Genomic DNA, 72,089 nt, shown 5'->3' with positions numbered 1-72,089 from the left:
ATTAAGTTATATATTGTATAGTAATAAGTGTTGCTTGTTCCATATTCAATGTTAAAGCAAATCTTGTTTGGGTCCATATTAAAAGGTTCATTTGTTCAATGGTGGCCCGCGACTTTGTTCAAGTTTTACATTTTGGCCCACTGTGTATTTGAGTTTGACACCCCTGGTCTAGGGTAAGTGCCACAGCAGGTCCAGGAACCCGTAGTATTAGTCCATGGGCCAGACCAAATATCGGTACCGAAAAGGTGGCAAAGGCTATCGTTGATTTTTAAGTAGGTCCATGTCTGAGGTTTATATTTTTGTATGATAGCCTTTTCAGAGTTACAGCTTTATCATAGTTTTCAGCTGTTGAAGTGAACCACCCCCATGTCAAAAAAGTCGCTTTTGACACTGGTCCATATTTTGGTTTAGGCCATTTCCAGCCCATTAGATACTGATTTACACCATTGTATTTGGTATCATTGTAAAGAAGACATTTTCATGTTTCATTTGAGGCCAAATGTACTATGCTGTGACTATTACCGTGGTAACCAAAGCTCCTAAAACACAAACCTGAGGACGTTATTTCACCATTTTCATAAAAACAGTTTTACTATGTTTAACGCTGTTTCCTCAAAGAGCATCACAGAGACAAATGTTTGATATTGGGCAACTCTCTAGACTCTGAGGATTCAGGAAATGTAAAACATGTCTGTACTTTTTCAAGTTAAGGCCTCACAGTGAGCCACGAAGTAAAAGAATGTCCACCTCACAGGAGCCTCTCCCATTGAAATAAGCCTATATCTGCCATTCTAAGGTTGGAACAGCTGGTGAGACTTTCTGTCCAGGACAGGCCAATGCAACTTGAAAATACATTTGTGGAGAAGAACAGTTCTGTATTTTCAGCAAAAAGTTGTTTATCTATTTTATATATTGTAGATATTTATCATATCATATGCTATATACACACAATGCCATTCTGTTTCTTTCACTACTATATGTAGTCCTGTACATTTGTCTAAAATGTCTCAATAATCCAAGATAATTCCAAAAGTTTGTCTTTGTAGACACCACATGGTTGTGCCAAAAAATAACATATTTTACACTAGATACTAACTTAGTTGTTATTGTATTTGCTGTAGAAAGTTTGTTCTGAAGTTGAATTTGCCATAAACCACACGTTTGAACAACATCCTTTTTTACTGATTAGTAAATTAATAAAGTAAAACATTTTGTAAGGTCATTTCAGTAAAGTTGTTTTATTTCATTACAAATAAATAAAATATAGTAGTATGGAGATGGTGAGGTGTGAGGTGTTATAGATTATAACCAGGACATGAAGAGTCAACTCAAAACTAAAGCTTAGCCTCATCCAGAACTAAATCACAGAGGAATTTCTCCAGCTTTTCTGTTTTTTTGTGTATGTGCTGTATTAATGTATTTGAGGTTTTTTTTATGTTGTGTAATTTATTTATTTTCTTCCCAGGCATATTGAGTCTGTGCACATGAAATTTGCTGTATAAATGAATAAACAAAAGTTTACTTATTAGTTTTATGGACAGAACTTAAAGACACAGCCAGGAACCGGAGGGTGTCCGGTTTGGGAACCCCAGGATCTCAGGTGTTGTTCTGTTGGTTTCATCAAATCAGGACCTTCAGCTGCCCTGGGGCGGTTTGCAGCCGAGTGTGAAGCGGGATGAGTATCAGCACCTCCAAATCCGAGGCCATGGGTGGCTTTCCCTCTACAGGTCCGTGGAGAGGCCTTGCCTCAAGTGGAGGAGTTCAAGTATCTCAGAGTCGTGTTCACGAGTGAGGGACGGATGGAGCGTGAGATCGATAGACAGATCAGTGCGACATCGGTAGTGATCGTTGTATCGGACTGTTGTGGTGAAGAGGGAGCTGATTTACTGATCGATCTATGTTCTGCCCTCACCTATCGTGATAAGATCTGGGTAATGACCGAAAGTACAAGGTCGCAGATGCAGGTGGCCGAAAGGAGTTTCCTCAGTCACCTAAGAGGAGCTTGGAATAGAGCCGATGCTTCTTCCCATCGGGGAGAGCCATCTCAGGTGGCTCGGGGACACACTGTCTCTATGTGGCCTGGGAAGCTTCGGGATCCCTTCAAAAAAGCTGGAGGAAGTGGAGAGGGATGTCTGGAAATCTCTGCTTTGCTGCTGCCTCCATGACCTGACCATGGGTTAATTATCTTACCACCATGTGTGGACTGAATGAATTTGTTTAGGCGACTTGTCTCATGTGAAGAGTATTCCTTATACTCATACTCTATCCTTTCTTCCCTAGTTATGAACTATATCTCAAGATATTTTAACTTGACCACTCAAAGCATGCCTCCTCTAAAACCCCAGACCTCAGACTTGCCGATGCCAATCCTTGGTTCCGTGTACAAAGTTCAAGGGCCAGATCTTGTGACTGGCACAGTCCGTGCGCAACTCTAAACGCAACGTGGTGCATGTGCGATCTTGCATGTGGCGCAGGTTTTGCGCTAAAGGCTGTGCTGCTAGGGAGAGGGCGTTATTTAAGAAAAAGAGACCGACTGAGGCGTGGTTCATTATAAGCAGCACTCGTGCTGCTCTTCTATGGCACATTATGTTCCATCCATCCATCCATCCATCCATCCATTTTCTTCCGCTTTATCCGGGGCCGGGTCGCGGGGGCAGCAGTCTCAGCAGAGATGCCCAAACTTCCCGATCCACACACACCTCCTCCAGCTGTTCTGGGGGGACCCCGAGGCGACACCAGGCCAGCTCGGAGACATAGTCCCACCACCGTGTCCTGGGTCTTCCACGAGGCCTTGTCCCACTAGGACATGCCTGGAACACCTCCCGCGGGAGGCGACCAGGAGGCATCCGGAACAGATGCCCGAGCCACCTCAGCTGCTCCTTTCGACGTGGAGGAGCAGCGACTCTACTCCGAGCTCCTCCCGGGTAACTGAGCTCCTCACCCGATCTCGGAGGGTGCGCCCAGCCACCCTGCGAAGGAAACTCATTTCGGCCGCTTGTATTCGCGATCTTGTCCTTTCGGTCATTACCCAAATCTCATGACCATAGGTGAGGGTGGGAACGTAGATCGATCGGTAAATCGAGAGCTTTGCCCCGACTCAGCTCCCTCTTCACCACGACAGACCGATACAGCGACCGCATCACTGCTGACGCCGCACCGATCCGTCTATCGATCTCACGCTCCATCCGTCCCTCACTCGTGAACAAGACCCCGAGATACTTGAACTCCTCCACTTGAGGTAAGGACTCCCCACCGACCCGAAGAGGGGAAACCACCTTTTTCCGGTGGAGAACCATGGTCTCGGATTTGGAGGTGCTGATCCTCATCCCGGCCGCTACACACTCGGCTGCAAACCGCCCCAGTGCGTGCTGGAGGTCCTGGTTTGTTGAAGCCAACAGAACAACATCATCTGCAAACAGCAGAGATGAGACTCTGAGGCTCCCAAACCGGACACCCTCCGGCCCCTGGCTGCGCCGAGAAATTCTGTCCATAAAAGTAATGAACAGAACCGGTGACAAAGGGCAGCCCTGAGGAGACCAACACGCACCGGGAACAGGTCTGACTTACTGCCGGCAATGCGAACCAAGCTCCTGCTGCTCATACAGGGAACGGACAGCCCTTAGCAGAGGGCCCCGGACCCCATACTCCCGGAGCACCCCCCACAGGGCACCACGAGGGCCCCGGACCCCATACTCCCGGAGCACCCCCCACAGGGCACCACGAGGGCCCCGGACCCCATACTCCCGGAGCACCCCCCACAGGGCACCACGAGGGACGCGGTCGAACGCTTTCTCCAAGTCCACAAAACACATGTGGACTGGTTGGGCGAACTCCCACGAACCCTCGAGCACCCGACGGAGGGTATAGAGCTGGTCCAGTGTGCCACGACCAGGACGAAAACCGCATTGTTCCTCCTGGATCCAAGGTTCAACTATCGGCCGGATCCTCCTCTCCAGCACCCTGGAGTAGACCTTACCGGGGAGGCTAAGGAGGGTGATTCCTCTGTAATTGGAACACACCCTCCGATCCCCCTTCTTAAAGAGAGGGACCACCACCCTGGTCTGCCAATCCAGGGGCACTGTCCCCGACCGCCACGCGATGTTGCAGAGACGTGTCAGCCAAGACAGTCCTACAACATCCAGAGACTTAAGGTACCCAGGGCGAATCTCATCCACCCCCGGAGCCACCGAGGAGCTTTCTCACCACCTCGGTGACTTCAGCCCCGGTGATGGGCGAGCCCACCTCCGAGCCCCCAGCCTCTGCTTCCTCATCGGAAGACGCGACGACGGGACCAAGGAGGTCCTCGAAGTACTCCTTCCACCGCCCGACGACATCCCCAGTCGAGGTCAGCAGCCCCCCACCCGCACTGTAAACAGTGTTGGTGAAGCACTGCTTCCCCCTCCTGAGGCGCCGGATGGTTTGCCAGAATTTCTTCGAGGCCGACCGATAGTCTTCCTCCATGGCCTCCCCGAACTCCTCCCAGACAGAGGAAGAGGAAGACATTATGTTCCTCTTCACATTATGTTCCTCTTTACATCGCACTGCCTTGTCTTCTTCTACGTCAAATTGAAAACAAAAGCGAAATTGCCTTGAAAAGTCTGTTTGAGCGTAGGTTACGCACAGCCTACTTTGATACAGTAGATCAACACACACACCCCTAACACCAAACACACCCCTACCACCAAAACAACAACAGTTTTCCACAAATAAACCACTCATGCCTCAAGTGCCACAACACCAGGTCTGATCTGAGTTTTAAGGAGACATTTCCATCGTGTGTCAGTCTTTACCTCCTGGTGATGCTCCTTGTGTAGCCACAGCTCAGTCCAAAAGAAAGAAGCGCATTTTACAGGGAGCAGAGCAACGTTTGTTTTTTTCCAATTCAGCCGCCCCAAGAATCCTGCAGCTGTAGCTCAAATGTTCCAATACGTTACAGTTTTCTTGCAACTTCTGCATAACTCTGACCCCTCTGCAGCCGATATGACAGTTTCTGATCAATTAAATCCTGTACATTTCGTAACTTTGCGCATTCGAACAGTGTCCAACGTGAGGCTGCTCCTCTCTGTCCCGCCAGCTCATCTTGGATCTGCAGCAGCGGAGGGACAGTTTTATTTCTTTCATCTTTATTAAACATTGCGCGCTGCATCATGCATGTTACGCGTTTACAAGAGAACCCTCCCCTCGCTGCGCCACCTCTGCAGGGCTCAGCATCACCTCAGGCTGACAATAGTTATATCGAGCTCAGTCAAATGCAACTAGAAAACTGTCTCTTGGGAGCTCAGCAGGCACCACCTCTGAAAGCTCTTGTTGCCTCTTGTGGACATTTTATCTCAATACCAGCATCTTTTATGTTAATGGAAGAAACCAAAGCATCCAAAGAAAATCTGTCCACACAGACAGAGGATGTAAACTCCACACAAAAACACCTACATTGAGCTTCATACTGAGAGGCAAGAGAAGAGGCAAGAGAGCCCCTTCACGGTCGCGGAGTCTGGTTGGAAGAAAACATAACATTGCCAATGGCCACAGGTCGCCATTGTCAACTGTTGCAGGAAAAGCTTGGTTCTTGCACAACCAACTGTCTAACCAACTACAGTTTGTGTCTCTGGGAGACAGCTCTCCCAGATCTCCCTCAGCTGCAGGAGTTATGCAGGACACAGAACTGTGGCTGTGTTTAAGCTGTAGCTAAACTTACAATTTCCACAACTTCTTGGACATAAAGAGGTATTCCCTTCACCCTTTTCTATCAGCATAATGGTTTTTGTACAAGGGGATTCAAGAGTGACTGAATGTCTAGCTGTCACCTCACAGCAAGACGTTCCTGGGTTGGATATCCCAAGCCATGGGGACCTTTCTGCATAGGGTTTGTGTGTTCTTTTTGTTTCATGTCCCCTTAGTCAATTTTCTGTAGAATCCAGTTCTAGTATGGTAGAACACATTGGTACTTCTAACCTAGCTTTTGGCTCAAAATCTAGCAATAGTTAACCCCCTTTTGTCTTTGTCCCGAGGGCTATTCGACTGCACAACTCTCTGGAAGCAAAAGACAATGGTGTCTGCAATGTTATATCGCTAGAAACTTTATTTATTTGCCAATTACCAATGTAAAATGATGTGGTTTCATTAGTGAATGAGTGAAAGTGATTGAGTGAGTGCATAAACAGTGTATAGGCTACATAATATGATTTTTTTTTTTTTTTTTTACAATTTATTATACAGGTTGTATAATACAGAATAACTGTAATTTTTTATAAATGTAGTTGCCCAAGTTGCATGGGCCTGTCCTGGACAGAAAGTCTCACCAGCTGTTCCAACCTTAGAATGGCAGATATAGGCTTATTTCAATGGTAGAGGCTCAAGTGAGGTGGACATTCTTTTACTTCGTGGCTCACTGTGAGACCTTAAGCTGAAAAAGTACTGACATGTTATACATTTCCTGAATCCTCAGAGTCTAGAGAGTTGCCCAATATCAAACATTTGTCTCTGTGATGTTCTTTGAGGAAACAGCGTTAAACATAGTAAAACTGTTTTTATGAAAATGGTGAAATAACGTCCTCAGTTTTGTGTTTTAGGAGCTTTGGTTACCACGGTAATAGTCACAGCGTAGTACATTTGGCCTCAAATGAAACATGAAAATGTCTTCTTTACAATGATACCAAATACAATGGTGTAAATCAGTATCTAATGGGCTGGAAATGGCCTAAACCAAAATATGGACCAGTGTCAAAAGCGACTTTTTTGACATGGGGGTGGTTCACTTCAACAGCTGAAAACTATGATAAAGCTGTAACTCTGAAAAGGCTATCATACAAAAATATAAACCTCAGACATGGACCTACTTAAAAATCAACGATAGCCTTTGCCACCTTTTCGGTACCGATTTGCCAGATTTTGGGGTTTGGCCCATGGACTATATGGCACGTATAGCAGGTCTCAGTATCTTGAGTTGGCCAGGTGGAGCAGCCTTGTGGGGAGGTGGCGCAGGGTGTTGAGATGTAGGCGGTGCAGGCCGGATCGAGGCAAGTTTGCCAGGTGGAGCAGGACTGAGTGGTGCAGGAAGGGACGTTGGTACAGAAGACTGAATGGAGTGGGGACTGCAAGTTATTGTTGCGGATAAAGGGGAGGAGGGGTCAGCCAGTACAGAGGAAGCCAGTTGTTTTAGTTTGGCCGGAATCCTCTCCTCGGGCTCTAAATATAAGGCTAGATGGTCTAAATTGACCACCTTGTCAGGATGGTGATCCTTGGTGATAGTGGCAAATTTGTCCTTTATTGTAAGGATTGTGTAGGGTCCAAGACCATCAGAACCCAGCTGCCTTCCTGTGCTCTCCCCTTACGTTCTTTAACATTACTTGTTGGCCAATTTTAAATGTTGCCTCTTGCCCCTGGGCCAGATTTCGCTTCTGGACCTTCATTTGTGCGGCCGTGACATTGTTGAGGACCGTTTGATACGTCTCCTACACTTTTTTCAGGCCCTCACAAAGGTAATATTGACATATGAGGCTTGTAATGCTCTCCTCAGTGATCTGGTGAAGAGAAAACATATTGTTAATCATAGATAAATATTGCATGTAAATTAGAAATTGCAATTTACACTTTAAAATTTCCTGCATTTATTTCATTCACACAGACTGTGTTTGAGTGGATGGAATCTTTGTGCAAGGGATATGGATTAGAGTTCTTTGATTGGACGGTCTGACCGCAGAATTTTAGAATTCCACATCACTACAAGTTTGGAAGGCATGTTATTGGGCTCCTGGCATGCTCTGATACTTTGAATGGATGAGGCGCTACTTGGTGTGACTGCTATGTTTTGCAGGACATAATGTTTGTAGGACCAAAACGTACCTTTCTCCCCGCCGTTAGTGAGCATATGTCTGAATGTTAGATTTCCCTACAAAAGGGCCTAATCAGTGACCCAGGTGCTGCTGGTTTAGATGCAAACTGTTTCTAATCATGTCAAGTGGACCCATGTTGTGCATTGTGGAACATTCTTTTATGCAATAAAAGAATTGGTCATAGACAATAATTATAAAGCACAATATTGGAATGGTATTGTGGAGACACACATTGGGAACAACTTTAAAAACCTAGCATCCAGGAGGTGACCAGCACAGGGCCGTTTCACCTCTACATTAGTGAGAAATATCCTCAGTTAACCCAACAACTCTGGAATGGACCCTCGGCTGTATTGGGCAGTGTGACATGGGGTACTAACGTTTGATGCCACAGTGGATGAAGAGCGTGGACACTATTGTGGAACATCCCAGCTGCCAGATATCATCCATTGATGATAGCCCTAATGCAGCAAAGCACCCCCACACCATGATGCTCCCTGCACCATACTTCACGGTGGGTGTTAGGGACCGAGGGTCATACAAAAGGACACGGAGCCACGTCCAAAGGTTTGGCTTTTTATTTTGCCATAAAATGTCAAAAATCAACAATTTGGGCTCATAAAAGAGGTAAAAGCAATGTAATGGAGCTGAACGTAACTCTCAACCAAACACAAAACAACAGACCTAACAAATGAAACACACCTGGGGACATTTAAGCTGGGCGATCAGACCAGCTGAAACAAAAAAGGGGGTGACAGGACAAAACGGGGACACCAAAACAACATGCAACTTAACTCAATACAAAATTACAATTCGAATATTACAAATCAAATAATTAACTGTACTCAAATTGGTAAAAAATAATGACTAATCAAACAACACCAAAACAATCCCAGCCCAAGCTTCCCCCAACTCTGCCGGCCATGGTGAGGGTGGAGCCTGGTAGGTAATGAGTTCACAGAATATTTTGCATCCAAGAGCTCTTTCACAAACTTGAAATGTGCTGAAATGTTTTTATTAAGACAGTAATGGCTTCCTCCGTGACGTTCTTCCATGAACCCCATTCTTGTTCAGTGTTTTACGTATTATAGACGACGTGTCAACAGAGACATTGGCCTGTGCCAGTGTTTTCTGTAAGTCTTTAGCTGACACTCTAGGGTTCTTTTTTACCTCATAGAGTAATCACACTGTGCTCTTGAAGTCATCTTTACAACACGGCCACTAGTGATGCACGGGTCGACCCAACACTTTTATCCTTATATTATTGGCTTACAACATACAGTGCATTCTTATCCAGAAATGCCACACAAAGTCGTCTGTGTTTTGTTCGAATGTTTAGTTTTATGGGGTAAACGTATCATTAGGATGTTTTATTTAGATGTCACCTGGCTTATCGCTTCTGTAGGCTATGACCTGACCACTAAAAATGTGGCACAATGGCCCAAGCACATATACGACACACACACGTGATGAAAACAATGCATTAAGGGGAGACACTGCAGCCAAAACTAAATTTTTTCAGTTTTCAGGTTTTGGGCCAAATTGGTCTCTGAACATATAAGCTTTCACCCGGAAACAGAAAATATGCCTAATCTTCACAATAACATGTTTAAATATTGCGCTGATTCAATGTTCCCCCATAGACTTATATGGGCGAACACAATTTCAAGGGCCTTTTTCTGAAAACACATTTTTCTGTCATTGTGGCGACACTATGTCCACGTCAGTCGGACCTAAAGACTTCAAATTTTCCAGCCTTGGACTGAACAATATTTGGAAGATTTTTTCAGAGGGATTTTTTATTATTTAATCCCTAAGCCCCATTTATTGAGTTTTGAATGTCAAAAAATAAGGCGAAAATTTAATTTTTAAAAAATTTTCCACTAAAAAACAGCTTATTTTAAAACTAAACAAGAAATCCTAAATCCCCTCTGAAAAAGTCTTGGCAACTCATTTATCAATAAAACGAAACCATAAATTTCAGATTTCGTCGCCGAAAAGATGGGAAATTTGGGGTGAGGCATGGTGCACATCAGACGAGGCTTCTCAAGAGACCATTCTTAACTAGTGTGTGTTTTAAAGTGCCCAGAGCAGTTTTAAGCCACACCTCAGTGATAGGACTTCAGGTTGGCTCACACACCTGACTCTAAATGTCTGCATAAACTTATGTAATTAGCTCTTGGAGCATCCTTAGCTAGGAGGTGTACTCACTTATTCCTCACTGTCCTGTGAATCTTGGACCAAAATGCATCTTTCTATTTAAGCTTTAGATATAAAATTCAAAATTTTAGCCATATAGAGTGATCTGGCTTCATTACATAAAGTGAAATATGCTCATAGCAGACGTTTATAAGCAATCTTATCAGTTTGAAAATCAATTGAATGAATGGATTATGTATCAATAACATGGCTGAATCCTGGAACACTGTGAATGCTGTTGTAATGACACTTTGCCACTAGATGTCACTGTGGAGTGATTGTTTTGAACTGTGATTCGAGGCTCTGGGACAGTTACCTCAACTGCTTTTATTTTAAAACCTGTTAGGCAGCATCACATGTCACCCACACATGACAAGGATAGATAATTGTAGGTTCAGATAAACCCACAAGTCTGTACACGTAAACATGCCTCATTCATGAGCATCTTACAGCCAATAAAAAGTGTGTGTTTACTCTAGTGAATGAAATAAAGATCAGACCACATTTAATGACCAATTTCTGCAGAAGTATGAGAAATTCCAAAGGGTTCACATACATTTTCCTGTGCTGTCCCCGTGTTTCCCCTGTTTGAGAAGATGGTAGTAAAGGAAACTAAATTCGAGAACTTTATGAACGAGCCAGCACGACATGACTGGATTATTAAAGGGAAAGGAAACGAAAGGGCCGTCAGTGCGAGGACGTCTGCGCCGCATGTCGAGACCGACCGGTGTCTGAGTTTATCTTACTGGCAGATCAACTTACTGACAGCGAGCATGACAGCCAGCTGTGTCTCCTCTACACCTGATTGTCAAATGCAATCCCTGACAGCTGCGCAGGAGGTCGGCGTGACTTATCAGTAGGCTATGTGTCCTCAAAGAGCATCGCTGCTGCACTAATGTGGAGCTTTTGAGGACAGCACATCAGCGCATATGCCCAAACCTGTCTCACTTGTTCTTGTTCACTCATATGAAATGTTTATGCAATGTCTGATGTCAATCTGTCAATAAACTTATCATCCTCCCTGTACTTCAATTTGCCTCTTTGGGGTTGGCGAGATAATGTCATGTCAATCTAGTAATATTTTGAATCCATTTATGAAGCGTCTCTGATGGAAAAGTGCATTTTTTAATGGGCAAATAAAATGGTCGCTCAAAGCTCTTTACAGCAAGGAACCATTTGCTCTCTCATACACCAGCCCGAAGACATAAACGTGTGCACCTAGAATTCGAACTTCCGACTCTCCAATTCCAAGACCACCCACCTAACTTTCTACGCCACCGTCACCTCTGTGTTCACCAGAGACCGTTATGTCAGTGGTCGTACTTCTGGAGTTTAATGACAGTGCTCATTTCAAACACGGCTACATCGTATCTTTTGGATCAGAGGTAGTCGACCCATTTTGATGGTAATAATCAAAGTCTGTAAAACCAATGACCTTTATATTTAGCCAGGACAGTCCCACTGAGATTAAGAATGTCTTCAGATACGGAGAACATGTAAACTCCACAAATAAAACGGTAGCTGGGATTGGAATTGAACCCAGAGCTTCTAGCTGTGAGGCATGAGCTCGAGCCGCTGCGCCACCATATGTACCCATTACATACACTTTTCCATCAGAGACGCATTATAAATGGATTCAAAATATTACTAGATTGACTTGACATTATCTCGCCAACCCCAAAGAGGCAAATTGAAGTACAGGGAGGATGATAAGTTTATTGACAGATCGATCATCGGACAATACATAAACATTTCATATGAGTGAACAAGAACAAGTGAGACGGGTTTGATAGATCAACTTGTGGAATGTTCCATTGGGCATATGCGCTGGTGTGCTGTCCTCAAAAGCTCCACATTAGCGCAGCAGCGATGCTCTTGAGGACACATAGCCTACTGATAAAAAAAAAAAAACACCGGCGCAGACGTCCTCGCACTGACGGCCCTTTCGTTTCCTTTCCCTTTAATAATCCAGTCATGTCGCGCTGGCTCCTTCATAAAGTTCTCGAATTTAGTTTCCTTTACTCCCGCGTCTCACAGAGATGGGCTGTACCATCTTCTCAAACGGGGGAAACACGGGGACAGCACAGCCGCCCTTCTGGGATCAGGAGCGTCAGCGCCGCCGCGGCTCAGAGGCAGAGGAGGAATGAAGCGCGATTTGAAGTTGCTGAGCATTAAAACTGTATTTTCAGCACATGTTGGCTTAGTAGTGCAAACATCTAAGAACAATAAAAGAAACAATACTTAATATTGGGTAGGAAAAAAAACTGGTCTGGAGAAGGGCACTTAAAGGGCACAGGGCAAAGGGGCAGGTGCTTGAGCACCACCTGGGCTCTACCTGTGCACGTCCCTGCTCTTTTGGCCGGAACACAATAGGCAGAACAACAGGGCCGTTTCTCAATTTGTGTACTTCTTGTGCGGACTTGTCTGCTTGTGGACTCATAAAACGTCATCACGCACCAGTGTCCCTGTGTAACCCTATGGTGGTAGTTCTGCTAGGTAGGCTAAGAACCTATGGTAGGAGTTATCAAAATGAAGATTCAATGAGGAGGTTGGTTTTGTACCCAGTCAATCAATATGCCCATTGGCATCAAGATGGATGCCAGAAAACAGAAGAACGTGTTTATTGTGCGCTGCCACTTAGTGGCGAACTAGAAATTGGACTTTACTCTAGTTTTAAATATTTGTATTAAAGTTGATTTCAGGACTTTATTGGGGCAAAATTGACAGGGTTACACCTGGATGAGAACTTGCTCCACCCGTTTTACAGCATGCATCAGAGAAGACGTGTGTGTACTGCACCAGCTATATTTCCCAGTGTAATGGCTGGAGGGTCAGAATATTTACTAATTTGACCCACAAAGTTATGCCCGAACACCACGCCACCCTGTAACAAAGTGGTGCCAGGGACACTTATACACCCATGGCTCGTGCAGATAAGTGACTGAGTGGACCAGTCGACCAAAAGGCTTAGTGGGAGACGGAAAGTCTCCTCTGGAATCATGTTTTACAACGTTTCTTTTAGAATCACCCCAGTCCACCAGGGGGTGGTACTACAGTAGTGTCAGCGCCCCACCAGGTGGTACTACAGTAGCGTCAGCGCCCCACCAGGTGGTACTACAGTAATGTCAGCTCCCCACCAGGTGGTACTACAGTAATGTCAGCTCCCCACCAGGTGGTACTACAGTAGCGTCAGCTCCCCACCAGGTGGTACTACAGTAATGTCAGCTCCCCACCAGGTGGTACTACAGTAGCGTCAGCTCCCCACCAGGTGGTACTACAGTAATGTCAGCTCCCCACCAGGTGGTACTACAGTAGTGTCAGCGCCCCACCAGGTGGTACTACAGTAGCGTCAGCGCCCCACCAGGTGGTACTACAGTAGTGTCAGCTCCCCACCAAGTGGTACTACAGTAATGTCAGCTCCCCACCAGGTGGTACTACAGTCGTGTCAGCTCCCCACCAGGTGGTACTACAGTAATGTCAGCTCCCCACCAGGTGGTACTACAGTAGTGTCAGCTCCCCACCAGGTGGTACTACAGTAATGTCAGCTCCCCACCAAGTGGTACTACAGTAATGTCAGCTCCCCACCAGGTGGTACTACAGTAGCGTCAGCTCCCCACCAGGTGGTACTACAGTAATGTCAGCTCCCCACCAGGTGGTACTACAGTAATGTCAGCTCCCCACCAGGTGGTACTACAGTAGCGTCAGCTCCCCACCAGGTGGTACTACAGTAATGTCAGCTCCCCACCAGGTGGTACTACAGTAATGTCAGCTCCCCACCAGGTGGTACTACAGTAATGTCAGCTCCCCACCAGGTGGTACTTCAGTAATGTCAGCGCCCCACCAGGTGGTACTACAGTAGTGTCAGCTCCCCACCAGGTGGTACTACAGTGATGTCAGCTCCCCACCAGGTGGTACTACAGTAATGTCAGCTCCCCACCAGGTGGTACTACAGTAATGTCAGCGCCCCACCAGGTGGTACTACAGTAATGTCAGCTCCCCACCAGGTGGTACTACAGTAATGTCAGCGCCCCACCAGGTGGTACTACAGTAATGTCAGCTCCCCACCAGGTGGTACTACAGTAATGTCAGCTCCCCACCAGGTGGTACTACAGTAATGTCAGCTCCCCACCAGGTGGTACTACAGTAATGTCAGCTCCCCACCAGGTGGTACTACAGTAATGTCAGCTCCCCACCAGGTGGTACTACAGTAATGTCAGCTCCCCACCAGGTGGTACTACAGTAATGTCAGCTCTCCACCATAAGGACCAAAGTCGTGTGTTGTCGGGCAGGTTCTGTCGTAGCCCCGCCCCCTGTCCATCACTGAAAAGTTACCTGTGCAGGTAACTCGTCCTGTCTGCACTGCTTCTGCCGAGGAGAGAGAGATCATTTCATTCATAGGTTTCAGACGTAAGTAGCTAAATGTTAGTGTTTGTTTTCTGGGAAATCGCTGTCAGTTATTAACCAAAACCTTTATGTTTTTACAGAATGTTAGCGAATTATGAATTAGAATTACTTGAAATTCTCTGACATTTTTAAATTATTATTTGGTTTGTCTCGTTTTGGTCATATTCTATACAGAATACTTTTCTGTATTTTTTCCCCCTAATATATATATACTTTTTTATACGTTTGGATATACTACTTTTCTTTAATGTCCCTTCCTCTCTGGGGTGTTTATCTTACATTATTGTGTTATATGTCTGTGAAACCCCCAGCGACAGTGTGGACATGTCCTTCACGCCGGAGACCATGTGCCTGCACAGATTGGCTCGGATGCCCTACCTGGCCCTGCCCACAGCACCACGCTGCCAGGTCACCTACATCTGGATCAACTCCTGTGGGAAGTTTCCCAAAGGCAAGACCCGCACTCTGGACTCCGAGCCCCAGAGCGTCGCAGGCAAGACCAGCCCCTACACACAGCCACAGGGTCACAGGTTCCATTCCAGGGGCTCCACCCGAGCGACCTGTTTCTGTAAAAGCTGATATTGACGAGAAAATCTAGATGACAATTCAGCATTAATTCAGTCATGATTGTGTTGTTTCCTTGGTGTTCAGTCTCTGGTATTTACCGAACGCCAAGTTTCATGAACTTTCAGTCACATTATGTGCTGAGCATAAAGTTACGGCCACGACACAGTCAAGACAAAAGTGTTCATGGTTTGCCTGTTTTTGATAATGCACCACACAACACATTTGTTTTTGCCAGGTCTTTTTTTTCAAATATTGTTTTTTGGCGCTTTTTCATCGCTTTTATCATACTCTTTTGTCACTTTTTTGACTCTTTTGTGTCATGTTTTTTCCCTTTTTTGTTACCTCTTTGTCATTGCTTTCCTGTTGTGCTTTTCGTCACTTTTTGGTCACCTTTTATTTCACTCTTTTTTCACGTTTTTGTCACTCTTTTGTCACATTCTTGTTGCTTTTTCGTCCTCGTTTTCGTCACTTCTATGCTTTTTTTAAACTTTCAGATTTGGGTAAAGCCAAACTGGAGAAAATGTGCTTGGTTCAGGTGGGGGTTAAGAGGTTAACTAAACCTGATTCTAATTCCACATATCTTCTTTTGCAAGGCAGCTGCCATGTGTATGAAATGTGCGGCATAAACAAACATGCCTTGCCTTGCCTTGCTTCTGCAGAGCACTCACACAGACAGAGGGGGGTTATGCCCAAATTGAGAGAGAATTTCTAGCTATGGTCATCAGTACACATGTGGTCACAAAGTTACTGTCAAGTCTGACCATGAGCCGTTAGACACCATAGTTAGGAAACCTCTTCTGAGTGCACTCAAGAGACTGCAAAGAATGATGTTACGCATTCAGAACTACGACCTGACTGTAGTGTATGTTCAGGCAAAGACATGTTACTGGCAGACACCTTAAGCGGGGCATAAAAATCAATCAATCAATTTGAAATGACATTCCTATTTGCATTTAATGTTTGCAAATGTGGGAAAAGGAAACTTTTGAAAAGAGAAGAGATGTACAGTAACAATATGTTATTGTAATGCTTGTTAAGGTTAGGCGGCGAACAGGGCAACTCTAAGCAGTAAACCAGAGAGTAAGGAGCCGGTCAATGCACTGAAAATGCTTCCACTATTTCCGGCTGATGTACAAAAAACAGTGCTGAGGCATAGATATATATAAAGGCTAGATGTTTCATATGCGGCCAATGGAGGGCGACGTCCGAACACGGCGGCCATCTTTCCACAGGGAGCTCGCTCATTGTGTTTTATGGTGCATGTACTTTTCAATTACCATAACTTGCTCAATTTTCTACCGATTTTCAAATGGTTTGGTTTGTTATAAACGTCAGGCATGTAAGTATGACATACAAATGAATAAAAAAAGAAAATCTTTATTTCAACATGTTCCAGAATTCAGAATTTCAGATATAACTTTTGTAAGAAACCAAACTGTTTGTAAATCCGTGATTTCAGCGAGATATGAGGATTTGTGTTCGTGCTGATCACTCACTTACTTGAGCTCGCCAGAAAGCTCCCCTATATATCTATCTATAGTTAAGTTAAGTTATACGTATTATATATGTAGAGAAATTAGTTCTCTGCATTTGACCCATCCTCAGTGTCGCATGGGGCGACCTGTAGGAGCAGTGAGCTGCCAGCATTGGCCGGTGCTCGGGGACCCATCTCCATGATGTGGAGCCAGGCTGGTGGTCAGAAACACCTGGCTGGAGGATTCACCTATTGCACATGTTTTTACAACCTACCGCTAACCTACGCAGACACGGGGAGAACATGCAAACTCCACACAGAAAGGCCCCGTCCAGGTGGGGAATCCAACCCGGGACCTTCGAGCTGTGAGGCACGAGCGCTAACCACTGCGCCACCGCGTCTACATATATGGGCTGACGGAGCATGAGGAAGAATATTTGTGGCAGTGCTTCCTCATTAGCACACCCCTCCCCCACCTGCAAAATCATCAGAAGAAGCCTTTTATTATGCAGCACTAATCACTGTTAAGACAAAATACAATGAATATTAATGCTATAGTGCAAGTTGGCACAATGAACGATGCTATAACTAAGCAAAAAATAATGACTGGCGCTTTGCAAGTAACAAATTCAAACCCATTTTGTTGTGGTGTTAGCATTAGTTATTGTTTTTAGCGTATTTAAATAAATTTCACCTGAAGCTGTAAAATAACCTGATAGGTTGGAATTGTTGGTATTGGTATTCCTGTGATGGCAGACTGAGTTCATGATGGAAGTTAATGGGGCATAAAATGAATAAGAGAAGCAGTGTTTGATCCTAACGTTTGCGGACAGTTAGCAAGTCGGCTAGTCTGGGAAACTTTTCAGAGTCCGTTAGCATTAGCATTAGCCTGCTCAAGGTATTTATCCGTTATCATTATTATTATTATTATGATCCTGAACTGGTTCTCCTCTATCTCCCTGTTTGTTTCAGACGTCCCGCGATATTACGCCACCCTCTGGATCGACGATGCCGTAGCCGAGATCACGCTGGTCCCGGTCCGAATGTTCCGGGACCCGTTCACTCGGGACCCCAATAAACTGGTGATGTGCGACGCCCTGGACCTGGAGGGGAACCCGGCACGTGAGTCTCCCCAGGCCGCACCAGATATCACACAAAAGATCGTATCGCAACGTGAGGTCGTGCAATATCCGTTTAAGTCTTCATTCAGGGCCGGACAGGCTTAAAAAAAAAAAAGTCTACATTAGCACAGTCACAAAAGTCAGTCACAAAAAAACAGGACAAAAAACGGCATGTTGTTTCTGCTGAATTCAAGCGAACGCCTCATTGCATTCACCATTTTAACCCTCAGACTTGGTCTCTACTTTTAACAGCTATAAAATCACTATACTTTCATATGTGACATACAATCGTGAAGTGAATTTTTTTGTAATTAGATATCTGAAAAATGTGATATGCATAAGTACTGGCCCCCCCTTGACTAAATAGAGTCTACCTGTGTGTAATCTACTATCAGTTCAAATACAGCTGCTCTGTGATGGTCTCAGAGGTCTGTTAAGAGACTATTGTGGAGCAGAAGCATCATGAAGTCCAAGAACACACCAGACAGGTCCAGGATCAAGTTACTGACAAGTATAAAGCTGGGTTAGGTTATACATTTAATTTCACTTCACGATTGTATGTCACTTAGTGTGTCTCTTTCACATAAAATTTCAATTAAATATATTTATGTTTGTGGTCCATAGTATGGCAAAATGTCGAAGTAAGTGAAACTTGGAAAATTAGTTCAAAAGTTCACTTACCGTAAATGCTCTAATACAGGCCGGGGCCTTTATTTACTCAAGGGCATCTAGGACCAGGCCTTTATTGGAACCAGGCCACAATTAGAGACAGGCCTTTATTTCTATTTGAGCAAAACGACCAGGAAAACGAAGAAAAACAAGATTTGTGTCCATTTGCACCTAAAATATTAGGTTCATTTATTAATTAACATTTCAAACCCTCTCCCAGCGGCTGGAACATTGACGCCTTTTATTTTGTCGGGACAACAGGAAGTGTTTCGTTGCTGTTAGCGGAGCTTTGACATCAATGTCACTGCAGGTTTCTGTTTCGTTTTTACCGCGGACCGGATTATTTGTTATTATCTTGTGTAAAAGGCGAGTTTAGACGGAGCGTTTGTGTTTGTGATCGATCATGAGACTGACCCGAGAGAAGACGAGACGCTCGCGCTGATCGAGGAGTTATTTTGAGACGTGGGACTGACCTGCACACGGAGCAGCTGGACGTGCTTTGAAGACGCGATGGAGACTTTATTAAAACCCTGGAGGGTCACACAACATTTGTTGTTTGCCCTGTTTCCAAATATAGTCACTGGAGGTTTGAAAAGTGGCTAAATCTGTGTCAAAGTTACGCTCGGATCAGCTCCTCCACAGCGTCCCCCCTCGGCCCGGGTTCCCGTTTGTTTACTTCCTGCACGTGAGTTTCATTTACACCAGTATGAGACAAATTTCTAACATGGGGAATATTTCTACCGCTATAGTTTCTAATAAAAGCCCCGGCCTGTTTTAGAGACCGGCTTTAATTTGCCTCCACCAGCCGCGAACCCGGCCTCTGTTAGAGACCCGGCCTCTAATGGAATACAGGCCAGTACTAGAGAATTTACGGTATTTCTGTAATTGAACTTCAAATGTGAAACAAATATATGATCGACTCATGACATGCAAAATAACATATGTCAAGCCTTTGTTATCATTTTGATCATTATGGCTTACAGTCCATTTTTTAAATATTCTAAGTTTTAATTTGGGGTTTTTACAAACTGACAAAGGCTACATATGTCACTTTGCATGTACTGAGTGTATCATATATTAGTTTGACAGTTTAAGTTTATCAAAGGAAACTGGAGCCGTCAAATCCACTGTTCGAACCACTTCAGTTAAACGGACGTGATGTCGAGCAAGTGACTCATTCAAATATCTAGGAACAATTTTGGACAATTCTTTCACATTTACCGAACATGTTGACTGTGTTTACAAGAAAGCTCAGCAAAGGCTTTTCCTGCTGCGTCAGCTGAGAGGGTTTGAAGTCAGTGACCACATCTTAACAAGGGTTTATCAGTGTTTACTTGAGAGCGTACTGATAATTAACATAGCAGGAAAACAGGAAAATACTAAAGAGAACATTTTTCCAATAAATGAATAATAATAATGAGCTGTGATTTGGTCAAAGCCCCAACTTCACTGTAGCCTAATCAATAACAACGGTTTACACTTGTATTGCATTTTATAAGCCTGTGTCACAAGTTCCTCAAAGTACTACATAGTCATTGCACATTGACTCCACACTCAGTCATTGTAAGCTGTTATTGAAGCCACAGCCTCCCTGGGGCAGACTGTCAGTGCCCTCTGCTGGACAGGTATGGAACTCTTTCTTTGTTTTAAAATGTAACACTCTCTAGTGGCTGGAATGAGCATTCTGCTTATTCTTTAAAAATTCATAACTGCACAGGAATGGGCTAGAGACTTACTTTTTTTTCCATTAGCCTGCTCAGTGTATTTGATCTATAGCTGTTAGCATTGTGATTATGATTCTGAATGATCCAGATGTTTTCAACTGTCCACATTTAGATTTCTGTCAAAGACATCCTTAATCCTTGATGAATGCCTGGTTTGAGGAGTAATAGAACCTGGAGATGCACATTTTGTGTGTGTGCAGAGTTTCACCGGAGGTCGGAGTGCGCGAAGGCCATGGAGGCGGTGAAGGACCAAAAGCCGTGGTTCGGGTTCGAGCAGGAGTTTACGCTGATGGCTCTGGACAGACGGCCGTTCGGATGGAGGGATGACCCCTACCCCACGAGCGGTACGGACTGAGCATCCGAGAGCAGTGTCACAATGACCTCCAGCTTTTAAGGCGGAGAAAACATTTGTGTTAGTTTAGAGATTAAGTGTCTAATTTTCTCCTTGACATCTTAGTTTGAATTTCAATCTCTCCCTTTACGATGTTTATGACGTTTCAACTTTGGATTTGGTCTGAAATCACTCCGACATGGCCCGGCTCCACCATGTTTCCCACGCTTATTCATTCACAAACACTGACACATTTGGTATTCACATGACAAGGGCCATGGGTACCGTTATGTGGTACCTACTTGGCACCCTATGATATAGTGGCCATGATAGTTAGCATTGAGGCTCCTTTACCTGACTCCTTCCGAACTGACAGACCAATTCGGAAGCTTCTGATCATGGCAGACGCTGACTCACATCCAGTTTGGCGTCAGACCTCTTACCAATTTACTTGTTTTGGCTCCAGCTTTTCTCCTTAAACAATGTTCGTGTCCGCGGGCTGAAAACGTGTCACATTTGTTATGTCACTCGCCGAGACACAAAAATGAATGTATTATTTTTATTATTGAAAAGACACATCAGGATTTATTTACCAATGTTCCACTTTGTCTTATCAATTGAATTGTTGTTCATCTTGATTTACAATTGTGGTTTCATTCTTTTCCAAATATGCAATATCACCGTCACTCGCAGTAACATTAAAAGTGAAAAGAGGTACTTCTGTGGGGATATAAACTGTCGGTAAGTGCGTATTGGCAGAAGATAATAGAAGATGAATTTATGTCAGTACATGTTTCAGTTGCTGTGTGTATTTTTCACATGTTTATTGTGATAATACCATTCCAGTGTGCCACAACTTTGAAACAAATACACTGAAGAATAATAAACCATCATTATGCTATTATGTACTATGTATTATGTACACTGTAATGTAATGTAAAAAATAAATAAGTATGATTCTTTGTGCTACTTTTATTACATCCCTTCCCTTATTGTTACAGTTGGGACGGGGGAAGTGGGGCTGGACAAAGTCTGGGGCAGAGACGTGAGCCTCAGCCACTACCAGGCCTGTCTCTACGCAGGCGTCAATATCGGCGGAATCATCAACGAGAGCAGCCCCGCCCAGGTAAGACCCCACCTACTCAGGTGAGACCACACCCACTCAGGTGAGACCACACCCACTCAGGCAGGAATTAGATATTGAATAATCCCTCCAAACCTTTTTTTGTAATTTAACATTCAAAAAGATATTAAAAGGACGAAAGAAATGAAACAGCAGGGGTCCTCAAACTACGGCCCGCGAGCTGGTTAAACCCGGCCCCTAACTTGTAGAGCAAGTAGTAAAAAAAAAAGTAAGTCTCTAGCCCAGGGGTGTCAAACATACGGCCCGCGGCCCGGATCAGGCATGATTTAATCCGGCCACTGCCCTGTAGAGCATAAATTCTAGAGTATCTAGTAAGTCTCTAGCCCATTCCTGTGCGAAGTTATGATTTTTAAAGGATCTATATGATGCTATTTTAGCCATTCCAAAGTTAAGTTAAAGTTTTGTGACCAAAACAGTGAAGATGGCGGCCGCGACACAACGATCTTTCACCAAAGAAAAAAAGAGTGGAAAAAGAGTGGTGCGCACTGAATGGGTGCTGCTGCCGGATGCTCTCTCATCGAATGCAATTTCTCCATCTGTGAGATCAATAATGTATCATCTTATCTTATCTTAAGTATAAGCATGTGTATGATATATTGTACCTCTACCACTATGGAGCACTCATTTTTGTGATAAATATAAGTGTTTTCTGGAGGTATTTTTCAAACCCGGAAGACACAACGCTTCGATTCAGTTAACTCCGCCCCCTCTCTCCGCACATACTTTACCGTAATATAAATAAACAACAATAAGTGAAGTTGCTTCACGATGCAGTTATACGGAGTTGACATCAGCAACACAGCTTCATAAATGGCTAACACACAAGCTAACACGCGCTTGGATTGACTCACCACTCTGGTCCATCGCTGTTTGCATTATGGGACTTGCTGGATGGTATTGTGTCTCTGGGCTCTTTAAATCAAGCAGCATGCAGGTATTTGAAGGTGCTGGTGCCTCTGGAGTCTCCCGAACATCAAGGTTTAGGACCCTCCAGAGGCTGCAGTTGTGCATAAACCGTCTATCCAGGCCTCCCCTAAACGGTTAATTGAATGTTCATGAACAGAAACGGCTGCAGTGGCTCAGAAATACATGAAGACTCATTTTCAAACAGTCTTGTTCACTGATGAGGCCGTGTAACCCTGGATGGTCAAATCAATGGAGTAGTGGATAGTTGGTGAATGGCCACAAGGTGTGAAAATGACCTTTGAAAAATATGTAGAGTTTCGGACTCACCACTGTCTTCTATGCTACAAAAAGAAGAGCCGTGCTTTCCCGAACAAGATCATCGTCATCATGACAAAGACCATGTCCTGCTGTAAAGAAAACCTCTGCATCACTGGCTGCTATGGGCATAAAAGGAGAGAAACTCATGATGTGGACCCCCTCCTCCCCTGACCTTAACCCTATTGAGAACCTTTGGAGCCTCAACAACAAAACAAAAACTTCTATGAGGGTGGGAGGCAGTTTTCATCCAAACAGCAGCTCTGGGAGGCTATTCTGACATCCTGCAAAGAAATCCAAGCAGAAACTCTCCTAAAACTCACAAGACACAAGGGCTCCTTTGGTAAAATATAACTTGACCTGTTAATATTTTTTTGATTGAAATAGCTTTTGATTTCAGTAAATATGACCTCCTAATGCTACAAATTCAACAAATGACCATTTTCAGTTAATTACAAGGTTTTTACTATATTTATTTTTGAAAAAAATACTGTTATCACTGGGAGATTTTTTCAACCACATTTAATTAATCTACCAGTTAAAGACTTGGAAATTATGCCAACAACAAACACGCTCAACCGCCCAAAGCCATAACCTTTGTGAGGGAAGGGGAAACGGCTCGGAAGTCCAGCACAACAGCCAAAAATCTACCTTCTTCCCTGCAACGCGCCTGCGACTGGGAGCTGAGGGTGGATTTGAAGAGGAAGCTCGTCTTTCCACAGGACGTGGCAGTGACCTCACTTCGACCAGACATAGTCTTGCTGTCCAGAAGCACAAAAACCATCATAGTGGCGGAAGAGAGACTGGACGTGTCTCACCAATTGAAGTGAGCCAAGTACCAAGACCTGATCGACGAAGCTGTCCTGAAAGGATGGCATGCAACAGTTTTTCCCATCGAAGTCGGCTGCCGTGGGTTTCCCGCAAGATCAGTGCGGTTCTTCCTCCAGAGGATGGGGCTGGAGCCCAAACAGCTGAAGAAAGCAACCAGGGAGATAGCCGCAGCAGCCGAGTCCAGCTCAAGATGGATATGGCTAAAGAGAGCTCACAGCTGGAACCCTTCCGCAGGTGAAGCCTAGTCAGTCTTCGCTGCCCCACTCAGACGAGGTGTACAGGTTAAGGGGCGAAACACCTGTGAACCTGAGATGCCTGCTGACGATGCGGAAGGGTTCCAAAAATGTGGCTGCTTCAAGGATACCATCTTAAAGTGTTGATCTGCAACCATTTTCAGAGTAGTTCCCGCAGTTGTAGCTCGTGGCAAAGCATCTTTGATGTTTACTTCACCTTGCTGACTCTCATTTGAGTTGACAATTTAGAAAATCTTGGAAAATTTGGAACGCAGTGTACTTTGGTCACATTACGCAATGATGTTTTATTTGAAAATAAAAATAATACCTGTGGTATTTCAAAGTAAAACAAAGTGTGAAGACTTGATTTCTATTTTTCCAAACCACTACAGCTAAACAAATCTGTGCCTGGAGTCAAGTGTTGACTCTGCAGGCGAGTCATCTCTACTTCACAGTGAGGCCTGTGCATTTTGGTCTGGGTCATACAATTCTATGTTAGAGCCAACCCGGTCTGGCCCCCATCACAGTCAGGAACCATAATGTGGCCCCCAGAGAAAGAAGTTTGAGGACCCCTGGAAACAGGAAAAAGAAAAGAAAAGCAGCACCAAACAGTATCCCAGACCCAGTCAAGTTTTACAATGCAGATATTTACAGACAAGACATATACTTAAAGGTTAAATCAAAGAAAATGGCTCAAACAATTGTAATTAAAAAAAAAAAAGCAAAACACACACAAAAATTAAAATTTTTTTTAAACAAAATCTAATAAAAATGACACTACCACCAATACCTTCACATCTGCTAATAATATAACACACACCAATAATGATAATTTCAGCAATAGATGAATGCAATGGATCCAATGGCTGCGGGCTGCTCTGCTTTTTGACAATGAAACTAGGGGCGGCCATTGCTGTAGAACCTCCATATGGCCGCTAGTCTCCCATCTGGGGCCAGGACTCCCCTGAAAAAGAGATTATTAATCTCAGTCGGACTATCCTGGTTAAATAAAGGTCAATAAAAATAAAATAAATTGGAAAGCATTGGACTTTAGACACGTTAAAAACAACTTTAAAGCCTGGTCCCAATTTTTGGGAACTATCTGGAGCTCGATATTCCTCCTGTATTAACACTGGGTTAGTTACAATTTAAGAAATTTTTTCATACGAAATTTCTTTGAAATCTCGTACTAATGAGGGTGGGACTGTTAGCATTGGAGCAGCGCGAGCTACACGTCACACAAGGGCTGAGTCTACAGTGAAGATCCCGCCCTTATGCCCTTTTTAGGAACATGCTTCGTCAGAGCTGGGGAGGGGGAGTCTGTAAACCTGCCATGATGTCCCCCTCGAACGTGGTCATTGTGGTAAATGGGGAGGAGTGAGGAGGAGACGTCCATTATATATACAGTCTATGATTGGATCCCATGTCTCAAGATCATCTGATTCAGATTAGTGCTGTCCAAAATATTGCCTATTAATGCCTTAACGCAAATACATTTTAGCGGCGGGAAATTTGTTATCATGCGAGTAATTTGTTTCAATTTGACGATGCACAATCTGCCTGTCACTCAAACGGGAAGCGTGTCACGTGACCATGAGTTTACGGGAGAAATGGCACTTGTTGGTTTGTCTTTCTTCTGCAACACTGATGAACCTTTGAAATCGCTCATGGACGAGGAGGAGACACTTTCACCACATCATGGACAACAAAGTCTTCTTGCTGCTGCATTATTTTCTTCACTTGAGCCTGTCACGTACAGTTTGTGCTGGAGATCTGCTACTGTTGTTGTTTCATATTTGGAGCCAAAGAGTTCAATTCTTTTCTCTAAAGTCGAGATAACAAAACATGCTAATGATACATTTACCCCATTAACCTGAATATTCGACAAAACATCGCCTACTTGGAGTGGCATTTATGGATATGAATGAACTTTATGCTGTAAGACAACAATGTAAAGAAATAAGTGCTCTTTCTAACCTGAACGCCTGCGGACTTTGGCAGCTGGCGTCTCCCACAAAGGAAATGCCCATATTTGGTTTACAGCGTTGTCTGAGGGGATTCAGAGTTACACATGGACAAAATCTCAAAACTTCACAAATAAACATTGTAAAGGCAGAGTTTGGTCAGTTTTTCTTTTACACAGATCTCTTAAATAACAGCACAGAACAGATATTTTCTCCTGTGTGCAGTGGGAGTTCCAGATCGGGCCGTGTGAAGGCGTAGAGCTGGGGGACCACACCTGGACGGCGCGCTACATCCTCTTCAGAGTCTGCGAGGACTTTGGAGTCACACCCTCGTTCCACCCCAAACTCTTCGATCACCCACTGTGGTCATCAGGAGGTCACATGAACTTCAGCACAGAGGCCATGAGGAGCCCGGGCGGCCTCACGTGAGTGTCTTTAGGGATGAGCAGGCTACTACACTACACAAAAAGAGCAAAATCTAGCCAAATGATTATTAAGTCCTCACACCATTAGTGTAACACCAGTGACCGTAACACCAATGACAATTTTCTACAAAAGCCTAATTTTACAAAATGGTGTCTATGCTATATTAAAGCTAAAACGATGTAGCTTAACATTAGCATCCTTAGCATATTTCGATGAATATGATGAAAAATCATAAACTAAACAAAATTTCCTACAAAACAATGTGATGCCAATGACGCACAAAAATGACCCACAGTAAAATCTGACACTCTAATGATGATTTTTTCACTTTTAGAATTCAAAAAGACACTCATCAATAAGTTGTGCTGAAAGACTCCTCAAAGTACTTGACCTTTGACCCTGGTAGCACTTTATTACATACTTTTATACTTTCACAATAATGGTATGTGTTGAAAATAACACCAATGACACAAAATCAAGGGACAGACATTCTTAATACAATATTTATATATTTTAAAATATATATATTTTTTTCAATCAGCATATTTTATAAGGCCAGCATTCATACAAACTTTTTGTGGTTTTATTTATTTTTTATCTTAAATGAAATTGCTTTTATGCTCCATTGAAGCATTAACCCAAGGGCGAGGGACATGGTGTTTTAAGCAACTAACTGAAATTTAAAGTTAAATAACTAAATGAAGGATCAGAGCTGTAGACCGGAAACATAATCATCTTATGAAGAAATGTTCAATTATATAGATTATGCAACGATATGTGGAGGTTCTATTAAATGTTGTTATTTTATGAGCTATACACATCTGGGGACATGATTTGGCCGATAATTTGATAATGGCCCAAATTTACAAAAATAAATATTCAGAGAGTAGGACATATAATAAACAATGGAAATTGTCTGGAACTGGCTTGATGAAAAATGTCTCTTTTGAAAGCATTTATTAAATAAAACGAAATGAAAACAACCCTGTACTGAACATGATGTTTTTCCCGCAGACACATCCACGCAGCGATCGAGCGTCTGGCCCAGCGCCACATGGAGCACATGGCGCTGTACGGCGACGAGCACAACGAGCAGCGTCTGAACGGCGGAGTAATTAGCTCCGCCTTTGACACGTTCTCCTGGGGCACGGCGTCGCGCAGCTGCAGCGTGCGCGTCCCGGGGCACGTGCACAGTGCGGGGTGGGGCTACCTGGAGGACCGCCGCCCCTCCTCTGACTGCGACCCCTACCTGGTCTGCCAGGCCCTGGTGGAGAGCTGCCTGCTGCCCCCTGGTGGCTACAAGGGGGAGGAGCAGAGCTGCGGTGGCAAAGAGGAAAACGGCTTCACTGAGAACTGCCAAACTCCGGCCGCAGGAAGAAACCTGGAATAAAAAATAAACCTTATTAGCAACAAAAAACAACAACATTTGTGTCGGAGTAATACTTTGATAGCATGATATTTATTTATTTATTGGTTTATTTGGTAGAATACTATCACTATACCTTAAATGTGGACAGCCAGCGTAATTTTCAAGTCTTTACTGTTGAATGAACCCCCCAGTGTGATTGAAACCCCCCAGTGATTACAGTATTTTATTCAAAAATAAATAAATAATAAAACAGCTTAAAATCTACTGTTCCAGATGATTATGCAACTCATCGTTTCAATACATTTTAAAGGTTGTAATTAACTGAAAGTGGTCATTTTTGAATTTGTAGTATTAGGAGGTCATTTACTGAAATCAAAAGCATCTTCAAGTCAAGTTAACCTAGGACCCTTATTTGATAGCAGTTTTTGGACAGTTTCTGCTTGGATTTCTTTGCAGGATGTTAGAATAGCCTCCCAGAGCTGCTGTTTGGATGAAAACTGCCTCCCACCCTCATAGATGTTTTGCTTGTTGACGCTTCAAAGGTTCTCTATAGGGTTGAGGTCAGGGGAGGAGGGGGTCCACAGGGGGGTCCATTCCTTTTATGCCCATAGTAGCCAGAGGTATTCTTTACAGTATGACATGGTGCATTGTCATGCATGAAGATGATCTTAAGGGAAAGCACGGCTCTTCTTTATGTAGCATAGAAGACAGTGGTCTGTCCTAAAGGGGCCGACCAGCTCTCTACCCATGATTCTGGCCCAAAACATGACTCCGCCCCCTCCTTACTGACGTCACAGCCTTGTTGGGACATGGTGGTCAGTGACCAACCATCCACTACTCCATCCATCTGACCATCCAGGGCTACATGGCCTCATCAGTGAACAAGACTGTTTGAAAATGAGTCCTCATGTATTTCTGAGCCACTGCAGCCGTTTCTGTTCATGAGCTTCAATGAACAGTTTAGGGGAGGCCGGATAGAAGGTTTATGCACAACTGCAGCCTCTGTAGGGTCCGACACCTTGATGTTCGGGAGACTCCAGAGGCACCAGCAGCTTCAAATACCTGTCTGCTGCTTTGTAGCAGCTGTTCTCTTAATCTGATGTGTTTGTCTGGCAGAAACCGTCCTCATTGTGCCTTTATCTGCACAAACCTGTGTGTGCTCGGAATCAGTCACAAATCTCTTAACAGTGCGATGCTTAACAGGCTTCATCTTTAGTGATTTATTGAGGGTTCACGCTATTCATCAGCAGAGAGATCCTTTTTCTTTCCTATATTGCTTAAAATGGTGGTCCGCTTAAAAATGTGGAATCTCCCTTTTCAGTAGTGTTTTCCTTAAAGGAATAGGCCACCGTTTTTACATACTGAGATATGTTCTTACCTTAGCTTTGACGAGTTCTTTAGGACCTGTCTGGTCTTCCCCCGTGCCTTCAGTCACGTAAACACAGCGCAGACGGCGTTAGCATTTAGCCTCTCCCTCTCTCCACTATAGCTCCAAAACTGGTCAAGATAGAAGCTAACAAGCTCTTCCACGTTTTCCCTATTTAAATATGGTTACGTGAAGTGTTACTACAAAGTATAATTACACAAAATTAAACAATGTGGATTTTTTAAGCGGATAAAAGGGGGAACTATATTGTAAGGCGTAATAATACCAGGAGTAGTTCGAAATCCGCGCAGTAATCTTCACTTTACTGCGCGGATGCCAAATTACTCCTATTCCTTTAAGAGGTTGAACATGAAACATATGAGTTTACTCTTCCATTCCCCCGGAGGGCGCTACATCCTGCAGCGCTTCTTCTTCTACGCTCCTCCCCCTGTTGTCATTCCGCTGTTAGCTAGCACCTGGTGAGCGCCGACAGTTTCATGTGCTCCTAAAGCTAACCACATTTGGCTGATTCCTGTGGAGTTTTCCGGCTCCTTTACTGCCGGTGCTCGCCCCGCTCCTCTACACGTCCATGCCCGGGTGTAAGTAGCACCCCCACGGGACAGGAGGACCTCAGGAGGAGAAGGAGGAGGACGGTATCCCCGCACGGTCAGTCATGCTCCCTCAGGCAGGCAAAGAGTTCCTGGTGAGGATCCGATTCTTCTGGAGGCCGCTGTTCCAGGGCCGGTACCTGCTGCTGACCAACACCGTGAGCAGCGGGGGGATGCTCGGCCTGGGGGACATCCTGCAGCAGGCCTGGGAGAAGCACAAGGACCCCAGCTGGAAGAGGGACTGGACCAGGACGGGTGAGTGAGAGAAAGTCACTGAATGTCATGATTAATAGCGTTCAGACTGGCTTTAACCGCTTAACCAACCGCATTTTCTCCAGTTCAGCTTTACCCAAATCCTGTAGGCCAGTGTAACGCCTCATTTGAAAGACCTACAAAACTAAATAGATTTTTTTCCTCACATCAGATTTTTTTTCATCACTTTTTGTTGGGCAGTCGACTCATTTCGTCAAATTTTTGTGACTTTTTTGACACTTTTTCGTCAAATTATTTGCATTTTTTTGTCAAATTCTTATCACTTTTTAGTCATTTTTTTGTAAATTGTTGTAATTTTTTGTAAATTTTTTGTCACTTTTTCGTCAAATTATTCACATTTTTTTGTCAATTTTTGTCATTTTTTTAAATCGAATTATTCAAATTTTTTTTGTCAAATTCGTATCCCTTTTTAGTCCTTTTTTCCCCCGCAATTTTTTGTCAAATTTTTCTCACTTTTTTGTCAATTTTTTGTCAATTTTTGTCATTTTTTGTAGATTTTTTGTCACTTTTTCGTCAAATTTTTCTCACTTTTTTTCACTTTTTGTCAATTTTTTCTCAATTTATCGTCAAATTTTTCTCACTTTTTTGTCAAATTTATGTCCATTTTTGTCATTTTTTGTACATTTTTTGTCACTTTTTCGTCACTTTTTCGTCAATGTTTTCCCACTTTTTTGTCAATTTTTCGTCAATTTTTTCTCAATTTATCGTCAAATTTATCTCACTTTTTTGTCAATTTTTTGTCACTTTTTCGTCAATGTTTTCTCACTTTTTTCATATTTTCATCCTTGTTTTCGTCTCAGTTTTGTTGCTATTTTCACACCTTTTTTCCAGAAGCTTTTGGACTGGGGTAAAGCTGGAGAAAATGTGCTCGGTTCAGGTGGGAGTTAAGGGGTTAATATTGCCTGCAGTTCACAAACTATCCACTAGGGGATGCTGCAGCGCCCTCAGCACCCTGGGTTCCCACGGCCTTGGATTTCACGTTTGTTTTTGCATTTTTCTTCCTCATATCCGTCTCTATTTTTTGGCACCAGTTTTCAATACCAGTTTCATTTTGATACAATTTATTTTTGTTTTTTCTTCCAGGCCGTATGGTCGTGGTCGGCTGCTCGCTGGGCCCGGTCCTCCATTACTGGTACTCCTGGCTGGACAGAATCTACGTGGGGCGGGCGCTGCAGACTGTGGGCAAAAAGGTCCTGATTGACCAGCTGGTGGCCTCGCCGACCATGGGGATGTGGTACTTCGTAGGTGAGAGTTCTGTTTAGTGTCTGAAGGGGCAAAGTGACTGCTAGGGCTGTGGTTCTGACCTTTGGACTCCTGATGGCGCCTAAGAATGCTTTCCACAAAATCTTAATCGGGTCTAGACTTGAAGTAGATTGGGAGGTTAGAATAGGGGATGAAAAAGCTCTAAAAAGAGGCTAAACCATCACTGAAATAAGAAGGGCAAAAGCATACACGATATCTATGTCTATAACCGCCGTCACCAGAGACCGTTTATCATATCAAACATTCATCTCAACTCCACTGACTGAAATCAAGATGTCTACGTTCAAAAATAACTCCCCTCAATCTCAGTCTGGGAGATTTAGCCAAAAGAAATCACAATATTTAATTTTTTTCAGTGTGGACAATAGCGATTTTAATCAATTTGATTGGAATTGACCTAAAAGAGTCTGCCGATCTTTCATATGTAAGAAGGTGCTCAGAGATCAGCCCATTAAATAGTTATTTCTGTTTAAAATGTGCCTTGTCTGCTCTCAAAAGTAAAACGTCATCATAAGCCATGGAGTGTTTTACTTATGTCGTTGTCATGCCTCGAGCCGTCTCCATGGAGATTCTCAAACAAAGAGAAAAGGGGCAGAGTTCAGCGTGTCTCTGCTCAGTGTGAGAGGAGAAGTTCAGACCGGGGGAAACCAAACTGTTTCAACAGAGGAAAACATTGCACTCCTAAAACACTGCTTTGTAAAGCAGCAGAGATGGTCAGAAAGTGGCTGGATTCTCCTCTGGTGTCATTTCCAAACACAGTCGCTTCAGAGCGGTGGAAAACACTGTTAGATCGGCTGCAGGCGTGTGAAGGGACATGTGGAGTGAGGGACACCATTTTACGAGTTTGCAATTTTCTACATGGTCTGTTTTCAAAAGCATGAATTAATTAAATTCATTAGATTTCTCGCCCAGCCCTACCTCATGCAGATGAGCAAAGCTGAGACTTAAAGAAAACTAAAAACTTAGTTGTGATAAAGTTATAAAGTGGAGAGTCACTGACGGCACTTAAAACCAGCAAAGCCTGTCCTGGAGAACATTTGTGGACATTAGCTTCAGCTGCTGAGCTACAGGTCGGACAAACCTCTCCAAGAAAGCGCCCTGAACCTCGCTCCAAACATCGAGCCTCGGATGTGCCGGTCAGAGCTGAGCTGTGACTGTAGTTTGTCCTCAGAGGGAACGTGAGCCACACATGTGTTTACTGTAGAAGGCTAATGTCTGGGGCAGTTTAAACACGGACCGAGGCTGAGGCTCTGTCGATCTGACAAACTGAAAAATTCAGTTTTTATCTTTGATGTGTTTATTTAGTCTTCAGAGTGGAAGCAGATCTTTGGTAAATTCTGCTGGGGAATTGGGAAGGATAACTGCACAACTGTTGCCAGTTTTTTATTATTTGCTCACCACACTGACGTTTTGGAGAGCAAAATATAAAAAGCTGGTGAGCAATTACAGTTGTGCGGATCCTTCCTAATTTCTCCATATACTTGCTCTTTGATCCAGCGCACTGGCTTAGAATGTGTGGATGTGCGTGTCTTTACCTACTGTGGGAACCAGATGTGTATACACATTTTTATAAAAAGACACATTTTAAAAATGACTTCGTCATCTGGGCTTTACCAGATGACGATTATAATTGACCTAAAAAAGTCAAAGTTAATTCTGGCTTCATGTCAGACAGTGAGAAATAAGTGCAAATGTGTCTTTTTTTTTTAGTGTATGTGAACATCTGGTTCCCACTGTTCATACATGTTATAGTTCAGAATGATTGCACTTAGGCGGCCTTAACTACACGTAACGTCATGAAGCACATGTATGAAAGACAGAGACATTAGGATTGTAGCAGAACACATGAAACGTGAATGTTTCTTTTTTCCAATACAAAACGATGTGATCTTGACCAATAAAGGGTTAAAAGTCTCTGCAGGAGTTAATTTCTGTGACTGTTGCTAAACTGTTGCTAAACTGTCTGATTTTGTGAATCATTTACCCAAAAGTTGTGGTGAAACGTAATTGTTCATCCATAAACACACTTTCTACAGTATGTATGTTATATTATGCAAGTCCGAAGACGTAGGGGCGCTGGCAGCCATTATCAGCTCGAGCATGTCCTGGTGAAGTAACAGTGACAGTAGCAGATCAGGTGAGACGGCGGTATCCGAGCTGAGCGGGTGCAAAGGTCGTGTGTGATAACAGAACGGTTCACGGTGAGACTCTGGTTCATGGCGCTCTGTGCTGCAGGTATGGGGCTGGCAGAGGGACGCACGCTCTCCGACGGATGGAACGAGTTCAGAGACAAGTTCTGGGAGTTCTACAAGGTGAGAGGTGCAAACAGAAACATTCTGCACGTGTGGACACTGGAGATGGTCTTAACTCAGTGAATAAAGCATTTGGTTTAGAACATTTCAGCATTTTTAAAGTACTCAAAGGCACTATACCTCATTTTATATCTAGAAATAGAATGAAATGAGTTTCGGCCCTCAGGACTTTAGCAGTGTGTAGTGTTAGTGGGAAAAACAATTATTAAACCTTTGTATAATTGTTATGATTTTGCAGGATATTTTATTTTTCCAGCATGTTTGTTAAAGTGACTGGAAAGTAAAAAGTAAAAATTGTAGGTACTTTTGTAAATTTTATGATGAATACTTACATTTTAGAGCCTGTATCTGTACTTTCTACTCCACTACATTTTTAGATTTGGTTAAAAGTATTTTATTTTCCAAGTGACCTCTCTACGATGAACTGGTTTAGTCCCAGTTTAGACTTGGTTTAGTCCATTAGACCTCGTTTAGATCTGGTTAAGACCTGGTTTAGTTCCTGTTTTTGACCTTGGTTTAGTACCACTGCTCTGCAAGTTGTGAGATGTGCTAGGGCTGTGCAATTAATCGAAATTCGATTACGATTTCGATTACAACAGTAAACGATTACAAAATTAGCATAATTGCAAAAAATCGATTATAATTATTTTTTTCAATTTTTCTCATTTTTTTTCTTCAATTTTTATTTTTCAAATTTTTTTGAAACATTTTTTTTCCTAATTTTGGGATTTTTGTCACTTTTTTGATGGATTTTTGTAATTTTTTTAATGGATTTTTGTCACTATTTTGATGGATTTTTCTCTTTTTTTTTGCTGAATTTTTGTCTTTTTTTGCTGAATTTTTGTCTTTTTTTTAATGGATTTTTGTCTTTTTTGCTGAATTTTTGTCTTTTTCTGCTGGATTTTTGTAATTTTTTTAATGGATTTTTGTCATTATTTTGCTGGATTTTTGTCTTTTTTTTTTAATGGATTTTTGTCATTATGTTGCTGGATTTTTGTCACTTTTTTGCTGGATTTTTGTCTTTTTTTGCTGAATTTTTGTATTTTTTTAATGGATTTTTGTCACTATTTTTGCTGGATTTTTGTCTTTTTTTTAATGGATTTTTGTCATTGTTTTGCTGGATTTTTGTCACTTTTTTGCTGGATTTTTGTCTTTTTTTGCTGGATTTTTGTCTTTTTTTTAATGAATTTTTGCCACTTTTTGCTGAATTTTGGTCACTTTTTTGATGGATTTTTTTAAAGGCAACAAATAATCGTTTGAATAATCGTGATTTCAATTATGACAAAAATAATCGTGATTATTATTTTTTCAATAATCGAGCAGCCCTAAGATGTGCCAATAAACTATTCTCTTATGAATTTGTAAAGTTAGGAATGAGTTTGGACAAGCACTAACATTTGAATGTGTTGGCTTCCTTTTTCAGTGACTGGAATAATAAATAAAAACAAAACAGTAATCACAATGACCATGTGTATTGTATGGGCCTCTCAGTATTGTCGTCTCAGCACTACTCACTTCTGTCTTCTGTGTTTCCAGGCTGACTGGTGTGTGTGGCCCGCTGCGCAGATGGTGAACTTCTACTTCCTGTCTCCGAAGTTCCGGGTGGTGTACATCAACACGGTGACGCTGGGCTGGGACACCTACCTGTCCTATCTCAAACACAGGGTAAACGTTGGCTCTTTGTCCCGGGGTTTCAGTGGTTTTCACTGCACTCTCGCCTTTTACTGTAATTGATTAATTTTATGTTGATGTTTTTATTGATTCTATTTGTTTTCAACTGTGAAGCACTTTGAATTGCCTTGTGTATGAATTGTGCTCTACAAATAAACTTGCCTTGCCTTGCCTTGCCTTCACACAGAGCCAGATCCGCTGTAAGGATTGGTCTTCCGGCATCAAAAAATATAAAAGGCTTACAGGTCAAATTAGCGTTTTACAAAATGGGCCTCTCCCCCTTTTCAAATAAGGAAGTTCTCTCGCCCCACCCAGTTCTGTAGAGCCTCAGGGGCAGAGCAAAGAGAAGCACTTTAATTAATAAGCTTAATTTCCGGACTTAAGGCGAGACACTGCAGGTGAATAAGGGGAAAAAAATAAATGTAGAGATGTCAATTTGAAGCTTTTGCTGAACATCACAGATATAAATAAGAGAAAAAAATGTATTGCATTTTTTCTGTCATTTTATGTTTTCACATAAAAATAAGGCATTTTGAGCATTAAAATGGCCCAAATTGCTCCCGCTCTGTAACGGGGCTTTGGGTGCAAAACAAATACATTTCATTCTCTCACTTCTTAAATATTATGAAGGGACAAAGCGAAGCGGTTTTGAACACCAGGAAACTCCCGAGGCCGTGAGCGCAGACATCCTGAGGAGGGCGGGCCTAAACATGGCCACACCCCCAAGAGGAGGCAACGCTTTAGATCCTCTGAATACATGTGGATTTAAAATATACCGTAAATGCTCTAATACTGGCCTGTATTCCATTAGAGGCCGGGTCTCTAACAGAGGCCGGGTTCACGGCTGGCGGAGGCAAATTAAAGCCGGTCTCTAAAACAGGCCGGGGCTTTTATTAGAAACTATAGCAGTAGAAATATTCCCCATGTTAGGAATTTGTCTCATACTCGTGTAAATGAAAACTCACGTGCAGGAAGTAAACAAACGGGAACCCGGGCCGATGGGGGGACGCTGCGGAGGAGCTGATCCGAGCGTAACTTTGACACAGATTTAGCCACTTTTCAAACCTCCTGTGATTATATTTGGAAACAGGGGGAGAGTTGTGTGACCCTCCAGGGTTTTAATAAAGTCACCATTGCGTCTTCAAAGCACGTCCAGCTGCTCCGTGTGCAGGTCAGTCCCACGCCTCAAAATAACTCCTCGATCAGCGCGAGCGTCTCGTCTTCTCGCGGGTCAGTCTCATGATCGATCACAAACACAAACGCTCCGTCTAAACGCGCCTTTTACACAAGATAAAAACAAATAATCCGGTCTGTGGTAAAAACGAAACAGAAACCTGCAGTGACACTGATGTCAAAACTCCGCTAACAGCAACGAAACACTTCCTGTTGTCCCGACAAAATAAAAGGCGTCAATGTTCCAGCTGCTGGGAGAGGGTTTGAAATGTTAATTAATAAATAAACCTAATATTTTAGCTGCAAATGGACACAAATCTCGTTTTTCTTCATTTTCCTGGTCGTCCGTTTTGCTCAAATAGAAATAAAGGCCTGTCTCTAATTGTGGCCTGGTTCCAATAAAGGCCTGGTCCTAGATGCCCTTGAGTAAATAAAGGCCCCGGCCTATATTAGAGCATTTACGGTAACCACCATAATCTCCTTGAAATCTGTGGGAAACACTCATGGTACCAAAAGTCCTGAACACAAGTTTCTAGAAGTAAATGTACCTGTAGGCCGGCGTTCTCTTGGAATATTAGACGCTGCACCAAAGTGTTTCCAGTGCGCTGATGGTGCTTCTAATGTGCTTGTATCAACATGGACAGCTGCAGCGTGTAGATATTCAGATATTATATTCAGATGTGCTCAATAGTCCCTGAATGATGGCATATAGGATGTTTATTGCAGTGTGCTGGATTGACATTTCTGTGATGTTTATTATTGAAATGAGGAATCGGAAGTGACATACCGAGACGTAGAACCGTTTCCATCCAAGCATACTGTCCCAATGGGCCATGAGTGTGAATGTTAACTGTGTTAATGCGAGACCTGCTCTGACACTCGCATGTGTTTTGATTGTGTCGTCACCAGGACTAAAGCCCCGCCCCTGAGCCGGCCTCAGAAAGCAGGGCAGTGGACGCTCCAAAGGAAGCCCCACAGGACACGTAGACATTCACGCACTAAAGGACTGAAGGACTGAAGGACTAATGAGACTTTGTGGACGTGCAGCTAAAATGCATTGATTACATCTGTTTGTTTTAGATGAAGAATTATTTACAATCATTTGATATTTTATTACAAGATATTTGTCATGTTGTATTCTCTTCTGAATTTATTGTAAGAGGACAAGCAGAACCCACCTTTCCGAGCTTTTCTCTATGTGATGACATTATTAATGAATGAATCCGGTCCGATCTCTGCAGATTCAGGAGTCGGGACGCACCCACAATGCTATCGCTAAGCTATGGCTACTATCCCTAACCTAACCCGAGCTTTTTCTCTTGTGTTAAGGTCTTTTACAGGCCCTAAAAATAATGCAATAAACCTGAATGGCCTTTTGATGCAGATGGAGCTGAGACTATACTAAATGAGCGCTTGTAATAGTTTGAGCACGTATAATTCCCACTGCTGTCAAAAGAGGGCGCTCCAATTTTACAGCGAGTCGAAAACCAGCCCTGAAATATTCCCAGATGTAAGACAGTACGTTGAATGTTTTTATCATGTCTCTGTGGTCTGTGATAAAGCTGTAAACTGCCTCACGGTTTGAAAACACTGTGCTGTTAATGTAAATGACCTTTTATCTGATACAATACACTCATCTGATTATTTTAATACGAAATAACTTAAGTCATAACTTATGGTACACTGTAATTGTACAAAGGATGAATATGTTAATTTATTTTTGATATACAGAATGTTTTGTATAACTATGATCTCTTAATAAAGGACATTGCTCTGTTTTTGCAGCTGAAATCTAAAGCCAATAAAGCGTCATTTTGTTTCATTCTCATTTTTACTTGAAATAGATTATAGAGAAACACTTTCGATGTCGGAGAGGTCGTACTTTCAACCCCTCGTTTGTGCTTTACTACAAATCTGTTCTGTTTGGAGACCAAGCAGATCAAACCTCCCACAATGACGTGTTTATGATCAATTTCACATTCACAGGGCTAAATGCTCCAACTCAAAACCATTTGTTTTTAAAGGATATGAAGCAGTATATTAGTACTGTTAGTATTTTGAACATAAAAATGCTGTAAAATTGTTGGCGGGTGGCCAGTGATCGCCTCTCATAGGAGCTCCACCCTCGGAGGAGTGGGATGGTCATGGGAGGGCCTCTTTCCTCTATCTTTGTTGTAGAAGTTGATTAAAAATACCAAAGTTATGGTCTTGAAACGTTTTTGGTGTAACCAGTGTAACACCTCATTTGAAAGACCTACAAAACTAAATGGATCTTTTTCCTCATATCAGATTTTTTTTCATCACTTTTTTGTTGGGCAGTCATCTCATTTTTGTCAAATTTTCGTGACTTTTTTGTCACTTTTTCGTCAAATTATTCGCATTTTTTTGTCAAATACGTATCACTTTTTCGTCCATTTTTTCCTCAATTTTTCTCACTTATTTTGTCAATTTTTTGTCAATTTTTGTAATTTTTAGTAAATTTTTTGTCAAATTTTTCTCACTTTTTTGTCACTTTTTCGTCAAATTATTTACATTTTTTTTGGTCAAATTCTTATCACTTTCTCATCAATTTTTTCCTCAATTTTTTGTCAAATTTTTCTCACTTTTTTGTCCATTTTTTGTCCATTTTTGTCATTTTTTGTCCATTTTTTGTCACTTTTTCGTCAATGTTTTCTCACTTTTTTCACATTTTCATCCTTGTTTTCGTCTCAGTTTTGTTGCTATTCTACACCTTTTTTCCAGAAGCTTTTGGACTGGGGTCAAGCTGGAGAAACAAAACAATTGATCCTGGAGCGTCCTCGAGACGACCGTGCTGGACAGTGAAAGTGCCATACGCATTACGCACCAATATTGTTTCATAATGCACCTTTAATGTCCTCGTGCAACATTGAAATAGAGCTTAACTTGCTCCTCAGTCATCATGTTGTTGTGGACAGAAGGGCAATAAAGTCAGTCTTAAAGGCACACTGTGTAACATTTGCTGTTGCCATAAATAAGTAATGAATTACAATGAGGCTCTAACGATTCAAATCCCCCCATTCAGTTCAGTCCTAGAAGATGTTAGCTGCTTCTAGCAAACATAATCTCCTTTCAGCACGGTTTGTAGCCGACTTTGAACCTTGACTTGCTTACAGTGTGTTCTTTTGTGTTTTTTAGGGTTTCACTTTGTTACATCAAAGCACTTGAACACAACACGCTCGTATTTCCCACCTCACAACCGAATGATCATCTTTACCAGAGCAGAGAGCTTCATTCTGTTGCCGAGATGAGACAACCTTTGAAAGATTTGTGATGGAAACGTTTGCTTTTGTGAATGATGAGTAAACTGATGACATAGCGTTGTTTGTGTGGAAGTCCTGCGTGTTCTGAAATGCAAATGTAGACCGAGGAGTAACTGACAGGGCTGTTCCTAACTGCCCCTTTTGTTTGCACAGTGACGTTTGATACGCTCACCTGCTCCTCCCTCCGCACATCCTGCCCCTGGAGGATGCAGAGCGGAGACGCGTCCAGCAGCAGCCTCAGCCACCTCAGCCACCTCAGCCACCTCAGCGACCTGTCAGCATGGCTAAAGCGGCGCCGCTCCGGGTCCTGCTCCTGGCCCTGGTCCTGGTCCTGGCCGTCAGCACCTCGGCCGCTCAAGGTAAACGCGGGCGGATTAGGAGCTCAGACTGTTTCGAAAGGCCAAGCAAAGTTATGCAAATAGGAAGCCGAGACAAGAGCAGGGAAGTCTGCCCCTTCTGGACAGAGGAGGGTAGTACTCGGTTACATTTACTCAAGTATGCAGGAACTACTTTCACTTCTACTAGCTTTACTCTCACTATTTTTTTATTTTTTTGGGTTCATAAATAGTGTGGCTGCTTGTGCTACTGTGAGTGAATCATAAAAGTCACAAAAGCTTCATGTTGAGCTAAAATATAGTTTGTAATTTGTGCCTTTAATACATTTTCATGGTGTTTTCTTTAGAAATATTTGGAGTTTCACATCATTCAAGTAGCAATTTATTCAAGCACTTCTTTACTTTTACTTGAGTGTTTATTTGGAGGACTACTTTTTGCTTCTACTCGTCACGCGATGGGTTTAACTTTGACTTTTTAAAGCAGTGGTTCTCAACTGTGGGTGAGGAGCCTTTTCTTTCAATATTCATCCTCTGAAAAACATCAGAGAGACTGTTACACTTTTGTCACAGTCTGATACGCATCACGATATAGTGAGTCGTCAAGATAATACTTTGTTTTCCTTCAAATGTGTACAAAGAGTCATGTGTCCACAGTTTATAAAGCAGTGTTCAGATTGTGCTGTTACTGGAAACAAAAGAGTGTCTCCAAACACAAGTATTGAAAGTATTGCAATACTTGATCAAATATCAGCGCTTGGTATTGCAGTAAAAGATTGTTTTGATTCTGAAAGGCATTGTCCAACTGGAAACTGCTGATGCTCATTATCTCGGTTTTGCTAGACTTGTCATGGGTCGATAAATATTTGTTCAGTAAAACAATTATGACGTGCTGTTGTTTTTTCTGCTCCTTTTGCAAACACAGCCCTGAAACATTTCCATCAAACATTAAAACTAATAACAAAGCTAAAATCAAATAACATATGATTATAAAATAATAGAATATATATTAGTTAAAGACCTGAGTGTTCTCTGTGACCCTGAGCTGCTCAGGCTGTAATATGGAACTACTAACCTCAGATTAGAGTCTTTTTGCATGTAGTGAATGGAGCTCTGGTCTTCATACGGCGCCGTCAGGTCACATGGTTCATGACGTTGCTCAGTCTGCTGTGGGAAAAAATATATATATACCGTAAATGCTCTAATATAGGCCAGGGCCTTTATTTACTCAAGGGCATCTAGGACCAGGCCTTTATTGGAACCAGGCCACAATTAGAGACAGGCCTTTATTTCTATTTGAGCAAAACGGACGACCAGGAAAACGAAGAAAAACGAGATTTGTGTCCATTTGCACCTAAAATATTAGGTTCATTTATTAATTAACATTTCAAACCCTCTCCCAGCGGCTGGAACATTGACGCCTTTTATTTTGTCAGGACAACAGGAAGTGTTTCGTTGCTGTTAGTGGAGCTTTGACATCAATGTCACTGCAGGTTTCTGTTTCGTTTTTACCGCGGACCGGATTATTTGTTGTTATCTTGTGTAAAAGGCGAGTTTAGACGGAGCGTTTGTGTTTGTGATCGATCATGAGACTGACCCGAGAGAAGACGAGACGCTCGCGCTGATCGAGGAGTTATTTTGAGGCGTGGGACTGACCTGCACACGGAGCAGCTGGACGTGCTTTGAAGGCGCGATGGTGACTTTATTAAAACCCTGGAGGGTCACACAACATTTGTTGCTTGCCCTGTTTCCAAATATAGTCACTGGAGGTTTGAAAAGGGAAGGAGGTTTAAATTTGACTTTCTTTCTTTTATACAGAAACATCTTCCGACACCCCCACCACCCTCTCTCCTACCACCACTGTTCATCCACAAAGCACCACAGTGAGCGCTGATGGAACCATTTCCTCCTCTGCGCTCACGAGCTCCCCATCCGCGAGAACATCCACCCAGGCGCTCACCAGCAGCGGCACCACGGAGGGAACCCAAACCCAGAGCACAGCCAACGGGACGGGCCAAGTGTCCCCACAGGTCACCACCCCTGCTGCTCCGTCCAACCACACAGAGGACACGACCCAGGACAGTCCAGGGACCACCTTCACCACCGCCTTGACCACCAGCAACTCCACCGCCTTCACCTCCTCCACCGCCTTCACCTCCTCCACCGCCTTGACTACCAGCAACTCCACCAGCAACTCCACCAGCAACTCCACCACCACCACCTCCTCCACCGTCTTCACCACCAGCAACTCCACCAGCCACTCCACCAGGCCAGGTAACAGCAGAGGTCACAGGGTTTACCGCGGGGCAGGAAAAAGTACTAAAGTGTGTGTATGACAGGACTTAATCCTGTTTTAAAAATGACTCAGTTTGATGGACAATGTCATAGAAATCACAGAAATCCCCTCAGTGGCTTCGCTCCATTGTGGCAATACAGACGGCACGCCGCCATCTTGGTCTGGCATATGTTGTTGTGCAGCCAATGTAGTGCAGTGGCATTGGCATAATGAATGTTGGAATTTTTCTGACAAAACCCATCATAACAAATGCAAGTCTGATCATACACTGCTTTCCAAATTATTATGCAAATTGAATTTCAGTGTCAAAAGTTTAAAAAAAAATCAATGAAACTCATGCATGGTGTTGTGTCTCAGGGCTCTTTGAATCACTGACATCAATCTCAGACGCCTGTGATGATTAGTTTTCAGGTTAAGCCCAGTTCATGGAAAAACTACTGAAAACATTATTTTGCAGATCATCATTTTTTAAGCAATATGGTAAAGAAAAAGGATCTCTCTGCTGATGAAAAGCATGAAATAGTTGAATGCCTTGGTCTAGGTATGAAAACCTTCAATATTTCTTGAAAGATTAAGCGTAATCATCGTACTGTTAAGAGATTTGTGGCTGATTCAGAGCACACTCGGATTTGTGCAGATAAAGGCACAATAAGGACGGTTTCTGCCAGACAAATACATCAGATTAAGAGAACAGCTGCTACAAAGCAGCAGACAGGTATTTGAAGCTGCTGGTGCCTCTGGTGTCTCCCGAACATCAAGGTGTAGGACCCTCCAGAGGCTGCAGTTGTGCATAAACCTTCTATCCGGCCTCCCCTAAACTGTTAATTGAAGCTGATGAACAGAAACGGCTGCAGTGGCTCAGAAATACATGAAGACTCATTTTCAAACAGTCTTGTTCACTGATGAGGCCGTGTAACACTGGATGGTCAAATCAACGGAGTAGTGGATTTTTGGTGAATGGCCACCATGTCCCAACAAGGCTGTGATGTCAGTAAGGAGGGGGCGGAGTCATGTTTTGGGTCAGAATCATGGTGAGAGAGCTGGTCGGCCCCTTTAGGCTCCCTGCAGGTCTGAAAATGACCTAAAATGCTCAGTTTGAGCGGGTCCGGGATTTGATGCTGAACAGAGAATATGGGCAGATCCCAGGAATTACATCAGACATCTCAGTCCAGAAAAGGGCAGTTCTGGGAACTGCAAAGATACAATGCAGGACCCTGAAGGTCCCAGGCCTGGTAGAGGCTTATATAGGCCATTAGCCTATACAATTCTTTGAAAACAAAGGGGAAAAAAAACAAATTACTAAATCAAGTAAATCAAATTAAGAACCAATAATGACACTGGTAAAATAGCATAAACTGTATACTGTAGTAATAACAATCATTTAAAAATGGCGACCCCAAATTCTTCTTCCCAACCCCCGTGGGTTTCCTGACCCCCAGGTCTGCTACTTTCTTGACTTAAGTGTGAGCTGTCGTGGTCCTTGGAGTAACATAGTTATGAGAGAAATGCCCAACCTTAATGTTAATGTTAGCAAAGAAAATGTACACGATATTTTTAAGATTAACATACCAAAGTTTAGCTCTTTAGGTGATAATACCAAATTTAACGCGAATCAGTGATAAAAGACCCCACTTTCCCACATACAAATCACATGAACACAAACTAACTGGGGACTATGACGTTCCAAGGCATTTTTCACAGTCGTAGTTCTGATCTCACTTCCTTTGTCTAGTTAAATGAGTAAGAGATAAATGTGTGTTCTCCTGGGGTGCAGGTTGGGCGGAGAGTCGGGGGCTGGTGGCTGTCGTCTGTATGTTCTGCATCGTGTTGGCTCTGGTCTTGGTGGTCCTCGTGGTGCACGGTGTGCAGCAGGCAAGACCTACATCCAGCTTCGAGAGGCTGGAGGACGTGCCTATGGTGAGACACAATATATTATTCACCTTATTCCGGAGGCTCGCGTGGGCGCCGCCAATAATTGTGCCCGCCCCTTTTCTCCTATGTGTTAACATGGGGCTGGAGAAGTCCGCATAAAATCAGTCACTACACAAAAACAAAGTCGTTTTTCGGCCGCGCAGAGAAACGCTGCAGTGTCGACATGTTGGTGCAAATGAACATTGGCCATTTTACACAAATCAATCGACTAAACATCAGATTTGAGCGGAGAATATTTCCCCTCGTTCTCCGTTTAAATGAACGGGCTTCGCGCTCGACCGGAAGTGTCTGGACAACGCAAAAAGTGTCAAAAGTGGGCGGGGCGTAATAAGGTGAAAAGGTCATCCTGATGGAATGTACGCGCAAACATGGAGATGTTTGAAACAACAAGATGAAAAACAAAAGACCCTGGAGCGTCATGAGGAAAGGGAAGTCGTCATGCTAACTATGCAAACAGCTGCTGGGTCACTAAACGCTCAAACACACACATAAAAGGTCCATAACATTTACAACGTTCTTGGTCATTATTTTGATGTTTACATTCAGGGTTTCTGCAAGAAATTAAAAAGCATTAAAAGCCATTTATCTAAATTTCTTGGAAAATTCCGACATTGCTCAACATTATGTATTGTATAAGTTCTATAAACACCAAAATGATTGTCCAAAATGGACCACTTTTTCTTTTTGCTCCAAAGTTTCTAATTTTGTCCAATTCTCTTTCCTCTGTTTGATGTTTCAATATAACTTTTGATTTGAACATTTGGCCAGATTTGTGAGTCACCTATTAATGGATGATTTGCTTGAAAAACAGAGAAATCGTTGTTATTCCTTCGAGCTGGGAGGTGGAGTCCATGAATAAATTGTTGCCCAGAAGAGAGCGCCATTGGGCTAATAAAATGATGTTCATGTTCTTCTGTGCTACTGTCATTCTCTAATAGGAAAAACGTATGTAATAATCATTTTAAGTTTAATGTTTTGAGAAATGAATAACATAGAAAGGTGAGAGTTTGGAGAGACCCATGTTCCAATCAGGCCAAATACATTTTTTTTGTCTCATATTTACCGGCAGGCAGGGGCGGACTGGCCATATGTCCATTCTGGAAGAGCACAGAAGGGCCACTGGCTCTAGGGCCACCGGTCCCGCCTTAACCGAGCTTTACCCAAATCTAAAAGCTAAAAAGAAAAGCATCAAAATAGCGAGAAAAAGAGGATGAAAAGAAAACAAAAATGTGCCGGAAAAAGCATTAAAAAAAGTGACAAAAAATGTGATGAAAAGTCAACAAAAACACGACAACAAAGCAACGAAAAGGCCACAAAAACGTGACAGAACCAGAACAAAAAAAATGATAGAAAAAAAGTGACAAAAATTCAACAAAAATGTGACAAAAGCTCAACAGAAAATGACAAAAATTCAACAAAAAGTGACAAAAACTCAACAAAAAAAAGACAAAAATTCAACAAAAATTCAACAAAAATTCAACAAAAAGTGACAAAAATTCAACAAAAAGTGACAAAAAATCAACAAAATGTGACAAAAATTCAACAAAAATGCGACAAAAATTCAACAAAATGTGACAAAAACTCAACAAAAAAATGACAAAAATTCAACAAAAATGTGACAAAAATTCAACAAAAAAATGACAAAAATTCAACAAAAATGTGACAAAAATTCAACAAAAAATGACAAAAATTCAACTAAAATATGACAAAAATTCAACAAAAAAGTGACAAAAATTCAACAAAATTTCAACAAAAATTCAACAAAAAATGACAAAAATTCAACAAAAATGTGACAAAAATTCAACAAAAATTCAACAAAAAGCCACAAAAAGTAATGAAGAAACAACAAAACTATGACCAAAAAGTTACAATCACTTTGTAGGTCTCAGCTTTCAAATGAGGCGTTACATTGTTGCTCTCCAGCCGAGAAGCTTTTAGATTTGGGTAAAGCCGAACTGGAGAAAATGCGCTCCGTTAAGGCGGGTGGTAAGTGCACATTTACGCTAATTTGGGCCAGGCTGGTCAGAGTCCAGGGCTGTTTTTGAGTCCCAGTCCGCCCCTGCCGGCAGGTGCATTTCTTGAGGGCAATCACATGCAGCATTTGCGGAGAGCGAGTGATAAAGTAATAGATGAGTCAGAATGTTGAAAAGATGAAAAACTGTTATCTTGGCTTCTTTATTGACGTCATAGCAGTGGGCGCTGGGCGGGTCCAGTCACACACGCCCTGCCCTATAACCCCTCCCTTTCCCATGCACAGAAGGAGAAAGGAGAGGCTGTAGGAGGTCATGTCTCAGAGCTGTTCCTGGTTATGCAGACGTACTGGGTCCCCTGCGTCAGTGCAGAAAATCAGGCTTTCTGCAGCGCATTAAAAAGCATTAAGGGGAGACACTACAGGCAAAACTAAATTTTTTCAATTTTCAGGTTTTGGGCCAAATTGGTCTCTGAACATACAAGCTTTCACCCGGAAACCAACAATATACCTAATCTTCACAAAAACATGTTTAAATATTGCGCTGATTCAATGTTCCCCCATAGACTTATATGGGAGAATGCAATTTCAAGGGCCTTTTACTCAAAACACATTTTTCTGTCATTGTGGCGACACTATGTCCACGTCAGTCGGACCTAAAGACTTCACATTTTCTAGCCTTGGACTGAACAATATTTGGAAGATTTTTTCAGAGGGATTTTTTATTATTTAATCCCTAAACCCCATTTATTGAGTTTTGAATGTCAAAAAATAAGGCGAAAAATTACATTTAAAAAAAAAAGTCCACTAAAAAACAGCTTATTTTAAAATTAAACAAGAAATACAAAATCCGCTCAGAGAAAGTCTTGGCAACTCATTCATCAATAAAATGAAACCATAAATTTGAATGTAGCTCTATCCATTATTCAGATTTTGTCGCCGAAAAGATGGGAAATTTGGGGCATTTTTAGGCATAAAACACCTTGTTCTTATATGAAAAGATAAAATGACAGAAAACTTGCAATGGATTTTTTTCTCACATTTATGCCAGTGATCGACAGCAAAAGTTTCAAATTGATATCTGTAAATATACATTTTTCCCCTATTCACCTGCAGTGTCTCGCCTTAAAAGCATGAAAGAATGAACTGTGCCATAATAAAAAATAAAATAAAATAAAAAACATTCTCTACTTTTTCTAAGTGGTTCCTAACCCTTGGTGGTAGTCTGTGTACCTCGAAGGTGCTGGTTTATTTAGAAAGCACTCACTTTAGTATTTGTAAGTAAAAAACAATAAAGGGACTATACAGAGTTTAAAAATGTTAAAATGATGTGTTTTCCTCCCCCACATGTTCCAGCCGCGTCCTAATGTGTAGAATGAGCTCAGACCTGTTAACTGCCTCTAAAATCCTGCACTGTCACTCAAAAAGGTGTTACTTCGGGTCTGAAGTGCCGTCATGCACAAGTTTAATATAGAAGCTGCAGTTACACGTATGACCTGAGGTGGCAGTAGTGAGTATAAAATGGCCAACTTGCATCTAGCCCCTTTACACCTAGATTCCATGGACAAAGATGACTTTAATTAACTATTTTACTACACGTTCAAATCCCCTCAGTTAATATATATATCAGTTTTTGTTCATAGCAAACAATGAAAGAGGAAGCCACTAAAATGAAATGCTAGTTGTGTCCAAACTCATTCCCCAATTGTTCACAGGGACGAGTTTACAGGCACATTTCACAACTTGCAGCGTCACTTTCCAGGGTCACTTTCACAGAAATGCGAGAAAACTAGCCTGTAATTGTTCCAAATGCTTTATAATTATACACACTTTTTTTTTTCTCCCACAAAGTTTACAATACTGAAGGAGGACAAAACATTTTTTTTCCCCATTAATAGCAATAAATGTATGATATCTCCGCAGATGTTTACTCTGCTTGATGTCCATGATCTGACCCTTCTCAGACAAAAAGACAAAACATACAAAAACATCATGTAAAAGCAGCTTCCTTTGTGCTTTGTTATAATGTTAACTCACCAAAATGATACCTGGAGTAGTATGTACTTCATTCACGTAGTTTTGAGTAATCCTCTGGTAATCCTGTTTCATTTGGTTGTATCCTCTTCTACTGCTGAATGGCTCAGATCTTTACTCCATGGGTTATTGACCCCTTCCCGAGGAGGTGCTCCTGATAAGTTATAATAGTTTTGTTTTAAAGCAGTACTAAGTAACTCTTCCCCCTAGAGGCTATTAGTGCAACTGCAGGTGTCGTAGCAAGTTACGATTTTTTAACTTATTAATTGTCTTGGAGAGTAAATACTACGCTGACAGGAAAGGTGAAGGGAGAGAGGGTTACTGTGCATCCAATTATACAATGGAAATATTGTTTTTCACTCAAACTTTGCTGTAAATACTGTTTAAAGTGACGTTAGCCCGCAGTTAGCTTTGCCCGTTAGCATATTAGCTTCTTCTTCGTGATTTCATTAGTGTGTATTGCTTTCTCCGGACCGGTGGCAGTCAAGTTGCAAACATGGTTTTCTGGTCAGAGACACCAGGGGGAGATGAAAGACCCTCCAATCATCCCATAAACACTTGTGTTACCCCCACAGGGACTACGGGAAGGATTTATTAAGGTAAACACGTTACTTAGTACTGCTTTAAAGCCCCAAAATCAAACATGAGAAGATGCTCATTGCACTAGTTGAGGCAAAAGAACTTGTTGCCACCTGAAAGATACTCGCCCACACAGTAATTCCTCACTTCTGAAATGAGTTACACATTTACAAACATGAGAGAGACCTGAGGATGGAACATAAACGTGAAGTATTTCCCAGCATTTGAAGCCCCTTTAAAGTGCTTTACAGAGCAAAGGCACCCAACCCCATGCTTTAGTCCTATTGGCTTCCAAAGGCCTTCCCAGTTCCTTTGGTATTACATTGAACATGCGTACTACCCAGAGCACATGGCTACTCAACACGTGAAAACAAAATGAATGGATAAAGGGGAAAGAAAAGTCCTGAGCATTTTGCTTTCCCTGCACATCTCTGTGGAAATAAACAGCGCAAACATGCCTTAGCTAAACACAAACCGTCAGGAACCTGAAAGTCGCTATGATAAACTTTGGTTGTAGCTTCGATTCACTCACAATTTTGCAATTCGTACATCTAAAAATCTTTTAAAGGAATAGGCCACCGTTTTTACATACTGAGATATGTTCTTACCTTAGCTTTGACGAGTTCTTTAGGACCTGTCTGGTCTTCACGCGTGCCTTCAATCACGTAAACACAGCGCAGACGGCGTTAGCATTTAGCCTCTCCCTCTCTCCTCTATAGCTCCAAAACAGGTCAAGATAGAAGCTAGGGAAAACGTGGAAGAGCTTGGTAGCTTCTAGTGGTAGTGAGTGTATTTAAAAGCTGCTGCGGGTGCTAGCACAAGCCACGTTAGCATTAGTGAGTGCAATTAGTTTAGTTTATCTGGGCTGCAAAGTCACATTGTATTTGCAACAATATTCCCAAAGAAAGTAGGTGGAAGATAACTTATGAATGACCACAGATGTTTACATTCATTTTATTTCATTGACAATACGATTCCTTTCAGTTCACATTCTTGCAGATCATGACAAGTCCATGTGCTTATACTGTATGCACAAGATCACATCCTGTTGGCTTTGCCCTTTTGATGAATAAATAAATGCTAACCTGTGTGTCTGTGACAGGGCCAAGTGAACGAGGGGTCTCCATTCGCCCACCACTCCAAATGACCAGCCTGTGTTTCCCCCGACGAGACAGAACGAAGAGTCTTCAAGAACTAAACTCGTACCATCAAGTCAGAACGTATTGTAGAAGACATTTGGACACTACAGTGTGTTGGATTGACTTACTAGTAGTGACCAATGGGTGCAGAGAGCATTTCTCTTCAGTACAAAACAAAAAGTGAAAAAAAGAGCCACGGGACAACTCCATTATCTGCCGGGTCACTATTATAGACTTATCTTAGCAGACATAGCTCAATACTCCCCTTTTATATATTAATTGCTCCATTCAAGAGAGAATCCATGATGCAGCTCAGACTCCTACAGAGCATGTTCCAAAAAAAGGGCAAAAAGGCAAGAAACTCCGCCCAACGAGCCTGCACAGTGCTCCAGGTTCTGTCTACCAAAGCCCAAAGCTAACACTTTCAAAGTAAATATAACAAAAAACAGTGTGGTTAAAAATATTCCACCTTTCTCGGAGTTCTCCCAGGAATATAATGTATTCTTTGAAACAATAAAAGCCTTTGGAGTAGCTCTTGTGACGCCTCCACTGTGCTGCAGATGTGGGGGGCTCTTGGTGCCGCGTCAGTGTTTCAGAAGAATAAATGTGTAGTTTAAGCTCGTAAGCTAGCTGTTTGTTTACATTTAAAAAGCTGCTTTCTTCAGGACCATTATCCACCAAACTCCACAAAAAGGCAGCAAAGACGCACAAAAACATCCATTAAAACAATGTGGAACACAGAAACCACTAATGCAGTTCATGGAAAAAGGCAAAAAACACAGCTGTACTAAGAGAGATGGAGGTTGCTGCTTGTCAGACCGCGGAAATAATCATAATTACAGCTTCATTACAGCGGTAATTACAGCACTTCAAAAGCACCAAGAGCTGCAAAGGTTCCTGCAGTGGGAAAACGCCTAATGTAGCCATGTCAGCACCCATGAAGAGAAGTGCTTTCCTCACCCACTGGTTCTGTCTTCTTGTCTCTTCCTGTTCACTGCTCTTCTGCTGCAATGTTTTTTTCTACTGGAGCATTCAGGTCAAAATGATCTTAAAATCAAACCAACTATTCTGGGGCAAGCTGTGTTCAGCAGATTCAGTATCAGTCTGCTACATCATGGAATACAAAACAGGCCTTTCTGCTTCATATGTTACTGACGAGAGGTTAGGACTAATTGTTATTGTTGCGATATTGCTGATTTGGCACTTTAAAAGCTTCTTTGTCTCCTCCTTGCTGCCGTCCTTTGAAATGTTGCATACCGTAAATGCTCTAATATAGGCCGGAGCCTTTATTTACTCAAGGGCATCTAGGACCAGGCCTTTATTGGAACCAGGCCACAATTAGAGACAGGCCTTTATTTCTATTTGAGCAAAACGGACGACCAGGAAAATGAAGAAAAACGAGATTTGTGTCCATTTGCACCTAAAATATTAGGTTCATTTATTAATTAACATTTCAAACCCTCTCCCAGCGGCTGGAACATTGACGCCTTTTATTTTGTCGGGACAACAGGAAGTGTTTCGTTGCTGGTAGCGGAACATTGACATCAATGTCACTGCAGGTTTGTGTTTCGTTTTTACCGCGGACCGGATTATTTGTTGTTATCTTGTGTAAAGGCGAGTTTAGACGGAGCGTTTGTGTTTGTGATCGATCATGAGACTGACCCGAGAGAAGACGAGACGCTCGCGCTGATGGGAGGAGTTATTTTGAGGCGTGGGACTGACCTGCACACGGAGCAGCTGGACGTGCTTTGAAGACGCGATGGAGACTTTATTAAAACCCTGGAGGGTCACACAACATTTGTTGTTTGCCCTGTTTCCTCCGCAGCGTCCCCCTCGGCCCGGGTCCCGTTTGTTTACTTCCTGCACGTGAGTTATCATTTACACGAGTTTTACACTGTTTTAGAGACCAACTTTAATTTGCCTCCGCCAGCCGCGAACCCGGCCTCTGTTAGAGACCCGGATGCTAATGAAATACAGGCCAGTATTAGAGCATTTACGGTATACTATATCTTAATACCAATCCATGGTAATCCAAATCTACACATAAATAAGTCAGCCCGATCACTTAAAAGCCTTTAATAAGTAAAGACAAATAGAAAAATGAAGGTGAACCATTACATTTGAACAATTTACAGGGAGAAATGGAGAACATATTCTCAGGGACTATTTTTTTGTCACTTTGTTTTCAATTATCTGTAAATTGCACTTTGCTTTGGGGTAACGCATGTCATGTTAAAGCGCCACACATATAAGCTGCCGTTCCATTGCTTTGTTGAATAAATCAAGTCATATGTGTATATGTGTTTTTTTGTGTCTATTGATGTCTTTTAGAATGGCCTGTGTAATGATCTGCATCTTCAGTCTAAGACATATATGATCAATTGTGTGCATAAGTTTGACATTCATGATATAAGCTCTTTCTTTGCAGTCATAGTAGCACTAGTGTAGTAGGTCACCATGCAGGCTGTTGAAGCTGCAGAATTGGTTTGAAATTGATTGAATCCATTCTTTGTTCTGGCTATGAAAAGTTACCTGGGCCACTGGCTGCAATACAACCCCAAAGCATGATGGAGCAGCAGTCGGACACAAGTGCTTTTCATTATATTCTGTGCTGCTTCTCCAAACAGACCTTTGCTCATTCCGCCAAAGAGCTCTATCTAAACCTCTGAAAATGTATAGAGAAGGCTTAGTTAAGACCATTATTATTTGACAATAATTGATTTAGTTGAGGCAAATCCCAGTTCCAGTCCTTCGTCCATACTTAAGTTACCACAGGTTACCACAGTCCATCAAAATCAGTGTTGCGCACACACGTAAACCTCCATAAAAGACGTTGAATTCCATCAGTGACGGGGGGATAAGCAAACAACAGTAATCAGTAATCAAATAATTTTAATAACTTTTTCAACAGTGGCAGCACTGTTCGGTGAGACTAATGCTAATGCTAATAAAATGTTAGAATTTGAGATCGAGTAATTGTTTCTGATTTGTTGTAATGCTGCTGGTAAGTCTAGGTAAGGCACATATTTACATTAAATAAGTTTGATTCATTCAATGATTCTGAAAACAAAACAAAACACACAAATGTGTTATTGATGACACTCCATTGTGTACATCCATCACCATGGTCTTTGTGGCACAAAACTCCTTTTTTTCCTTTCAGTTTTATCCCCAATATTGTATAAAACATGTTTGTTATACAAGAATGATCAAATAAATAAATGCAGCAGCAATGAAAACAGAACCACGTAGAACAAAAAACAGCTCAAAATAATACAAAATAACAACAACAAAAAAATATATTATAATATTATATATATAATATAATAGCCCTATGCAGTATGCCATCTACTCTAGAATACACTCTGACCGTGTAAGTGGACAATAAAAGTACCAGTACATTATATGCAGAGCCGTGGGAAGATATTTTAGTTAGGGGGCGCTGAGGGACAAAATGTACCCCCAAAATACTTTTTCTGTGCAAAAATCCCTTTTATTAACCTCTTAACTCCCGCCTGAACCGAGAGCATTTTCTCCAGTTCAGCTTTACCCAAATCCTGTAGGCCAGTGTAACACCTCATTTGAAAGACCTACAAAACTAAATGGATCTTTTTCCTCACATCACATTTTTTTTCATCACTTTTTTGTTGGGCAGTCGTCTCATTTTTGTCAAATTTTCGTGACTTTTTTGTCAGTTTTTCGTCAAATTATTTGCTTTTTTTTGGTCAAATTCTTATCACTTTTTTGTAAATTTTTTGTCACTTTTTCGTCAATGTTTTCTCACTTTTTTCTCATTTCCATCATTGTTTTCGTCTCAGTTTTGTTGCTATTTTCACAGCTTTTTTCCAGAAGCTTTTGGATTGGGGTAAAGCCAAACTGGAGAAAATGTCCTCGATTCAGGTGGGAGTCGAGGGGTTAATATTGCCTGCAGTTCACAAACTATCCACCAGGGGGTGCTGCAGCGCCCTCAGCACCCTGGGTTCCCACAGCCTTGATTATATGTGACAGATTAGCCTACTAGAAATCTGTATTTTTTTATTCTTTGGACATAATCTAATAAAAATATTTTTTTGCATGATTAATGTGAATTTAATTAAATATGCTAATAAATCATTTAGCCAAATGGCTTTGGTGGTTCTGGGGATTTCCACTTGAGGAGGACTCTTCTTCTGTATAAAAGAGTGGCAAAGAGTATGGCATTCATTTATTTCCTAAACAAACCTTTATTACCAGCTTTAATGACACCATACAAGCTGAACGCTGGCCGTCAGAGCTGGCCATCCGCTCCTGTGTATTACTACAGCGATGTCCTGTCTAGAGCTACAGTATTGAAGACCTTTGCACCCACGTGCTAAGTAGTAAAGTTTGTTTACATCCTGCTTCCTCTTCCCGCCACGTGGTCCGGGGCTCGACGTCAGCCGGGGGGGGGCGCGTTCATGTCGCAAAGTTTGAAGTCTAAAAAGCAGCTGAAGTAAAGACGCTCGCTCCCGGCAATAAACCATGGAGGAGTGCGATAAGTGTCCCCAGCCTTACCTGACGCCCAAGTCTTACCTGACGGACGTTTGGGAGCGAACACCTGACGCAAGCACGTAAATACAGAAAACACAAAGGACTAGCTGTCGGTGCCGTCCGTACGTGGAGGTGAGTGACGGTTTTGTTTATCTTAAACCGTGTGGTAAAGCTAACAGGGAAGGCGTCGTGCAATGACAATATTATTATTACTACGTGTGACCTGTACTTGTGTGTTTTTTGTTTTTATTCTGAATTTTCTTTAGGTATTATGAAACGATGAAGTGATTAATCGGTAAAAATCAATGGAAATGACAATTTACAATCCCCTAGTAGAATGTGAATTATTATATTATTATGACTATGTAACAGGGGGTTTCCGCGTGGCTTTATAGTCAAATGAATTATGCCAAAATTAAGGCCATTAAGGTCATTGAAAAGAATTAAATCAGATGCAATTATTAACTCTAAAAAATCAAAACAATTCTGAGAAAATTGACAGCTATGACACTGTTCAACTATTTTTATGACTATGGTCGAAAACAAAAGCTGCAGCTCTGACTGAAAATCTTACACAATCTTTTGCTCAGAAATGTCCCGTTGTGTCCAGTTTAGTTTTGAAGATCTAAATGTCCCCTCATTCCTCTGTTTTTTTGCATTGGTGGAAATAAAAGTGATAAGTTTGACTCAATGCGCCTGTAACGCTGACACTTTACAAATCTTTAGGCTAACTTTCTATGTAACTTATATATAGTAGTGGCCATGCATAACATTATCCTATTGGCCTTTAGTAGTATGTATAAAGTTGAAACTTCATTTACAGCCAACTGTACGTGAAGGACGAGGGCTGTAAAATGAATGGCAAGAATTGCAGTTATTGAATTGGATTCAAACTGGCATTAAATCTAAATGTGTTGGGAAATGATGACAAGTTTTACTTTATAAGAACCGAAATGATGGTCTAAAACAGTGGTTCTCAACCTGGGGGTCGGGACCCCCAAGGGGGTCGCGAGACAAATTTGGGGGGTCGCCAGATCATTTAGATAAAATAGCCATAATTTTATTAGCATATATATTTTGTTGTAGCATGTGTGTGCTATTTTACCAGAGTGACATTATTTGTTTGTAGTTTGATGAATTTCATTTTAGCCATTTTTTTTTTTCATTTTTTTTTTAACCCCTTAACTCCCACCTGAACCGAGAACATTTTCTCCAGTTTGGCTTTACCCCAATCCAAAAGCTTCTGGAAAATAGCAACAAAACTGAGTCGAAAACAATGATGGAAATGTGACAAAAAAGTGAGAAAACATTGACAAAAAAGTGACGAAAAATTGATGAAAAAGTGGCAAAAATGTCACAAAAAAGTTACAAAGGTAAGTTAACAAAAATTTGACAAAAAAATGACAAAAAAATGACAAAAAATTGACAAAAAAATGACAAAAATGTGATAAAATGTGACAAAAATTACAAAAAATGACAGAATGTTACAAAAACATTACAAAAATGTGATAAAAATTTGACAAAAAAATTACTAAAAATTGACAAAAATGTACGAAAAAAAATGACAAAAATGTGACAAAAAAATACAAAAAAATTACAAAAAGATACAAAAATGAGTTGAATACCCAACAAAAAAATGATGTAAAAAAACGTGATGACGTGAGGAAAAAGATCCTCTCGGTTCAGGCGGGAGTTAAGAGGTTAAGAATTATGTAACCTACTATTTCTATTTCTCACGGTGTGACCCGAGCGGGGGTCACGAACCCTTTTACCTGTTATAATGGGGGTTGTGGCTCCAAAAGGTTGAGAACCACTGGTCTAAAACATATTCAGTTGAATTGACCAAATTCTTTTGCTCAAAAGTTTCCTGTTTTGTCCAATTCTCTTTCCTCTATTTGATGAATTCTTTGCAAATCTTGAGAAATGAAATATGTGTTGATTTTTTTTCTGCGTTTTGTGGTATTGAAATGTAGTATTTGGGCATTAAAAAGCTTCTGCCTGTATAAACCCTGAGTGTACACAAAATAATCTGTCTTTATTGTAACATCTTATGTGGTTTAGAGCACTGCAAACGTGCTCTGGAATAAACGAGATTCCTGCCTTGGTTTAGCAGGTCATTTTACATTGTGTCCCCAAAGACACTTTTTCAAAACTCACTGTAATTATGACACAACAGTTTAGGGCTAGAGCTGACTTGTTTAGTTTGGGCTGAGTCCTGTGCATTAGTGCAAAATGCATTCCGTCTCAGAGCCGCCTTGTTGTTGTCTGACTTGAGTAATAACTCTGTGTTTGTTTTGCGATCAATGGCACATATTTAGTGGGCGAAGGAGTGGCCAGTGTGTACAAATGCCACACTCAGGAGAACGCACGAGCACAATGTAAAGGAGTGTGTTTCCTATAGTTGTCCTGGACAGTCTGTGGTCCAGGGGCGGACTGGCCACATGTTCATTCTGGAAGAGCACAGAAGGGCCACCAGCTCTAGGGCCAGTCCGGCCTCTCAATTTTCTCCTCTTATCCCCCGCCTTAACCGAGCTTTACTTAAATCTAAAAGCTTAAAAGAAAGGCACCAAAATAGCGACGAGGATGAAAACGGAGCAAAAATGTGCCGGAAAAGCAACAAAAAACATGACAAAAAAAGCAACGATAAAAGCTATGAAAAACCAACAAAAAAATCCACAAAAACACAACAAAAATGTGACGAAAACACAACTACCAAGCAACAAAAAAAACACAAAGAGTGAAGAAAAAAAAAACATGACAAAAACATAAAGCAACAAAAAAAAGCAATGAAAAACCAACAAAAACATGACAAAAAAAGAGACAAACACAACAAAGCAATGAAGAAAAGCAATGAAAGACCAACAAAATAGCCATAATAACATAACAAAAACACAAGACAGTGACGAATACACAGCAAATACACACAAAAACCCCCCCACAAAAAACATGACAAAAATGCAGCGACGGGACCAAAAGTTCCAATCACTTTTGGAGGTCTTAGCTTTCAAATCAGGCATTACGCTGTTGCTCTTCGGTCAAGAAGTGTCGCATTTATGCTAATTTGGGCCAGGCTGGTCAGAGTCCAGGGCCGTTTTTCAGTCCCAGTCCGGCCCTGCTGTGGTCTGCCTTCTTCCTGCACTGTCAGTTTCCTCCAGTTTGAATAGTAAGGCTTACTCACTGTATATCATCCCACAGGACTTTACACAGTGGATTTGGGTCTTAATTGAATAGGTTTGCATCACATTCTCACATTCTGGCCCGTAGTCTGGAGTCAGTGGCATCACTTCATTTACATACAAGGTGCATTATGCCATGTGTAATATAAATGTGAGGTCTGGAAACAAGCTGTTGCTTTTCTGCAGCATATTTAGAAAGTTTAGATTCCCCTTGTTCCCAAATGATTTCTTTGGGATATTCTATTGAACAATGTAAACTTTGGGCATCTCAAAACTATGTTAAATCTTGACATTTTTTATGCCAAAAAATACTTCAACCTGGAAAAAGTTTTTTCCACCAGACTGGGACTCATTTATAAACTTTTGTGAGAAATCTGATTTCTCCCACCTGCTGGCTGAGAGCATGCATTGCTATGGTGTTTAGCATTGATAATACAGGGGAAGCCTTTCCTCTCTCTAATGTAGTGCATTTGGATCTTTGAGTGTTATGAAGTTAGCGTGGAAACTTTAAAATATTTTCTCTATGTTAAAGGAACAGGCCACCGTTTTTACATACTGAGATATGTTCTTACCTGAGCTTTGACGAGTTCTTTAGGACCTGTCTGGTCTTCACCCGTGCCTTCAGTCACGTAAACACAGCGCAGACGCCGTTAGCATTTAGCCTCTCCCTCTCTCCTCTATAGCTCCAAAACAGGTCAAGATAGAAGCTACCAAGCTCTTCCACGTTTTCCCTATTTAAATATGGTTACGTGAAGTGTTCCACTACAAAGTATAATTACACAAAATTAAACAATGTGGATTTTCTAAGCGGATAAAAGGGGGAACTATATTGTAAGGCGTAATAATACCAGGAGTAGTTCGAAATCCGCGCAGTAATCTTCACTTTACTGCGCAGTAATCGGATGCCAAACTACTCCTGGTATTATTACGCGGGAATCTATTTTGAGCAGGGGCGAATCTGAGTATACAGGGGCTGGGGCATTACAGGGGAACCACTGACAGAAAAACTACCAGAAACTAACAAAAATCAAAATATTATTTTATATTTATGTTTCAGACTGTTATTCAGACTATTTTGACTGTTGTGGTGTTTAAATATTAATTAGACTTTAAATCCAAATCCATGAGTTTTTAAAAGTTTGATTTTAGCCTAAATTTTCAAAATTACGGTATCTTGAGAAAGCACTTGTTATTTTCAAGATTAAACACATGAAAAGTAGACACGCTGGCGTTTGTGACTTGAGGTGACTTGCCGGCTAGAGCATGACTTGACTTGACTTGACTTGACCCCATGACCGATTGACTTGGGCTTACTTGAGACTTGCATTTAGTGACTCACTCCCACCTCTGTATCTCAGTATGTAAAAATGGTGGCCTGTTCCTTTAAACTGCTGTCATCAACTCCAGTTGAGGATACTAGTTCGGCCCGAGCGCCATCAGGGCAGGCAGAGGAGCTTTGAAAATCATACAGCAGCACTGCAGAAATGTACCGTGCACATACATATATAATGCAATAATCAACACAGTAATTATACAGAGCCCATAAAAGTCATCGGGCGACTGAGAGCCCTGGGTCACTGACGGGCACAAAACAGGTGCATCATGTAACTTTTTATCCAGAATTAAAAGCTGATATTAGTGTGTATTTGACCTTTCAGTGACCCCGCGGCTCAAGGATAAATTGTTTTCAGGGTTTCTGGTCAGTTTTTACTGCTGAACCAGAAAACCTTCCAGAAAGAAACCCTCATAAACAATTGATCCTGGAGTGTCATAGAGGCCACTACTGAAAAATGAAGCTATGTGGGTGGTCAGGGGGTTCCCAAACTTTTCAGGCCGTGACCTCCAAAAATCACACAACTCAGGACCGCCTTGTGTAAAATGTAATCAGCATTTATAGTTTGGATGCTGTATGCAGAGTTGTGCAAAAAACAGACAGGAAAATGTGCAACCAGTAAAACAGAATAAAAACGAGGTATCCCATGTACAACAAGCAGCAGAAATACAACAATAGGTGAACAACAACAATAAAATAGGATAAAAACTAGAACAGGTCATATAAGTAAAATGTCGGGGTGTAAAGTTACAGTCCTAGTGCAGGATGTCAATAAGTGATGCTGGTGCAGGGAATAAAGTGCAGCTGATACAGAGATTATTGCACATGTTACTTCACAGTCTTATTGTACAGTCTGACAGCAGTGGGGATGAAGGCTTTGCGGTAGCGCTCCGTCCTGCACTGAGGGTGTCTCAGTCTGCCACTGAGAGAGCTGCTCAGCTCTTCTACAGTCCCGTGCAGTGGGTGGGAGGTATTGTCCATGATGGAGGTGAGCTTGGCTAACACCCTCCTGTCCCTCACCTCCTCCACAGAGTCCAGGGGGGGCAGCCCAGGACGGAGCTGGCCCTCCTGACCAGCTTGTTCAGTCTGTTCTTGTCCCGCTCTGTGCGGCCCGGGGCCCAGCACACGGCAGCGTAGTGGAGAGCAGAGGCCACCACAGAGTCATAAAAAGTCCTGCGAAGGACCTCAGTCTCACCACCTCAGTCCCACCAGCGTGTCCTTGGTCTTCCACGAAGCCTCCTCCCAATAGGACACGCCTGGAGTACCTCCCGCGGGAGGGGACCAGGAGGCTCTGAAACAGATGCCCGAGCCACCTCAGCTGCTCCTTTCAACGTGAAGGAGCAGCTGATAAGGCGAGACACTGCAGGTGAATAGGGAAAAAATGTATATTTACAAATATCAATTTGAAACTTTTGCTGTCGATCACTGGCATAAATGTGAGAAAAAAATACATTGCAAGTTTTCTGTCATTTTATCTTTTCATAAAAGAACAAGGTGTTTTATGTCTAAAAATGCCCCAAATTTCCCATCTTTTCGGCGACGAAATCTGAATAATGGATAGAGCTACATTCAAATTTATGGTTTCATTTTATTGATGAATGAGTTACCAAGACTTTTTCAGAGGGGATTTAGGATTTCTTGTTTAGTTTTAAAATAAGCTGTTTTTTAGTGGAAAAATGTGTAAAAATGTAATTTTCGCCTTGTTTTTTGACATTCAAAACTCAATAAATGGGGCTTAGGGATTAAATAATAAAAAATCCCTCTGAAAAAATCTTCGAAATATAGTTCAGTCCAAGGCTGGAAAATGTGAAGTCTTTAGGTCCGACTGACGTGGACATAGTGTCGCCACAATGACAGAAAAATGTGTTTTGAGAAAAAGGCCCTTGAAATTGCATTCTCCCATATAAGTCTATGGGGGAACATTGAATCAGCGCAATATTTAAACATGTTATTGTGAAGATTAGGTATATTTTCTGTTTCCGGGTGAAAGCTTGTATGTTCAGAGACCAATTTGGCCCAAAACCTGAAAACTGAAAAAATTGAGTTTTGCCTGTAGTGTCTCCCCTTAATATAACAGTATTAATAGTGTTAATATAACAAATCCTCCTTTTTCCGTTTTTCTGCCGGATCCATTTAATCGGTCATTTATTTATACTCCCGGTGTGTAAAAAAGCCATAACCTTTATTACAGTGGGGCCATTGTTACGCGCTGATATCAGAGGACAATCCTTTTATTATGGCCATTCGTTTGTCCTTGGCTTTACTGCACAGGAAAATGAAAAGAGGCCGATTTGAGCGCTTATTTACTCATGTACAACAATATCCTCACAGTGGAAAGTGATGGAGACCTCAGCTCAGGTTCCTATAGCCTCAGCCTTCCTTCCTGTGACATGACAGTACATACGTGACATGAAGTACATAAGTATTGCAGCCCGTTTTACACTTTACACTGTTTTTCTTTGATTGTCTCTGCAATAGCAATGTCTGTCAGTGTCACGTTGATGTCTTTGCTGTTCTGTTCCACTTTTCACCACAAACCACCACATGGCGTATTCAGGTCACCGACGTCATCCAATCAGAACAAAAAGAATACAATGTTCCATCCGAGTGTGTTTTCTAAAAGAGTAAAACAAAGAAAAGGTCATATACTGTCATACATTTCCCTTGTTGTGCTTGTGTCCAGTAGATGGCGTTGTACTCCCTGAATAGTGACACTAAAAAAGTACTGCAAGTTTTCTGTCATTTACTTCCTTATATATATATAAAGGCATAAACAGAGCCAGGTTTAAACGGATGGTTTTATTACGTCACTATATGTGCGACAAAGATTTATTTCACAGCCGATTTTGTAGTTTTTGAATAAGCAATTTGAAGTGAAAAAAAGAAATAAAAATCTGTAAAAATGCAAATTGCACCTGTTTTTTTAGGTTCAAAGCTCAATAAATGAGACAGGGATTAGATATTGGATGTTTGTAACGTTTGCACCTGTACTTTTCCCCCTTCTTTTGCCGTCTCCTGCAAAGGAAATGACCATATTTAGACGTGGACAGGGGCGGACTGGTCACTGGCCTCTCACTTTACCTTACCCTCACCCCCGGGCGAAACCGAGCTTTACTCAAATCTAAAAGCTTAAACCCTTAACTCCCACCTGAACCGAGCACATTTTCTCCAGCTTTACCCGAATCCAAAAGCTTCTGGAAAAAAGGTGTGAAAATAGCAAAACTGAGATGAAAACAAGGATGAAAATGTGAAAAAAGTGAGAAAAAATGGACGAAAAAGTGACAAAAAATTTACAAAAAATGACAAAAAAGTGAGAAAAATTTGACGAAAAATGAAGAAAAAATGGACAAAAAAGTGATAATAATTTGTCAAAAAAGTGACCCAAAAATTTGACCAAAAAAAACGAAAAATTTGACGAAAAAGTTTAAAAAAAAGTCACGAAAATTTGACAAAAATGAGATGACTGCCCAACAAAAAAAGTGATGAAAAAAAAATCTGATGATGTGAGGAAAAAGATCAATTTAGTTTTATAGGTCTGAACTGGAGAAAGTGCTCTCGGTTCAGGCGGGAGTTAAGAGGTTGAAAGAAAAGCATCCAAAAGCAAAAATGTGCTGGATAAGCAACAAAAAAGTGACAAAAACACAACAAAATGTGACGAAAACGTGACGACAAAGCAATGAAAAAAGCGATGAAAAAACAATAATGACATGAAAACCCCCCCGAAAAACAAGAGAAAAAAGTGACGAAAAAAGTGACGAAAACACGCCAAAAAGCCACAAAAAAGTCATGAAAAAGCAACAAAAACATGACAAAAATGCAGCGACAACGTGACAAAAAGTTACCATCACTTTTCTAGATTTTAGCTTTCAAATGAGGCGTTACAGTGTTGCTCTCCAGTCAAGAAGCCTTTAGATTTGGGCAAAGCCGAACTGGAGAAAATGCTCTCGGTTAAGGCGGGGGGTAAGAGGTTAACTTATGTGTTTGTGGAAGTGTCACATTCACGCTGACCAGAGTCCAGGGCGATTTCTTGCGCATGCGGCGCTAATCATCAGCTGTTGTTTTATTTAAACCGTGAAAGAAGTAAAAGTAGTGAATATTTTATCACGGAACGAAGCATCATTATGTGGATTTATTCAAAACTGTTGCCAACCGTTTAAAGGCTGTCGGAACAGGTGCGGAATGGAAAACCTTGAGAAAACAAAACCAACTCCATCAGTTCCACTCTCTCCCTCCAGTCCCGGCGTGAACCTTCCCCAAAGGACATAGAAACACCATGTGCCCAATGACGGGAATATGGCAAATAACCGAGATACTGGAGAACATGAAAACACACTCTTGGTAACAGGGTATAAATGAAATATTGATTTTGCCTAACACCCCTTCTCCCTGATCAGGGGTTGGGGTTACGAGGGGTTAGGAACAGTAAATGATGACCTAAGAGAGATCTGTGTTTCACTCACACAGATCCTACACTTATTGATAGAAACTAGTAAGTCTTGGCTTTCAAATGAAGTAGGCTGTAAGCTCCAAAATCAATGCACTTTGGGATTTGGATATGCGTAATTGCCAACAGGTTAAAAAGCATGTTTTGTCGTTTGCCTCTATTAGCGTTTCACACAGTTTCAGGGGCATCGATGGTGGGGAACTCAGTCACCTGGGAGGAGCTTGGAGTAGAGCTGCTGCTGCTCCCTCAAGTCGGGAGGAGCGGCTGAGGTGGCTCGGGCCTCCTGGTTCCTCCCTTGTGCGTGTCCCATTGGGAGGAGGCCTCAGGGAGGACCCAGGACATGCTCAGGTGGTGCTGCCTCGGGGTCCCCCCAGAACAGCTGGAGGAGGGGTGCGTGGATCCGGGAGTCTGGGCATCTCTGCTCAGACTGCTGCCTCCGCGACCCGGCCCCAGATAAAGGGGCTGGGTACTGATTATGATGACGCTATAGGCAAGGCAAGTTTATTTGTAGAGCACAATTCATACACAAGGCAATTCAAAGTGCTTCACAGTTGCATGAATATAAGAAAACAAATACAATCAATAAAAACATCAACATAGAATTAATCAATTACAGTAAGAGGCAAGAGTGTAGATAAAATACTTTCAGTTATATGCATTTTTAAGTCTTGTTTTGACTCGCTCTGTCTTAAGCACTATTTCACTCTGTCTTGAGCGCTATTTTTAAGTCTTGTTTGGACTCACTCTGTCTTAAGCACTATTTCAATCTGTCTTGACACTATTTTTAAGTCTTGTTTTGACTCGCTCTGTCTTGAGCACTTTTTCGCTCTGTCTTGAGCACTTTTTTTAAGTCTTGTTTGGACTCACTCTGTCTTGACACTATTTTTAAGTATTGTTTGGACTCACTCTGTCTTAAGCACTATTTCAATCTGTCTTGACACTATTTTTAAGTCTTGTTTTGACTCGCTCTGTCTTGAGCACTTTTTCGCTCTGTCTTGAGCACTATTTTTAAGTCTTGTTTTGACTCGCTGTCTTGAGCACTTTTTCGCTCTGTCTTGAGCACTTTTTCGCTCTGTCTTGACACTATTTTTAAGTCTTGTTTTGACTCGCTCTGTCTTGAGCACTATTTCACTCTGTCTTGAGCACTATTTTTAAGTCTTGTTTTGACTCGCTCTGTCTTGAGCACTATTTCACTCTGTCTTGAGCACTATTTTTAAGTCTTGTTTTGACTCGCTCTGTCTTGAGCACTATTTCACTCTGTCTTGAGCACTATTTTTAAGTCTTGTTTTGACTCGCTCTGTCTTGAGCACTATTTCACTCTGTCTTGAGCACTATTTTTAAGTCTTATTTTGACTCGCTCTGTCTTGAGCACTATTTTTAAGTCTTGTTTTGACTCGCTCTGTCTTGAGCACTATTTCGCTCTATCTTTAGCACTATTTTTTCTTGCTTGTTCACACAAAGTTACCTAACCTCTCTTTTGTCGCTCCTTCTCCTCTGGACATCAACATACAATTAGTCAATTACAGTAAAAGGCAAGAGAGTAGATAAAACACATTCAGTCATATGCACGGGCAAAAAGAACTGTTTTCAGCCTGGATTTGAACATTGTCAGTGAAACTATAGTGAAACTAAATCTAATGGCAGCAGTATTTGAACCCCACAGTCATTTGAACTCGGGCCAAGTGTTTAGCATGAGTTGATACGAGTGTGCCGTAAGGAGGTTGTACATTGATCTTTTTGCTGAGCTCTTATCAGCACAAGTGTGTCTTATGTGCGTCACTACTCACCACATCACGACGTCAAGACACTGGCGCTCACTTCACAGGCGGGCACAGGAGGGCACAGAGGGCGTGACGGCATGAAAATGACCTGATCAAGGTAGAGCGGGTCGTCTTATTACCAGAAGGTCAGCGGCTCAAATCCCGGCTCCTGCAGGTGCCCTACGAGCCCGAAAATGGACACATACGGGGCTTAACAGTACACTTCAAAACAGCCTCAGCATTGATACTACTTGAAATGTTGTCTGTTAGAATGAAATAGTAACAATGAAATACAGGCTGAGAGCTGGGGCTCCTCCTGCTGGCAGCTGTAGGAATGACTTATTCAACTTTCTGTTTCGATTCACGGCGTGGCTCACAGCTTTAGCTCGGCCTCATGAACACACTTTGAGCAGAGAAGATCAGCACCAGTTAAATTTAGAAGAAAATGATATATATTTTTTTACATACAGTGAGAATCCTATTTGGAGGATAACAAGGTCCATGTTTTAAGTGACTATCACACAGTCCAGTTGAAAATGTATGGGCAGAGCTGAAAAGGCGTGTGCACACAAGGCGTCTACAAATGTGTCTCAGTTACACCAGTTCTGTTTGGACTATTGTGAGAAGCTTGTGGAAGGAAATCCAAACATTTCACCCAAAATATACAGTTTAAAGACAATTCTACCAAATATGGATGCAATTTATGCAAATTCTACCTCTGATTCTTCTGGCATTTAGCAAATAGATTTTTTTTTAAATTATATTTGAATTGACCTAAAAAAAAAAAAAAAAATTGTACTCCCCGGTGGGCCAAAATTAGAGGTCACCCGATATGGGTTTTTCTAAGGCCGATGCCGATATTTTGGGATTTTTATTGACTGATGCTGATTTTTTACAAATGTCAGGTCTATTATCCTGTTAAAACATACCGTAAATTCTCTAATAGAATATATTATGTATTCTATTAGCGGCCAGGTTCGTGGCTGGCGGAGGCTAATTAAAGCCGGTCTCTAAAACAGGCCGAAACTATAGCAGTAGAAATATTCCCCATGTTAGGAATTTGTCTCATACTCGTGTAAATGAAAACTCACGTGCAGGAAGTAAACAAACGGGAACCCGGGCCGATGGGGACGCTGCGGAGGAGCTGATCCGAGCGTAACTTTGACACAGATTTAGCCACTTTTCAAACCTCCAGTGACTATTTGTAGAAACAGGGCAAGCAACAAATGTTGTGTGACCCTCCAGGGTTTTAATAAAGTCACCATCGCGTCTTCAAAGCACGTCCAGCTGCTCCGTGTGCAGGTCAGTCCCACGCCTCAAAATAACTCCTCCGATCAGCGCGAGCGTCTCGTCTTCTCTCGGGTCAGTCTCATGATCGATCACAAACACAAACGCTCCGTCTAAACTCGCCTTTTACACAAGAAAACAACAAATAATCCGGTCCACGGTAAAAACGAAACAGAAACCTGCAGTGACATTAATGTCAAAGCTCCGCTAACAGCAACGAAACACTTCCTGTTGTCTCAACAAAATAAAAGGCGTCAATGTTCCAGCCGCTGGGAGAGGGTTTGAAATGTTAATTAATAAATAAACCTAATATTTTAGGTGCAAATGGACACGAATGTCGTTTTTCTTCGTTTTCCTGGTCGTCCGTTTTGCTCAAATAGAAATAAAGGCCTGTCTCTAATTGTGGCCTGGTTCCAATAAAGGCCTGGTCCTAGATGCCCTTGAGTAAATAAAGGCCCCGGCCTATATTAGAGCATTTACGGTAAATACTTGGCCGTTCCAGCAGTGGCCGATTTTATTTGATTACTTTAGGTGATCCAATCATAGTTTCTGTCCCAGCTTTGATTAGCTGCCGTTAGCATTAGCATTTTGCGTGGCGATCAAAAATACAATGGCTGAGGTTAAAGCTAATTTAGCGATTGAATTCTCCGCGTTCTGTGCTTCAGAATGACATACAACATGTCCATACTGACTGAGGTTTAGTGACACTTATTATATTGAAAACTCCGATACATCGGCCGGCCAATATATTGCTCAAACTCTAGCCAAACTCTCACAAGATCAAATGCCACAAGATTTTCCGGGCTCTGAGTAGTTGGATATTGTGGGTTTTTCCTTTTAATTTACTGTGCAAAGCCTTCTCCAGCACACTCCCAAAATATTCGCAACGGGACTAAGGTCTGTGCTCTTTTGGCGGACGATCCAGACTGCCATAGCGGGGATAAAAGCTGCATGAAGTTTAGCATTATCCAGCCCTTTTGAAATTGCCTGAATGAAACAAACAAAGCAGAAACAAAAAAAAAGCCCCTCATGTCTGGTTTGCAGCTCGCTTTAGAATCCGTCTCCTCTCAGTATTCTGCGATTTGAGTCACGCAGAGTGAATTGTCAGCTCACGACACGGGCCCGAGCAGACAGCCTGTGATTACCCGCGGCATAAAGGGCCCGTCGCTCAGAGAAAGCCTTTAAATGACAGGGATCCGAGGGGAAGCAGGGACTGATCGTGCAGCCAGAGAGAAAGGGGGGGGGGGGGCGGGGGGTTTCTGCTCCTTGATAAAGACGCTTTGGATAGTCACTTGTACTGCATTTAGCTGTGCTGTTTCTGCGGGGCTAGCAGGACGTCCCACGTGATCAATGTTGAGGTTTCTAGCTAGTTTTCCCCATTAGCGTCTTAGTTTCACAGTTAAAGTAAATGATATTGACCAAATTCTTTGTGAGGCTGGTTTACAAAATTAACTATGGCCAGATTTTGCCAGATCGCTTTTTGGCTTCTTTCAATTGACCTTTCGCAATTAAGCCCTGTTTATGAAGGTTCATTTGTGTTTTTATTCGCTTAGTCACTGTTGCTAGGTCTGTCCAACTTTCTTATACCGATGCTGGAGTGACTCGTGTTATCATTTAGTGAGCAATACCCGCACGAGCCAGCAAAAGCTTTGTGGACCAGTCGTGCTCTTGCACTGCCGGGTATACACTCACTTATTTTTGTACTAGCCTATTGTTAAAAATATAAAGAAGGATTTCTTCGGTTCGCTAAAGTTAGCTAACACTAGCTAAATTATCATCATGCAATTATGCAAAATGGACTTTTTCAAGCTTTACATCATGTTATTATGTCATTCCCTCATTAAAAACATGCCTGAAGTGTTGCCTTGGCACATTCACGTATTTTTGAGTAATCTGTAAAAACTCTGATGGCGGCCATTTTAGGGATAGGTTTACCTGAGTCCTCCTAGGAACGCCCCCACCTCCTGGAGACGCCTCCGAGCTTTCGTCACCAGCCGAGTAACCAACCACTGCTCCTCAGCAGAACCCCCTCCCCACTGATGCCACAGACAGCGTGTGGAGGGGGCGTGTCGGAAAGGCTCAGAGGTTCTTAAAGAGACAGAGGCCTATTTCAAGACATTCACTACAGCCATTTTGAGAGAGACATTTTATACAAGGCAGTTATTCTAATTCACTGCATTTACAGACCAACAGAAGGTTTGGTCATCGTTGTAGTGTGATATAGACTGGTGCTATGGGATTGAAAAAAGCAGAATACCCCCTCTTTAAGGCAGGTGCGTAGGAGTTGAGGGAAGATCCCAGTGTTCATGAATAAAAATAATAATTCCCCCACACTGCCAACCTTGAAAAAATGCGGGCAAAAAGGCCAAACGCACATTTATTCATGTTCCAATTGATCAAAATTCCATTCCAACTTCACAAAACCTAGACAGTCTCCTCTATATCTGTTTTTAGTTGGAAACTCTTAAAACAGTTGATCCTGGGGCATCATGGTAAAATGGTAAATGGAAAGCAAAGGCAATGTGGTGGCTAAAAGGTGAAATACGCACAAATAAAAAGATTTGTTTTTCACATAAGAAGTGTGATAATGTGCCTTTAGAGAAAATGTCTCATTTGTGGTTTGGAGAAATTTTGAAAGCACACATTTAAACCGTTACTTCCATGATTTATTGCCGTCTTCTCAGAGAGCTTATAGTTCTGTGTTACTTTGCAGCTTGTGGGAAAGAGCTGTTGTCTGATTGCTTAACTCCGTGAAGGTAAAGCCGCCGGAGGCACAGTGTGTTTTTGTTTTTAACCACGGCTTAAATATTCAGCACAACCTGGAGCGGCTGTCTGAAATCACACCGCATATTCATGAGCAGCTTTATTAATCACCGTTCTGCAAGCCTATGCGTCTAAATGTGTCTGTGTATGATTGAGCTGAAACAACCGTGTCACTTCCTTTAATGTTAAATGACCAACAGCATTAAAAATGGGATCCATCCTCATCCAAAAACAGAAAGAGTCATTCAGTCGTGACGATGTAATAAGAGCCTGTCGAGCTCCCACTAGGGCAAGACCGGAGAAACATCGTAAGCCACGAGAGGGCCTTTTTCACAGGCAGGCGCGACTCAGCCCAGTGCCTGGTCAACCCGGTTTGGCGAGCTTTTCCATAGCGGCGGCCAGGGCCAAACAGGTCTGACCAGGTGTAGTTTTGGGACCGACCTCTGGCTGTGGCCAAAGTGCTAGTGCTAGCATAACATTTGCAAGTAGCTTAAACCTTCATAGTTCGTATTTTAGCTGCCTTTTTCCTGTAGTATTAGCCTTGGCACCTGAATGATTTCATATCTCCCACCAGAGGGCAGCATTGCGCACATGTTTTCATAAGTTTATTGAAGCGTATGATTCCTCTGATCCGAATGCCTGGGCTCAGGAAAGGCATTTCAAACCACAGCTGCTGTAGCTTTTCCCCCTCTTTCAGACGCGTTTTCGTTTCATTTGTGTCTTTATGATGTAGTATAGAAGTGGTTATCAGATGATCATTACATTTTCCTCGAATGTGTGTGTTTGCCTCCTCACGCCTCACGCCAGGAGTAGAGGCTCTTGCTGCACTGACTCCAGCCCCAGTCCACTCCTTGTGAAGGTCCCCCACACTTTTGAATGGCCTTATCCTGACAGTCCTCTCCAGACTGCGCTCATCCCTGAGACTTGTGCACCTTTTTCCTCCACACTTTTCCCTTCCATTTCACTTTCTGCTTTGATACAGAACTTTGAGAACATCCAACTTCTTTCACTATTACCTTTTGAGGCTTTCCTTCCTTATGGAGGGCATCAATGATGGTTTTCTGTCAGGTCAGCAGTCTCCCCTATGATGTTGAATTCTACCAAGCCAGACTGAGACCATTTAGTGTCAGGGACCCTTTGCAGGTGTTTTGGATTCATTAGCTGATGAAAGGGAGACACTTTGAGCTACAATATAGTAGGGCTGAACGATTAATCGCTTTTGCGATTTTATCGCGATATTACACAACGCAATTTCGAAATCGCACAGACACGCGATTTTGGCCCATGCAGCTGATGGCCGCTGCCCAAAGAAGTGAGTGTAGTAGCGAGAGACGCCACAGACGTCCGGCTCCGGGCTCCACCGCATGCTTTTGTTTACTTCTCTGTCTACTTAAGGTGCGCGGTAGATCGTGGATATACTGTGAAAGTATCAGCGTGTGTAATGCAGCCACCGCGAAGGACTATTGCTGATGCAGCTGATGGCCGCGGTCCATAAAAGTGAATGTAGTGGCGAGAGACGCCACCGACGTCCGCTCTGCGCTCCACCGCGTGCTTTTGTTTACTTCTCCGTCTACTTAAGGTGTGCGGTAGATCGTGGATGTACTGTGAAAATATCAGCGCATATAAAGCAGCCACCGCTCAGGTGTTTTGGATAAAGATAAGAGTGTTTTGGATAAAGATAAGAGTGTTTTGGATAAAGATAAGAGTGTTTTGGATAAAGATAAGAGTGTTTTGGATAAAGATAAGAACTGATCTCACAACCACTGACTAAAACACAAGAGCAAATAGCAAGAAATTATTTAGGCTATTTGCAAAAAAAAAAAAAAAAAAAATTGTATATAAGCTTATTGGAAATGATGTAGCCTAAATGACTATGTGGACTATTTGGAATTATCTTCATGTGATTATAAAGGACTTAAGAGTGAGTAATACTTTACTAAATCAGTAGTAAATATTTAATTGTATTGCAACAAAAAGTTATTAGCGGAAAATCGCAATAAAATCGAAATCGCAATATTGATTGAAAAAAATCGCAATGTTGATTTTTGGCAAAATCGTTCAGCCCTACAATATAGTCCCTTTTCTCAACATTCTAATCTGAGATTTTGAATTTGTGTTTTTTACAAGCTGTGAGCCATTATCATCATGCAAAAAGAGATATATCAAGCCTTTGTTATCATTTTGATTATTATGGCTCACAGCTAGCATAACAAAGGCTTGACAGATGTCACTTTGCATGTCATGAGTCCATATCATGTATTTGTTTAAGTTGAATTACAGAAATAAATGAACTTTATTACTATATATACTATATTCCAATTTTCCGAGTTTCAACAGTTTTTTCGACTAACCGTGTTTTTCATTTTGGTTTTGTTTTGTCACAGCTGTTCAGAGGATTTTGTTTTGATGTCTCGAGTTAGCTATTTGTGAGCGTGGTTGTACAATGTGACCGGTTGCTTGTGTTTACTTCAGGGCTGAAGGACATTTCAAAGGGAAAACACGTTTATTCTACACAACCGTGGAGCATTACGAGAACAATATTTGCGTGGTTCTAATCCTTCGTAATATCAGCGGCATTACCTCCACACAAGAGCTGAGCCCAGCCTGTCTGTGCATCTGCTCATTGTGCGCACGTCTTTGGCCGTGGAGACAGTGGAAACCCACATTTGTGTGTCATTGCTTTACACACTGATAGTCTAAAATATCTAGTTTTAGGAACACGTGTCAGTTGCAGTGACACAGCAGGTCACAATATTGATTTTTGTGGAGAGGTTGCTAGTTTTCGCCCTTAACATCTTAGTTTTCATGTTAGAGAATAACATGAACCTCAAAGTGCGATGCTGACTTTGACATTTTGTCGTGAGCGAGGTGGAGATATCCTGGAAGTAGCTTCTGCTTCGCAAAGCCGGCTTTCCCTCGCGCATTTATTCACCAATATTGATATATTTTATATCCACGTGTCCTGAAGGGTGCCCGAGATGGCGCTATAATCCAAATATGGTCATTTGCGAAAGACTGGAGAAACATTCTCGTGCACACGTTGCAAAACTTCAGGGCTGCTTATTCAAAATTAGGTTTTT

At 42.1% G+C, this 72,089-nt stretch overlaps 2 protein-coding genes across 2 annotated transcripts; both read left to right on the top strand.

Moving 5' to 3' along the window:
• Window positions 1-20,598: 20,598 nt before the first annotated feature.
• On the top strand, window positions 20,599-27,534 carry LOC306981243 (uncharacterized protein; the record flags this gene model as incomplete). The annotated part of the gene is made up of 4 exons (XM_079580803.1): window positions 20,599-20,602; window positions 21,323-21,447; window positions 25,940-26,139; window positions 27,155-27,534. 4 exons carry the CDS (start codon window positions 20,599-20,601, stop codon window positions 27,528-27,530), a joined length of 705 nt encoding a protein of 234 aa, XP_079436929.1. The 3' UTR covers window positions 27,531-27,534.
• A 1,979-nt stretch (window positions 27,535-29,513) lies between these two features.
• mpv17l2 (MPV17 mitochondrial inner membrane protein like 2) lies at window positions 29,514-37,248 on the top strand. Its single transcript, XM_079581335.1, has 5 exons — window positions 29,514-29,738; window positions 30,840-31,001; window positions 33,255-33,331; window positions 34,868-34,996; window positions 37,085-37,248. Exons 1-5 carry the CDS (start codon window positions 29,549-29,551, stop codon window positions 37,088-37,090), a joined length of 564 nt encoding a protein of 187 aa, XP_079437461.1. The 5' UTR covers window positions 29,514-29,548; the 3' UTR covers window positions 37,091-37,248.
• Window positions 37,249-72,089: the final 34,841 nt, after the last annotated feature.

The sequence above is a fragment of the Gobius niger genome, assembly GCF_951799975.1.
Source record: "Gobius niger genome assembly, chromosome: 22".
In the NCBI taxonomy this organism is placed as follows: Eukaryota; Metazoa; Chordata; class Actinopteri; order Gobiiformes; family Gobiidae; genus Gobius; species Gobius niger.
The sequence above is the reverse complement of the archived record's forward strand: the minus strand, read 5'-3'. Positions and strand labels throughout refer to the sequence as shown.

What these genes read in the sequence shown, in the direction of transcription:
- mpv17l2 (XM_079581335.1), top strand. Translation starts at nt 29,549, where the DNA reads ATGCTCCCTCAGGCAGGCAAAGAGTTCCTGGTGAGGATCCGATTCTTC. An exon ending in GAGGGACTGGACCAGGACGG is followed by an intron (nt 29,739 to 30,839) that starts GTGAGTGAGAGA and finishes TTTTTCTTCCAG; the next exon opens with GCCGTATGGTCGTGGTCGGC. An exon ending in AGTTCTGGGAGTTCTACAAG is followed by an intron (nt 33,332 to 34,867) that starts GTGAGAGGTGCA and finishes CTGTGTTTCCAG; the next exon opens with GCTGACTGGTGTGTGTGGCC.